The sequence below is a fragment of the Squalius cephalus genome (assembly GCF_949319135.1).
Source record: "Squalius cephalus genome assembly, chromosome: 25".
NCBI classification, from domain to species: domain Eukaryota; kingdom Metazoa; phylum Chordata; class Actinopteri; order Cypriniformes; family Leuciscidae; genus Squalius; species Squalius cephalus.
Window position 1 is genome coordinate 5,920,452 of NC_137146.1, and position 72,089 is coordinate 5,992,540.

The 72,089-nt window shown below is 36.5% G+C and overlaps 1 protein-coding gene and 1 long non-coding RNA gene across 2 annotated transcripts in view; both read left to right on the forward strand.

Annotated features, from left to right (window-relative positions):
- The window catches only part of nrbp2b (nuclear receptor binding protein 2b), a 15,158-nt gene extending 11,330 nt beyond the window's left edge, over positions 1 to 3,828 (forward strand). Inside the window, exons 11-18 of the mRNA XM_079863351.1 lie at positions 32 to 164; positions 670 to 775; positions 1,314 to 1,364; positions 1,447 to 1,582; positions 1,665 to 1,718; positions 2,506 to 2,569; positions 3,404 to 3,459; positions 3,641 to 3,828. Coding sequence (XP_079719477.1) covers positions 32 to 164; positions 670 to 775; positions 1,314 to 1,364; positions 1,447 to 1,582; positions 1,665 to 1,718; positions 2,506 to 2,569; positions 3,404 to 3,459; positions 3,641 to 3,724 — 684 coding nt within the window. The 3' untranslated portion in view covers positions 3,725 to 3,828. The remainder of the gene's footprint in view (positions 1 to 31; positions 165 to 669; positions 776 to 1,313; positions 1,365 to 1,446; positions 1,583 to 1,664; positions 1,719 to 2,505; positions 2,570 to 3,403; positions 3,460 to 3,640) is intronic.
- A 2,236-nt stretch (positions 3,829 to 6,064) lies between these two features.
- On the forward strand, positions 6,065 to 38,583 carry LOC307153741. The gene is made up of 7 exons (XR_013820195.1): positions 6,065 to 6,282; positions 8,072 to 8,223; positions 10,582 to 10,704; positions 10,944 to 11,070; positions 13,785 to 13,866; positions 21,442 to 22,741; positions 38,100 to 38,583. It is a non-coding gene; the product is annotated as an uncharacterized lncRNA (long non-coding RNA).
- Positions 38,584 to 72,089: the final 33,506 nt, after the last annotated feature.

Below are 72,089 nucleotides of genomic sequence, written 5' to 3' on the forward strand. Positions count from 1 at the left end.
ATGCAGTCATTCTCTTTTTCTTGCTTCACAGGAGTTCACCCAGTCGTGTGTGCGTCACAACCCCAGACTCCGTCCAACGGCACATGACCTGCTGTTTCATCGCGTGCTGTTTGAAGTGCACTCACTGAAGCTGCTCGCAGCACACTGTCTCATCAATAACCAGTGTAAGTGTGCTGGAAAATAGATCCAAAATGGGAATGTATTGATTGCAACTGCACAGAAAAAAATTATATAGTTTTAATAAAATGCCACCTTTTTCTATTATTTATTCTCTCTCACTTGTAGAGACAATTTTAATAATTTCACAAATAGACAATGTATTTATAGATGATAAACTGACTATATATTACTGAACTGAACGATTTATTTGAGTTTAAATTATTTTATTGGCTTGCAGGAAATCAGTTGCCTACAGTTTAGTGGTCATTAAAAACAATAATATTTGTATATTGTAATTGACCAATCATCATCACAGTATTAGAGCCATAGAGCCACTATTATTTTAGTGCCATGTAATAATATATAATAATATTTTGTTGTGAAGGATTACCTAAATTACTTAAATTTAAGATTCATTGGATTGCAGGTCAAATACAAAATTGATTATTATTATTATTATTGATATAAAACTTTCAAAATATTGCTTTCACATTTGATCTGGGTTCAAAGACATGCTTCCAGAGAACTGTGTGGAGGATAAGACCAAATCATTCGACCCAAATGGAGTCATGGCAGAGATTATTCATAAAGACGATCGTCCCCGCGTTCAGCTCAAGTAAGTCTCACCTTATATTACCCCTCAAAAGCTTGGACTTTTTAAAGAAATTAATACTTTTATTCAGCAAGAACATATTAAATTGATCAAAAGTGACAGTAAAGACATTTATAATGTTACAAAAGATTTCAATTTCAAATAAATGCTTTTGAACTTTCTATTTATCAAAGAATTCAGAAAAAATGTATGAAGGTTTCTACAAAAATAGGAAGCAGCACAACTGTTTTCAACATTGATAATAAATGTTTCTTGAACAGCAAATCAGCATATTAGGATCATGTGACACTGGAGGAATGATGCCTAAAATTCAGCTTTGATCACAGAAATAAATTATGTTTGAAACTATATTCAAACTGAAAAACTGTTTTTTAAATTGTAATAATATTTTAAAATATTACTGTTGACTTCAAAACGTTTGAAAATCATACCGGCCTCAAACTTTTAAACGATACTGCAAAAGCACTATGATACTTTGATATATAGTATGACACTATATTTGCTTGATCAATTATTTTGATTGGTCTCTCCTGTCCTGCAGGTATTCTCATGTTTCTCCTCTCGAGCTCGACAAGTTTCTAGAGGATGTGAAGTAAGTGTTGCCAGATAAAAGTTAAAAAGTAGCCTGTGGCTTTTGTGGTTCGTAATAAATAAATATGTATTTTACTGCCCAGGAATGGCATTTACCCGCTGATGAACTTTGCGTCCGCTCGACCCCATCCTGTACCTCGCGCCCTCTCCATGTCCCAAGAACAGGTGGAGACGGTGAAGACCCCCACGCCTGAGCCTCAAGAGGCAGAAACCAGGAAGGTGTGTGTTCTTATCAAAAGACACTTATGATAGTTCAGTTCACTGTGTTTCTTTATTTAATCTTAAGTTGTCATTGTTCTAGGTGGTACAGATGCATTGTAACCTGGAGTCCAATGAAGACACTTCTAAAACTCATGTGAGTTTGTCACAGTTTTGTGTACATGTGTTTAGGACACAATATTTATCTAAAGCAGAAATATTCTCCCAAGAGCAATTTCAAGTTAACCTCGTAATGCAAATACAATACACCTGGTATGTTTGGATCCTGTGGAACATAAGCTTATAAAACATCAGTATTACTCTGAACTGGTTTCAGACTATATTCATTTTACCTGTATACACTTTTACTTGAAAAAAAAAAGAGTTGATAAACAGCCTGAATCTCCTTTCATGCTGCAATGTATTATCAATAGGTGCAAAGTGGAGTTCTTGTTCAAACCCTCTTTCCTTCAAATTTAGACTATATGGCCTATGAACTTTTGATCTACAAACAGACATTAATTTAATCTGTCATTTTATTTTAATTTCAGAATTATTTTGAACAAAACAAGTTACATAGTGTACCGTTAAATGGTTATATCTCACATTTTTTATTCAAAAATCAGAAAGAAATCAGTGATGTGTATTTTAACAGTCTTAATACATAACCAAATATTCATTTTCGTATGAAAAACTATGGATTTTGACTTTTGGTTTGTCAAAACGGACCTGAATGCATTAGGAGGGTTTAAATGTCTTGATCAGTGACGCTGCTATTTGAATGGGATTTTCTGTTTAGTATCTTTCTTGTGTCTCTGGTGATTCATCTGCCTTTGTTTTGATAGTTATTAATGATAATGCAAACTATTATACTCATGTTTAAGAATACTTATGGCAACATCTGTTGTGTCTGTGGCAAATGGAACTGATTTCTGTTTTCACAGCTCACTCTTTTCTTGAAGCTGGATGATAAACTCCATCGGCAGCTCAGCTGTGATATTATGCCAAGTGAGTGAAACCTTAAAGACCCTAATAAACCTTTGATTTCTCAAAATCAACTCACATTATCATTTCTTCACCATATAAGTGCAATAGATGGTAAAAGTGAATGACCCACAACAATGAAGTAGCGACATAATATTTCAATGCACACAGTATACAGTATGTACTATATATATATATATATATATATATATATATATATATATATATATATATATATATATATATATAGCAACACAACAGTATAATACAGACAAGATACTTATTTTTTTTAATTCAAACTAACTAGGCCTTAGTGTCTTTCGACTGATAGAACTGGGTTTGAAACTGTTGTTATTGTTAACTAAAGCTTTTTTTCCAGTAATTTTTCAGCAATTGCTATAAAGCTGAAAAAAAAGATATATATATATATATATATATATAAATATTAGATGAAAAACTTAATTAGAAATGTTGCCTTAGCAACTAACTAAACTAGTTAAATACTAAACTAAAACTATGACAGAAATAATAATTCAAGATAAATGTACAAATATTTTACACAAAATAATAATGCCAAAAGCACATAACAAAAATGGAAATTAAAATAAAAGCTAAGTTAAAAGTTAAAATACGAATAAATACTACAATAGTATAAATAATATTGGTTTGAAAAAATACAATACTTTTCACTTCTTCAATTTCCTTGTTATTTTGTGTAGTAGGTTTGAAATGAGTATTAAAAATATTTAAACACTAATCAATTATCATTATTATTATTAATCAAACATATTGACTATAGTAAGTATAGTTATGGTGTTCAGAGATTGGTTCAGATTTAAAAATACTATGTCGTTTCAGGTGACAGTTCCAGAGATTTGGTCAATGAACTTATCCATCATTCCTTCATCAGTGAGGTGAGACTAAAAACCTCACGCTGCATTATATCTGCAAGCTTCCTCAATATATTCATCATCTAAAAGCATATCAGTATCCTTTCTTAAATGTAACATGAAATGAGAACTCACAGAAGCAGCACTTTTGTTCACTTCTTGTTCATCTTGTCCTAATCCCACATTTTGCCATCGATTTCCACAGGAGGATGGTGACAAGATAGTGGCGTTCTTGGAGGACGCTTTGAACCGACATCGTGGATCTGCTAGTGCCACAACAACGATATGAATGACAATGCTCTGTTGCCATGGTGACGGGCATTTACATGCCAGTGGAACCTGAGAGAGGGAGGCCCGCCAATAGATTGGAGAAGGACAATGGAAACGAATGATCCAGTTTGTCAGTTAGTATGGATAGTTGAAATTGAGAGCGTGGTCGATGGCAGAGCATGGCATACTGGTTTCTACGACAGGTTAGGGGGCCATGATGATTGTGCTTACCTCCCTGAGTCTCCGTCCAGCACTTCCAGCCAGGTGTCACTGTAGGAACCGTCCTTCCCACAATCCCATGCGTGGAGGGGCTTAAGGGCAATTCTGCCTCTCTTGAAGAAGAGAATTGCGAGTGGTGTAGGAGGTGTCTGCTGTGGAGAGCTCAATAGATGATATGAAAAAACAATCCGTTTAGAAAAACGTTCAAAATTGCCAATCTACTTCATTTTGCAGCTTAAACACAATTCTACGGAAAAAAACAGAGGTCAAAAACATACTCTACGTGAGTACGCCAACAGAAGTGAACAGTCCGGGTCAACATGATGTCATGAGAAAGCGCTGGCGATTTCATACGATGTGATTAGTACTGAAACGTAAAGTTTTTAGATAAAGAAAGCCAGAATTTCCACTCTAACCTAACCGTTATTGGGGCATAAACAGATGGATGTAACGTGGTTTCGTTTTCTGGTGTTCTGTTCCTGTTTTTCCTGCCCGATTTCCTAGTTAGCATTAGCTAATTATCCCACACCTGTTCTTCTAACTAGCTCCCTGTTATTTAAAGTCTCCTGAGTTCTCCTTAGTTCTTTGTCCAGTGATGTTTGTATCTTAGTGGTTGTTTAAAAGTTTATCTCCTGTGTGTTCTGTTTGGATAAATTAAAAAGGTCTTACTCCGTCGTTGTGCGCGCTTCTCTACAACCTACCGTTAAAATGGATGGTATAAGCTCATATATATTCATACGAATTAGCCACCAATTCATCAAAATATAAAAGTTACGAATTGCCATGAGAGTGTCGGTCCCGTTGCACATACTTAGCGTGTGTTCTTGAGTTACTGTGGCATTAACAAACCTTACATTAGTACTTGAGGGGTTGAAAGTTAAGCTATCTATGCCATTAAACCAGATCTGTTGTTATTCAGGTAGCTAGCTAAGCTATAAACATCAAAAGTTGAACTAACTTGCTTGACAATATTCTTTTCAAACTGTCGATCTGCCATAAGCGCCTGAAGGCTACAGGAAGGCTTCTTTAGCTTGTATTTCTTTAGCTCGTCAGTTTTCCCAAAATGCTATCTATCCAAATGTATTGCTTTAACTGATGTGGTTAATGCCAATCAAATGAATATATGATTGTTTATTCTCCTACACATTGCCCTGTCAGCTATCACGAGAATGTCTTAATATGCAGTTGGTCTGTTTTGCAAGGAGCATATACAGGAATGCATTGCCTTATATATAAACATTGCTGTTTGCTGGTGTCTAATAACATGAATTTAATTTAATAAAAAAAAAAACACACATTTTATACAGAATCACACATGTAAGGAACCTGATGGATTCTGGTTAGTCAACCAGCTAACCAGCTGTCAGACTACATGGTTTTGATGAGAACTTTTGTGGAATGCATTATGATGTACATTTCTGTGTGAAAAACTATAAGAAGTTCTTTGTCATGAGCATTTACTTAAATGAATAAAGACTATGAAATGAACGACTGATTGATTGATTTTCTGATTAGCTTTTAGTATTCACTAGATACTTTTAAATGGTCCTGACATTTAGGCTATAACTAAATCCCATGTAGCCTCGCTTTATGTTCTTGTAAAAAGATGCTTAATATTTAATACTCCCTTTAAAATAGTTGGATAGCATGTAAAGATGGGTACAACCTACCTAGCGATGCATTGTGATTATTTCTTTAATGAATCGATCTACACATTTTTAACCGTAGACTGTGCGCAACATTTAATGTGCGCAGACAATTACAGTGCCATACTGTTTGTTGCCAATTCTAATTCTTCTTCTTCAAAAACACCACAAAAAAAAAACAAAAAAAAACTGAACTTCCACAAAGTTATTTGCATCAAATTAAGATGCATTCACGCCATGTCGTAATTACAGTACTCTCGCGGTACTTTGATGTCATACATCGCTGAGTCTGCACAGCACCGCTTTAAGTCGAACACGTCTTAAAGATAGGGTAGGGAATTTTGGTAGAGGCTAGCAATAAGATAGCTTTGAAAGCATAAGATCTAATCCATTGAAATGTGACGATATCTCTTAACCTTCTGGTTCCCCACAGTGTTATTGAGCGGTTTCACTTCCTCTGTCGCGGCATCTGCAGTTGATCCCCTCAGGTTCTTGAAGAAGGTTTTTGTACGGCTCTTTATCACTGTGTGAATCTATGACCACCTAAATCGCCGAAACAATAATAATCTCCTGTATCTTCAGCCTGGACTCCACTGATGATCATCTGGAAATCTTTAACGGATCCACTTCCACTAAATCGAGAAGGGATAGAGGAAGCCCGGACATTTCCTCCAAAGATGAGGAGTTTAGGAACTTCTCCCGATTTCTTGAGGTACCAGCTCATACAATATTTACCATCACACCATTTACCAACATCAAGACTGGATTTACATGTTATTGTAACTGATTCTCCTAGTTGAAGAGTCTTCTGCGAAGGGCTCTGAGTCACTTGCACTTGACTGGAAACTGTTAACGATATACAATACAATGTTAAAAAAATTACAAAACATAAAAATATAACAAGGAAAAATGTTGTAATTGTAAATCTATTAAGAATGAAAGTTACCTAGAGTGAGTGACCAAAGCAAGGTGGTGAGAAAAATAAGAAATACCATTTTTGTTGTGGATTTGTTATGAGAAAAGAGGTCACAGAGGTAACGTTACAGTAAAAGTCACAGGATTATATAGCTGACTTATTAGCTTCACAGAATGACTATGCAAATTATGCTGCTAATTATGCTGTTCCTATGAAAATAATCTTTATTGGAACATCAGAAATCTGCGATTAAAGTTAAAAACTATATTTCAAAGTAGTGTCCAACATAAGCTAATAATAAGGATTGGTCAAAGAAAGTTTAGGTATGGAAGCTTATTGATTCCGTCACGAAATAATAATAAAAAAAGGTAATTGCGAATTATTATCTCAGAATTCTGACATTATAACATGCAATTGTGAGGGAAAAAAAGTCAGAATTGCGAGATGTAAACTCGCAATTTTATGCTATAAAGTCAGAATTCTAAGATAAAAATTCGCAATTACCTTTTATTTCTATTTTTAACAAGCTTCCATAGCAGCAGTATTGGCCTAAAAATATAAAAAAGAGCTATAAAAAAATGTATCAAGTTAAAGTTGTATCATACAAGCTTAATAAATTAATGGTCTAATTTAAAGTGTACCGGTTTTCTTTTAGCATACAACAGAAATTTAAATCTCATGAATGATCATGCATTCAAACATGGTTCACATTTAAAAAAAAAAAGAAAAAAAAAAAAAAGATTTATAGGAATATATTACAAAATGACAAATAAGAAAATATAATAGGTTATTAAAGCAAGTAAGGTAAATAAGTTTTTATTAATTGTTGTTGCTGTTAAGTAATCTATTTTTTTACATGATACTAATAATTATTGTAGTATGTAAAATTTCAATGTAAGAATACTTTATGTAATATTATATCATATTTTATAAGGCAAACAGGTCAGAATTCAGCATGACAGTTTAATAGATTTGGATTGATTTGTTTTAAATAAGTAAATAAATGGTATTGTGTGTAATTGTGTTTATTTCTTCTGAAAGTAAAATGTCTATATTTAGTATTTTTTATTTGATATTTTTGCTTGCCCTACATAAAAAAAAAAAAATAAAAAAAAAAAGGGTGTTAGAGTGAATGAAGTGTGATTTAAAAATATATATTTTCATTCATACAGACATTTTGGGAACAGCTCGGTAAAATCACATCGTAAATAGTTAAATAGCACTCAAAACATATCCTACCATCTCTCAATGATCTGTAATTTTAATGAAATTCACTAACGCAGATAAATTAGATCTGATCTCAATAGCACATTAAATAAATAAATGTCTAAAATTATATCTAAAATAAACTATAATGTTTAAATCCTACTGTAGATTGTACTATATGTATTGCAGTGAGTGTGTTATTGTGCCGATTCACTTCCTCCCCATCAGCACCTGCGGTGTGTATCAGCGTGAAACAGACTGAGGGAGGTTTTTGTACGACTCCTTATCACTGTGTGTACACATACTTGTTGTCAATCTTGTGTCGGGTCATACAGTAATATTGTGCTTCATCTTCTTTCTGGACTCCACTGATGGTCAGATTGAAGTCAGTGTGAGCGCCATTGCCACTGAATCTAGATGGGACGTTTGAGTGACGTTGATGTATGTAATAAATGAGGAGTTTGGGAGCATGTCCAGGTTTGTGCTGGTACCAGAACACACAGTTCCTCCAGAGACTACAGTCAGCAACAGGTAAGTTGGTTTTGCAGTTTATTTTGACCGTTTCATCACGTTGAGTTGGTTGAACTTGAGGAGTTTGAGTTACTGTCACTTGTCCATTTGAGCCTGTAAAAGACAGATGGTTAGAAATCTCTTCAGCATAACTGTCTAAATATATAAAACATTCTTTATTTGACCTACCTTGAATTCCAGTGGTCAATATGCAGATGGAAATGATGAAAAACATAGTTGTTGTCTGCTGTACTGTCATTAAGAGTACATTAAACACTAAACTGACAAGGTTATAAAGACAAGTAAAGTACTGAGACTAGTTCTGTCAATGCAAATGATCTTGTTAGTGTAAATACTTTGCTTACATTGGGTGGTATATAGGATGCATTTCCATGTGGATGAAGAAAAAAGTAAATTTCACATGAAGAGGGACTGAAAGAAACATGCGTGAAGTCCCCCCCCCCCCCCACTCTTTTGTTGGTGTTAGTACACTGAAAAAAATGAGTCGTTGGATCAAAGTAAAAAAATTACTTCAACTTTACTTTAGCTCAACTTAAAAAAATTAATTTACACAAATCACATTTCTGTAGTCAATTGAAAGTAAAAATACTCTTTCAATTAGCATTAAATTATAAATTATTATTTGAATTAACTTAATTTTTAAAACTTTTATATATTAAATATCAAAATAAATACAAAACAAAATTACACACAACATGAAATATCACCAAATTTTTGTCTGAAGAAATAAGCCTTTTACACTCTGGAATCAAACATTTAACTGTTTATTTAGTGCAATCTTCCGACAAACTCACAGAAACCAGAATTTCCACTTTATTTACCTAGGCTATAACTGAATTTACTTTGTTCAGTTTAGATTTAGTCGGTGCACATTAATAAACATTGGTGTGTTAGTTTATAGTAATTCTGTTAAATAAAGTCTGTTATGTAATCATGTTGATTTAGTCCTATTAAATATTTTTGATTTGAGTAAAACAAGTTAATTTAGATGTTACCACATGAAGCACATTTTTATGTTACCTGAAAACAACTTAAAAAAAAGAAAAACTAAAATTACAGTGTAGGTTCCTGAAAAAATAAATGATGTTTAATTCTAATGAAAGGCTATCAAAGTATTTTAATACTGAAGATATTTTGAATAAATGCCATTGTTTTAATGTAATATAAAAATATATGAGAACAAATATCAGGAAAAATGTATTAAACTTATTTAATTAATTGATCACAATTATTTATGTTATTAAGTTACAGATGTGCATCTGTTGAACTATTTACCATATATTGAACTTAATGTTAAAACTAAACTATATATACTAAATATTAGAGTCATTCTGAAATTTAGGGTACATTTCTTGTCCATTGATGATTCATATTTTTATTTTTTTAATGTTCTTCAGAAATATCATATTTTAATCCTTTAAGGGTAAGCATATTAAAATCTCACGGAAATATTTTGTGCACCCTGTTTCAGTTAGCTTGAAATCGATGTTCCTTAAAATAGTTTTTGCAGAGTCTGTTTTAGAGGTGAATGAGTCTTCGAGTAAGAAAAAAAATTATAATACAAAAATGTTAAAATCAAAATCTATAGTATAGTCCATGTATTTATAACATCTAAATACTTTAGAAATTTTTTTTTTTCATTGAAATTTAATTTAAGATTAACTTAACTATATTGCTGAACAAACAACCCCTGCAAATAAAAAGAGATTGATCAACATTCAACAAGCATCATATACTGAATTATATTTACACATCTTTTCTTTCTTTCAATATTTGTCGTTATTGTGGTGTCATATTAAGTGACCATCAACTATATCGGGTGCATTGTTATGGTTTGCAATATTTTATGATTTCAATTATCATGACCCTACTGTGTTCACTGATGATAATTTTTTTTTTTTTTTGCCATAGATCGTTTTTATCATAATTTTACTTTCTGTGTCAAAGGAGAGTAAATGTGTGTGTGCAAGAGTTAACAATGTGTACAGTCAATTGTACTATTTTTGTGAACTAATTTTTACATTTCAAATAATCTGTAAATAATAATAATAATAATAATAATAATAATAATAATAATTAATAGGCCTACTATATTTATACTTATTATTATAATATTTTTTTTTTACATTTTAATTATGCTTCTTCTCATATCCTTCAGGTTATATTTATTATATTTTATATCCACACAGGTTGGAGGTTTGCATAACAAATTGACAATATATATATAAAAAACCAATAGTCATTATAATGATAAAGCATATTGCTTTTGTACTATTTCTGTTGATGTGAAATGTACCCCAAATTATAGAATGGCCCTATATACTAAAATGTATTTTTGTTTTCTGCATTTCTCCTCAGCATGTGTGTACATAACCTGTCAAAGGTGTCTGAGGGCTGAAGATGCATGGGTCAATACCGTCCTAAAACTCCTCAAATAATGCTGGGAGACGGTCGGGAGAGTTGTGTGTCTGCTGAGTAAAGGCCAGTTCAAGCCAATGGCGATAAAAATAAAGATAACTATATTAGCGTCTACACCAGCGTACAATACTGTTCTGTTTATTCTAAACACACACTGCAGTTTTGTCGTCTGTCGCTTTACATGCGTTCTGAAAGTGACTCCAACAATATTGTTTCTCTGTGCCGTTATTGTTCTAGTTGTGGTGTGGAGCTCTGCTATTCTTTTATATTTTAGAACTTTATTGTTATTGTTATCGTTATAGTTATCGTCCTCAGTGTGAACAGGCCTTTACACACGATGAGATCCCATGAAACCAGGCAATCCTGATGTTTCCCAGTAGGTCCCGCTCTCTCCTGGGACTGAAGCCATATCTGAGTCCCCAATGACAGGTAGGATTTGCATGTCTCATTTATTTATGAATCTAAAAGCGAGCTCCCTTTGGGGCAGCGAACATCTGGCACCGGTGCTGCTCTATTCTGAGAAAAACATCATCCCTCACTCCACCCTGTTATGCAAATATGACTTTCACTTCTGAATTTTATGCTAACAGGTTTATTTTTTTAAATGCAATGGACTGAAACTGGCAGTTGTGATAGTTGTATGGTTTTATTTATTTATTTATTTACTTTTAATACAGACTTGAGTTGTTTTTATCACAATTTTATTGGAGCAAGTTGTCACAATATATTTATTAATTTCCATAATATACTGTATACTGGCAGTCAAATGTTAAATAATTAAGATTTTTTAAAGGAATCATATATATATATATATATACACTCACCTAAAGGATTATTAGGAACACCATACTAATACTGTGTTTGACCCCCTTTCGCCTTCAGAACTGCCTTAATTCTACGTGGCATTGATTCAACAAGGTGCTGAAAGCATTCGTTAGAAATGTTGGCCCATATTGATAGGATAGCATCTTGCAGTTGATGGAGATTTGTGGGATGCACATCCAGGGCACGAAGCTCCCGTTCCACCACATCCCAAAGATGCTCTATTGGGTTGAGATCTGGTGACTGTGGGGGCCATTTTAGTACAGTGAACTCATTGTCATGTTCAAGAAACCAATTTGAAATGATTCGAGCTTTGTGACATGGTGCATTATCCTGCTGGAAGTAGCCATCAGAGGATGGGTACATGGTGGTCATAAAGGGATGGACATGGTCAGAAACAATGCTCAGGTAGGCCGTGGCATTTAAACATTGCCCAATTGGCACTAAGGGGCCTAAAGTGTGCCAAGAAAACATCCCCCACACCATTACACCACCACCACCAGCCTGCACAGTGGTAACAAGGCATGATGGATCCATGTTCTCATTCTGTTTACGCCAAATTCTGACTCTACCATCTGAATGTCTCAACAGAAATCGAGACTCATCAGACCAGGCAACATTTTTCCATGTCTTCGTCTTGTTGTATTGTGTTAGTTTAGCTAAATCAGTCAACTTGCTCTCAAATGTTTGACTGTTCCAATGTGGTGGACGGCTTACATATAGCGGCCCATAGAAACAGCCACTAATGAGGCACTTTTGTGTATATATATATATATTAATGCCCACTCGCTATTGCAAGTGAGTAAGTGTTTTGAAAACATTATCAAGTAAAACTTTCACTTACAGACAAAGCATTAAGAAATCATTTTCTTACAGTTTGTGATGCAGCTGCTGCATCACAAGGTGTGACAAATGGTGCCACAAATGAATACTAGGCATATACTGATCATTAACAAAAACACCTGTTTTGCAGAACGTTTCTTGCATTTACATGGCTTTGACCAGCAGATGTCACTAGCCTGCCCTTCCCTGCTGGTCTGCATCATAGAAGTAATACAAGAGTTTCTTAGTATTATGAGAAAAGGTCATAATAACGAGAAACTTTCTCATCATTATGATTTACAGAATCATATTTTTTACTCAAGTGTGGCAGTCACCCGAACTGCACACAAGAATGTCTCCTCTTCCACCTTAAAACTCCGCCCACACCACTTGATTGACACGTCTCATTTATCATTTAAACAGCTGTTTTGGTCTATTATTTGGTCAATTTAAGCATTTGATTTTTCATTTTAATTTTGTTAGGAAAAATCTTCCATAGGATACAGTGTAGTATATTATAATAGTAGTATAAGAACTGGAACTATCCATCACTTTACTTTTTCAAGGGAAAATTAATTAAATTATCCAGCTCATGTTCTGCCACTAGATGGCTGTACAATACAGACTTTCACAGCTTCCGTCTCCATGGCAACCACAGTTTTACATCATTCTGTGATGGAAATCTTTTTCTTCACTTATTTTGTCATCTTATTTGTGGTATTTGCTTTTGGGATTTTAGTCTTTTGTCTCTTTTGTTAGCTTCTTTTTGTGTCACTTAATTAGTATGTAATCAGACAGACACAAAACTGCACCCACTTTTCATCTTAACTCTACTTAAGAATCCTGCCGCCTTTCAAGCAATATTGAAACTAAAATTGCAAAGCAAAAAATGTCAATACAAAAGATTTCCACCCGACTGCACTCCCAGTTGTCCCAGTTCTAGTTTTTATTGTTTTCTAACTTCTCTTATTACCTGTATTACCAAAGGTGGCCTCAGTAAACTTCCAAGAGTGTTGTAGATATCTTAAAATTATAAGGTTTAGTATTATGTAATTTGATATCTATCTATCTATCTATCTATCTATCTATCTATCTCCACACACACACACACACACACACACACACACACACACACACACACACACATAATTTCTTGTACATCTATCTTTATGAGGACATTCATTGACACAATGCAATCTCTAGCCACTTTCCCTAACCTTACCCATCACAACTAAGTGCCTAACCCGAACCCTGACCCTAAACCTACTCTTAACCCCTAAAACCAAGTCTTGACCCTCAAACAGGCCTTTAAAGGCTCTCAGAAAGTGAGGACCGGCCAAAATGTCCTTACTTTACTCTCTTTGTCCTCACTCCAATGGTCTAAAACTCAAACTGGTCCTCACAAAGATAGTTGTACAAGTACACACACATGCGCACACACACACATTTCCCCTGTATTTTTACTCTTTGTTTTGTTTCCTGTATTTTAAACATTATAGGCTAACTGAGCATAGAGTTCTGAAGAATATCCAGCGTAAGAAGTTCTGCATCTGGAGATCTGCTGCTTCACAGCTTCATTAGGTACCAATTTTATTTTATTTCCTTGAAATATGAACAGTTAATTATTTGATTTTATTGACAGCCCTAAAAGCGCTTTGAAATAAGTACCTCTAGTTATAATTTCAACAGAAGTACAAGAGGAAAATCAGAGTGTATAAGGGAAATCGACTTTGACAAAGGGAGACCTTGGAGTTCTAAAGGTTGAGAGCCACTGATCTAGCGCAATCTGAACTGCCACAGCTTCAGGCTACACTGGCCAGCATGTAATAATGTAATTTTCCTAGAGAAATTGCCTTTGGGCTGAACTTCATTTCAATATTCATTTTTACAGGTACAACAAGATTAGTTAAAGTTTGTCACTGGATGTTCTCTTCTAGTTACACGCTAATTTTCAATCTCCTTTCAGGCAACAGTGATGAACTGTGATAGCAACAATTGCTTTTCCTTCCTTTCCTATTTAACATTTTTTCCCATATATGTCATTTCAAAAATTACATTGTCATGCATAATTTTGTATGTTTAAATCAGAGCTGCTTCTCTGGAGCTTTGAATAGGCCACTTCAGCTGGAATGCTGTCTTTAGTTTATTTCTTCTATTTCTTCTTAGTGGCACTAAAATAGCCATACTGAAATAGCTGGTAGACAAACAGTATTATTCTTGCAAATGAAAAAAAAGGAGAATAAAATGAAATTTCACCTGCTTATTACGTTCTCAAACTCATTTTAAGAAGCTTCCTGGAGACAAAATAGCAGAACTGTGTAGTTTTGAAAGCCTTAAATGTTCCCAGAGTGCAAAATCAATAAACACATCTGAAAGCATTTACCTTAGACCTTAGCCGTAATGTCTGAAACAAACAACCAAATAATGTGCACCATTCTGCATTAATGTCAGCTTTAGCTGTGGCCGAATCTGCCATCGCAATGTCCCGACTCGTGTGAAGGCAAATTCACCGGCTCCCTGAAATGGTTTTAAAATGCCAGTGCAGGCATTAAGGCACTTCAGTCCGTGCAGAAGAGCTGCTTTACTGTCATCAGAATCCCGAGAGAGCAGTTTGAGAGGTGGAGATAAGACGGGATACTGTACACAGGCCACAGAAATCCTTTATGGCAAGCACTGACTGCAGCACACTTCCATTATTCATTTTCAAAGTGTTATATTAGTCATATGAAGATTTCATACTAGATGTTTGTCTGACATTACCCTAATAATATCATTTTAATATAAAGATATCTAAGATTTCTAATATGTTTGTTACACGGTTCTCTGGAATCCGGGATTTTGATTGATCAATCGTGCCACGTCATCCAGTGGTGTGATATTTTTAATTAAAGGTGCAGTAAGCGATTTCTTAGAAACGCTGTTGATATTTGAAATCACCAAAACAAACCCGCCCCTACCCAAAAGGATCACACCCCTATCTTGATAGCTCCGCCCCCAAATTCACCAACACGCTATGCAGCAACACAGGCACCTCCTGTCCTAATGAGTGGACACGCCCCTTACTGCTGATTGGCTACAAGTGTTTTAGTGCTCAGTCCGATCCACTTTCAACAGCGTTTCTCAGAAAGCACTTACTGTATCTTTAAACTGCCGTGATACTGTCATGTCACTATTAATCACACCACGGACTCAATCTTTCTCATTTCATGCAAATGCCACTGGTGCCATCTTGCGTCTTAGTTATGAATTATAGTGAAAATGACCTCAGAGAAACTCAGTATTAATATTACTGTATATCGTTGCAGTGTTCGTTTTGTTGTCGATTGTTTTGTATATTTATAATGGACTGTTTTTTCTTAGCTGAATCTTTAAGATAATATAGCCTACAGGTAAAAAGATATAAGAATTTATTTTATTAGTCGTGTAATAGGAAAAATAATGTACAGACAGCAGCATTTAATTTAATTTTTGCATTTAAAAATTCAAGACGCAGGGTAGAGGACTGAAAAAAAAAAACCTATGAGGTATGGAGACATGTTTTGGAGTCTCGAGTCCCCCTGTAGTCTAGTTTTTTCCTGTAAAAAAAAAAAAATCATGTCTTAAAATAGCTTGAATGGAACTCTACACCCTTGCTTCTTTTAGTACACGCAGACCATGAATATGCAAATTAGCCCCGCCTCCACTCACTCACATGAGCTCAGAGTACCTGATCCACTCGGTCAACTTTACTGTTGCAAACGCTGCACGATGGCAAGTGGAAATAATAGCCGCTTTCCGACCAAGTAGTTACAGGAACTTAGTTCTAGGAACTGTCCACTTCTAAACAGTTCTAAGAACTACTCTCCCCCAAACTCGGTTTTGCTGTTTGCGTTCGCACTGGCCAAGTGGCCATAGGAACTGGTAGGAGGGGTAAGGGAGTGACGCAAGCACAGTGACTTTTATTTTGACGGCGCTACGGACCTTTATTTTGGCGGCGCTGAGAACGCCAGAGCAAACAATGCTCACATTCTCTGTGTTTATTAGTTAGCGATCTGTCTAACAGTACTGTTTAATATGTTATTAGATAGAACTGTTATAGAAAGTAGACAGTATATGAAAAAAAAAGGTCATTAGCCTATGCCGTGTGGTTGATGTCCAGTGTTGCTAGCTGAGCAGAAATACATAATCATGTTTGGCTTGGTCCCCTCAAAGTTGCGTTGGATTTTCTCTTCAGCATTTAAGGTTTAGAGACCCATCTATCACTGTTTTCCATGTTTGTATAGTTAGTTTCTGGAGTAAATATATAGGCTATAATCTGTGTGTTTACATATAGCTGTTTTAAAAATGGCGGGTGCTGGTGTTCCGCGTGCGTTCGGTCAATCAGCGTGCACTAACGTCACGGGTAGTTCCTATAGTGCTGGTTTAGACCCTACTCTGAAGTAGGACCTAAATTAGTTCCTCCAAATGGAGTTCCTAGAACTAAAATCGTTCCTAGTTCCTGCGGTGCGAAGACTCCGACATCCGGGTAATTTAGCCAATAGTTCTAGGAACTGGAAAAGGTTCCTCCGGTCAGAAAGCGGCTACTGTTTTCAGCCATATATGTTTGAACCAGAAACTGATTCAGAAGAAGTCGATGTATCAGAATGGTAATGCGTTATGTATCGCTCTCTCTACAACATCGGACACATAATGGTAATTAGTATGATTAGCCTTTTGCTTGACTATGTTATCAAAGAGCTAATAATGTGTTGCTAATGTTACACAAACCCCATTCGCCATCTCAGGCATATAAGGGCATATAGTTCATTATAATATCGTAATATACATCATATACATAATTCACGCGGTATATTGCTAAATGTACCTGATTTTTCATATCAACAGAAAAATATACCAGGAAAACCTGGCTTCTCTTGAGACTCCCCTTCTTCAGAGCATAGTTAATGATATGCTAAAGCCCGCCCACACATTGATGTGATTGGTTACAAGGTAGTTTGTGACGTCAGAACCTACAGAAACACAGTTTCGTGCCAGTCTCGGTCAAACACATTCGTCTAGCGCAGGCTTGCATGCAAAACAATGTAATACCAAATAAGTGAAATGTAAAAATGCGTTCCATATGCAATGTGAACGAGCCCTCAGACTGTCTATCTAATAATAACCTATTTGTTTCCCTCATTGATGTATATCCTGTTGTTTCACTCAGAAGTCTGATCGCGTTATGGAAGTAAAATGGCTTTCGAATGACTTGGGAGGAGAGGGTTGAACCACTATTAGTGAGACTTGTACCTACAGCTCTTGGAAAATTGCCATTTTAAACTTTTTATTCCGGAGCTCTAAAACTCAAGCCACCAATTTATTGACTATAGAGAGCTTTTTGATTTTCAGAGGAGACAGGTCAACTGTGAAATAGACTCGCTGATAAAACCTTCTCCTTTACAAATATCATACCAGGTCTTTGTAGAATTTGTTTAACCTAAACCTGAATAAATAGTCTGTTTATGGCAAAATGTCAGATCAGATAATTAAAATTGTCTTGGATATTACAGTCTCAATCTCAGACTCTTTTTTTTATTACTAACCAGGAGATGGCAAAGGTGAGCTGCCAGGCGTGTGTATGAGCATATGTGCATGCCTCCTTTTCTCCCATCTCTGTTTAATTAGTGATCACTTGAATTTCTTAAGAGTCATAACATCATAACTAAAAGCACCTGTTCTGTCTGGAGAAGTTTGAATCAAAACCCTAAGCTTATTAAACTTTATAGTGTAATTCGTCCCGCACTAACTGTGCTACAGACATGAATGATACCTCAAATTGTGTGGTTTGTTGAGAAGAGGTGTGTCGTTACTGACCCAGAACATCTTAGTGACATCATAGCAACCACCCAGAACACCCTAGCAACCATATGGAAAAATCCCTGGTAGATCTGCATATTTCTGGATAAATTGAGAATCACAGAGATCGTGATTCTCCCACGATTTTGAACAGACATTTTAAACATGTAGGCCTAATTCACTAGAGGTTTTGACTAAATGTTAATTGCTGCTGTCTATTTAAAAATGTTTAATTAATTTTCAATTAAATTTTTTTTAAATCAGTTGAGTGAACGATTCAATGACTCACTCATGAAGACTTAACTTGTTTCGTTACTTGAATGAATGATTCAAGGACAAATAAATTAAAGTCACTTGTCGCCACCTACTGGTGTAACGATGTAATTGATGATCATTATTTGAAGCGTCAAGTTACTTTCAAAAGTTGATTTGCTCTATTTTGATTGGTTCCGTAGACATCAGTGTTTATATCTGAACTATAAATTTTAACCCATTTCTTCTGTGATAATTTGAATATTTGTAACACAGAAATAACGACGGTGCGTGGTTGAAAAGACTGTTTGTGAAGCTGTTTCAAACATACATAACAACTGCTTTCTCTGGCTCAGCGCCAGCGCCAACGCAGATCTGAATGTTCCGGTGTGATTTTGTCAAAGGTTTAATAAACACAGGCGAATCGTTGTCATTTAGGAATGAAATCGTGTGGGTGTTTGAATCGAGACTGCAATCTTTTAACGATTAATCATGCAGATCTTCTCCCTGGCAATCACACACAACACCTTAGCATCATGGTGGTGACTTTTGCATAGACAAGACACTTTTTCCTAAGAACAGGTGTGTAATTTTTAATTGACATTTATTCTGATTTAGCTAATGGGATAGTTAATTCAGTATGAGACATAGTAAGAAATATAAGTGTAATCAAGACTCACACTAATGATAATAATTATTATTCTATATGAAGATAACAGAGCATTATGTGATTATGCAAATTGTTTGTTTTATTGATATGTGCCCTGTCATAATTATATGTCTTTATGGAACATCTATGGAGATAGTTCTCCAAAACTCTGTAAAAATGGCCAGAAGTGGTTGAGATTAGTTGATACGACAGAAGTAAATCCAAAATATATATATAAGCCAACATCACTGTTTAACAGTATTCAGAGAAAAACAATAGAATACAAATTTGCTACGCAGAGCAATTCTTATGTGTGTCTGTGATTAGTTGGAGCGGGTACATTTTCTGAGACACAAACAGCCAATTACCACTTCATTGAGATGTATAAATGTTCATCATGCAATGCCTTCATTTAAATAGAAGTTAAACGAAGATTTAGGCGTTCTCATAACAGACAAGCACACATTTGAATGGCAGTGCCGTGAATGATGTACTTAATTAAGATGTTCATTAATGAGTCAATAATGAGCACTCTTTCAGAGTATGTCAGAAGACACCCAGCAGGCAAATAAGAATCTGTTCATTAAGTACCATGGTTTTATTTGAGGAAGAGTTCCTCTTGATGTTAAAATAATCAATTTGTAAGCGTGCCGATTTGAAATTAGGTGGCGAAATTGTTCGTTGAGAACTTTGAACTTTTAAATGGCCATTTTGTGACTGAAGGAAATCGTCATCATCATTTGAATTCTCATTGCTTATGTTGTACAAGTCTTGGTTCTTAATAATCCAATATAACTGTGTTAATATTTCAGAATGTGGTTTGTACCAGTGATTATTGTAATGCTCAATGAAAAAGTCGTATGAAATGCTAATTCTTATTATACGTCTGCATAATACTGCTAAAGCTTTGGGGTTAATGCTTTGGAATAACACAGAACCTCCAGAGTCTCACTGCAACGCTTTACATAACCTAAAAGACCTAAATGAACACCTAACTCCATGAATAATGGTGGAGAGGGAGAGTAGGTGAGACTGAGCCAATGAAACTAGGGTTGTAGGACGCCTGGAGTGTGCTGTAATTTAATGATAATTTTATGACTTTGATGATATTAAATTGTTGATCAAAGCCACAGGAATTTTCAAAAATATGCGAGTTGAAATATTTATGAAGACAAACTCTTATATAAAACTACTGGATTTTAACATTTTCTGAAAAGAAAACGGGGGTCATTGCCTTGAGAAACTTGTGTGTTTTGAATGGTTAATGTGTTGCTAGGCGGTTGCTGGAGTATTCTGAGTGGTTCTTAATAGAGTGCAACAGTTCCCGCCCACTTTTTCATCGTTTCCATTCATTTCTCTCATAGAAATTTAAAAATCAAGTCTTTGTTAAAGAGTTATAAGCCACGAATCAAGCCAACCAGCTACAAGGGGAATCACAACACCACAAACTTTGATTTGAAGAAAAAAGTACGTATTTGAAAATTTGAAGGTACAAGACTGTACTTAACGGTTTTAGTGAGGGAAACAGCATAATTGAAATAAAAAAAAAAACTCATTTACAAATGTTGATTATATGTATAAAAACAATACATATTAAGTTTATTGCAAAATATGCATACACATACGTACATTTTAGTGATTTGAGAGCGTAGGGAGATCGGCTCGATTACGTCATTCCCAGTGCTTCCCTTCATGGGAGTGGGAGGAGCTAAAGAGCTATTTTGGAGCGTGTTGCGTTTTAAGACTCTGAGACTCACGTTTTAAGTGTTATTTTCTGTACAGCATCAAGGGTAATGTAGTTTTTCTATAGGAATTCTGTTGTTAAATACGATTATTACAAAAATAAGATGAAATAATGCGAGCTGGCGGCTTAAGCAGAAGCAAATACCATGGATTAACAACCTCATAGGTCACAGCAGGTCTGTTTTTAAAGGTTTAAAAAAAGTTATCATTAAAAATCCATTTCCCTCCCTTTTACGAACCCGACTGTTGCACTCTGTAGGGTGTTCTGTTCTGAGTGGATGTGATTGTGTTGCTATGGCAGTTGCTAGGGTTTTTTGAGTAGTTTCTTAGTCTCTGTGATATTCTGAATGTTATTATCTGCATTGATTGCTGTGCATGTAGAAAGCCTAAAGCACTGTTTGAAGTAGTACAAACTAGTACGCTCTGAGGTGACTTGGGTTAGGGGTTTTTAGGGGGCGTTTGTAACCACTTGACAAGCCCATGTGATAAATTCTGCATTAGACTAGCTATAAACAACATTAGAGGGCTTCTAGATAAATACTCCCATTTTTTCCCACATCACTAATAATACATCACACAACATCCCAACATCCTCCACAAACAGCTTGAGTAATGCATTGGGATGAATTGTGCTTTCCAAAGTACGCTTTTAGTTCACTAAAAAGGCGCTCAGATCTCTTTTACTGTTCCCTCTCTAGGTTTACCGCAGTCAGTCAACAGTCTACACCTTCTTACAGAGCTTCAACACACAGACGTCTGGATTCAAGGGATCAGGGCCGATTCTGCCCATTTTGGAGCCCTAGATTGCCTATCCTCCACATCGGCACCCCTTCAACTGATGGCGCCTAGTTTGCCTAGAAACGGCCCTGTCTGGGATGAATGTATGGCTGTGTCTGAAATCGCATACTTCCCTACTATATAGTCGGCGAAAAACAGTATGTGACAAAAGAAGTATTATCTGAATTCACAGTACTCATAAAAGAGTTGGTAAAAAGTCCCCGGATGACCTTAATACTTTGGGCGAGACACTGTAGTATGCACTTTACTATCCCATGAGGCCATGGGAGAGGATTTATGAATGCCAGTGAATGGCTGGTAGGTCACATGATAATGACAACATGGTGACACTCATACTGTAACATAGAACATACTTTTTTAGCAGTCGTTAAGTCGTAAAAATAAGTACCTCCTCAAGAGAGTATACGAATTGGGACGCAGCCTATCTGCACTCATATGCACAATCTGCCTCTGTATTGCATTGGCATTTCACTCGACACATCCAAAACTTACAGAACTGCAACTCTGAGCAGTTACAAAAGACCAAACACTGAATACCAAACTGACTCTTGGTGTCCGTAGCTGTGGTTTAGACATTAAAATAAGTGAGGAATATCGATTATACTGTCACTGGTGTGGAGGGGGACAGATCCTTTCCTGACTAATTTGTAGGAAAATGCACCTTGCGGCTCCTCTTCTGACACTGTGTTTATTCAGGGGGAAATAATTGGTAATAGCTGAAAGCTAACGTGAGCAGAATGATTCTCATATTTCTGCCCGTGCCGGTAACGTCTCATGCATTTTTATGCTGTACAGGAGCAGTATTAGAACTGATAATGTTCAGTAATTAAAGCTGCATGAATGGGTGAAATGGAGCCTGTGCTAAAACCCATTGCTTAGTTTCACATAGTTCAGCAATTCCCAACGATGTTCAGTTGGTGGACCATTAAAAAAGAAAAAAAGTCCATTCTGCTTTGTTCATATTTTATTGCAATTCAAATTTAAAGCAGAATTTAAATATATTGAAATTCAAAGAAATGTATACAGCAATCTCACAGGAAGTAATAGATCATCCGGGTACTTTTTGCCTATTTTTTTATGAGTAGTCTTGTGAATTCAGACATACTTTTGTCACATACTGTTTTTCATCTAATCCTATACTATAATAGGGAAGTGTGTGATTTCGGATGCAGCCATTGAGGTGAATGGGAACGCTACCAGGTAATTTCCATCTCTTTGGTAAATGAATCTAATGTTTGCTATAGCCACCTAATAAATAAAATACAGAATTACTGTTTTCTTATTAGAAATTACTTTACATTATGACCACAAAAAACTGACATATTCAATCATTCACGCACGTCTGCTCGTTCACTTAATAAGAAGTAGGGCTATTGTCTTTCTGCGTTTTGAATATTCAAATCACATGTTGCACAATTTCATCTCTGATGTGGTTCAAGGGTTAGGATTGTTTACCACAGAATTTTCTGAAATGTTCATGTAGAAAATGAATGAGAAATTAAGCCTACTTCTGAAACCCATGCTGTTGAAAAAGTGCGTGATTTTTGATGAGCTCTATCATGACAGGTCGTCTGCAGAAATGATTTGTGTGATTGATGATAGGGAATTTGATTTTCCTTAATTCAAATTTGATGCTCATAGTTTGAGACATTTTACCACAACAAGTAGCAAACGCAGAGCAGAAAGGAGGGCGGATGTAATCCGACCCATCCCGCAGGAATCGTACTGCAGGGATGAGCCATTCTAAAATAATGTGGCTGATCCAGGCCAATTTGTTTAGAATCACTGGGATTTGACTACGTCTCGGTTAGTGATCCTAAAATAATGGGAGTTGTTATGGACAAAAGGCGGAGACGATCCACAGAATCCATGCGAATCAGGGCTGCCGCTCCAGAGCGCATCGGGGTGTTTTTCCTCCATCTGACATTAGTACAGTAAATCCAGGCCACGGCGGATGTTTACCGCTGCTGTCCGCATGTCCTGTCGGATCCATTTGTGTACACAGCTGTCCCACGAATAGCCTATGTTGTTTTCTGCCAACGCTTACTCAAAAATACATTTATGCTACCTGCAAGCTACTTAAAATGAACTAATGGAACACAGTTCTTTGTTGGGTTTGGGTTTTTCCCCACAGTCTTCTAAAATTGTATTTTGTCTGGAGATTTGTGTGGAGACAACAGGAATCATGTTTGTTCATTCAAGCAAGGGATTGTTTGACGAAAGAATGTTTTGTGAGGGCCTTAATGAGGAGAATAAATGTTGAAATTAAGTGTGTTTTGAATAAAAGTAGAAAAGAGTGAGACTTTTTAGTGTTTACCATGTTTTAGAGTTTTTATCCTGTGAGTTCTGGGAGTTAACATTGTGGTGAAGAGTGAAGCTTGTGTTATGTTGAGGATTGGATATTATATTATTATTATTATATAATTTTATGCAATTATTTGAAGAATCATTTGTGTCGATGTCATGATGGAATGTTTATTGCATGTCAAAAAGAAAAAAAGATTTTAAATGTGTTTATGAAAGCTAACAAAAATATATTCTAAAGAATGTTTTGATAACATTCCCATTAACATTCCCAATCTGAATGCTCCCTGAACTTTCCAACCGTCCAGTTTTTAAATGTTTTAAAACCTTTTTTTCTTGGTTATACGAACATTCTGTTTTATAATTTTGCAAATATTATGGGAATGTTACTTTTGAATGTTCTGAAACAAGTTGAAAAACGTTAGACAAACGTCCAACAAATTTTTTTTCAGAAAACATTGTGAACATTCTACTGAAAGAATGTTTGTTCGTAACTTAGAACTTTCAAGTTCATCCATTACTCCTCCATCCTTCAGTGTCACATGATCTGAAATCCTTCTAATATGCTGATTTGCTGATCAAGAAAAAATTCTTATTATCAATGTTGAAAACAGTTTAATGTTGTTGTAAAAAACATTTTAATTTTTTTTCAGGATTCTTTGGTGAGTAGAAAGAATTTTTATTTATTTGAAATATAAATAATTTCTAACGATGTAAAAGTCTTTACAGTCACTGTATTCATTTCTTTCAAAACAACAAACAAACAAAACAATCTTACTGACCCCAAACTTTTGAACGTTAGTGTGTATACTGGTTATTATTGAAGATAAAGTAAGAAATAAGAAAGTTCTCATATTTCATTACTGTTATCCACTGGTTTTCATCCTCTTGTTGTTTATCAGTACAGCTGTGAAAAGTCAATCACTGTATGAGCTTGTGATCCCAGACATTTGCAGTGTGAGCAACCAGCATTTCCTTTTCCATGTAATCCCATTCTGCCATAATCAGACCGGGATTTCATTTAATCAATGCCCTAAGCCTTGGAAAGTCAATTCTCGTCCACATTCGTTCATTTCGTTTCCTCTTTGTGAAAGTGTTCCTGTAGGTTTCTGGTTCACATACAGTTATCATTTAATCTATATTTCATTTATTCACTGTCCATTAATCCTCAGTGTGGTTGTGTTTTGATCAATTGATCAAATAGATTTGAAAGAAATGACACCTCACTTAAAGCCCTCAGTGTGAAGTCCAGACGCTTGTGGATCATATTCAGATCAAATCCAATATAAATGTGACGAGAGAGATTGTAGATGATCCTATACCTTTATGGAAACAAAGAAATTCCCAGCATAAACAACCAATATCAGAATAAGTTCAAGGAAACAAGAAAAAGTTGCTTGGTTTCAGTCAACACTTGAAGATTTTATGAATTTAAGTGCCTCTCAAACTCTGAAGGGTCACTAGGGATAAAAGTAGCACATGGCAGATGCAGCCTCAATAATACATTTGAGCAATGCATTGTGGGAAATATTATTGGACAAAGTAACACTGTGGCTTCTGTCGAGCCAATACCATAAAAGCATACGGATAATAACTTCACAAGTAGACAGATGTGATTTGTCTTTCCAGGTAAAGAATAAAAAAGGAAGAAAGGAAAGGATTTAGTCCCAAGACGTCTCGTTATTTAGGCTGTGTAAGGGTGGATTTCCTGCAGGGGTTCAGGCTGCAAGACTGCCGAATGACTAAAGAAACGTTGTCAGCATGATGGTAGAAAACTGCACATTTCTTGTCTATTACCACCCACTGCTACTTATACCAACGACGTAAATAAGAGCAGTTACAATAGCAAAATATGTGGGAGAGCGTTGCTATAGAGTGATGATATTGTATTGCAATAGAGAGCACTTCAAAATCAATAGCAAATCAAAACTAGTAAACACATCATTTGTAATTGAAAGGGTTTAATGACAATATATGGTTATGGTTACACTTAAAATAGTTACAAAATAGATGTATGAGATGATAATAACTTACACCATTAATTGTAGGCTACCCAGCATAAAATAAAAAAAGAGAGAGAGAGAGAGAGGGGTCATATAATGGTACATGCACTTTTACAAGTTGATTGTACTGAAATGTGTGTTGGCAGTGCCTGTACACAACCATCATAAAATGATAAAAAAGTTTTTTTTTTTTTTTTTTTAATCTCTTTATATGTTTTCCCCTCTCACAAATCAAGCCGTTCGACCTAGTGACGTCACACGGTCGGACGCCCCCCCCACGATTGTTGATTGACAGCAGCGTTTCAACACAGACCTGCCGTCGCTCGTGAGCGAGCTGTCAATCATAGTCCGCATTGTTGATACGCTGGAGCAGAATGGCGTCTAAGCGATTGTGGTGTCCTGTTCTTGGGTGTAATAACGAACACAGCATCTTTTTGATGTTCCTAATCCGAACCGCTGAAGACGCAGTGGCTGAGTTTGTTTTCGAAGGGAATATTCCCCACGATCAACGTCAATGCTTTCATGTTTGTGCGAATCATTTCACCAGACTGCTTTATAAAAGAGAACATTGAAAAAGGAATTAGCTCCTGTCTGAGTGACTTGTGTGTTGTTTATGTGCCTAATAACTGTCATACTCTCACAGACTGGTTATTTTTTAAACAGATCAGTCAAATTTTAGTGCTTCATCCCTGACCTAACAGTGTTGTACCTAACACTGCATAGATAACGTTGCGCATCACGGACAAGCCTACATTTACTGAAAAAAAGTTTTTCATGACCATTAGCTGTAACAATAATCTGTCAATGGACTAACATATACATCAGTAAACACATAGCGTTCGTATCTCACTACTCTACCCTGCCAGTACACACAAAGATAGATCAAAGTGACATTAAGTTAACCAACCATTCAGAAAAGTCCTGTTTTCCAACTCCGGTTCAAATTGATACGGTTGCACAGTGTCCTCAGAGACTCCCGCTGCCATTCTTCAAAATATACCCTCAACTGTTGTCAAGGCAACACTCCACTTGTGTTGTTGTCAAAACGCCCCACAGAACAGAGGGGCGGGGTGAGCAAAGCTCATTATCATTTAAAGACACATGCACTTAAACGGCGTGCTGAAAACAGCTGTTTTTGATCAGGTAAAATTAGTGTTTTCTTAAAATACTAATGAGAATTTTTAATTAAAGTATATTACAAACTTTTAATTTAGACCCTAAAGAATCATATTAGCTTGTACAAAAATGGCATTATACCCCGCTTATACCCCTTTAAGCCCGGGACACACCAAGCGGTTCCGCACCGTCGGCTGAAATTGGTCCTCGTCTGCTATTTTTCGGCCGATTCGACATGTTGAATCGGCGTCGGGCCGTCGGTGAAAGAGAGAACTCTGATTGGCTGTTCAGCTTAGTGAACGAGAATAATAGCAAAACAGCGAGCAAAGAAGTCAAAACGGGACAGATAGAAGGCTGTTCTAATGTTACGTCATCTTACCTGAGTGTTAGGGTTAGGGTTAACCTTAGCATGAGCGGAGTGGAATAAAGAAAGTGTTTAGCAGGATTGATATTCAAAATGGTAAGCACGCACTGCTTTGTTTATGGTTTGTGTATCTGGAGCCGTCAGCGTCGGTTTCCCTTTTTGAATGACGGATATAGATGAATATATCTGCAGAAATAGACAGTTGTCTCATTTACACGCCGGCGCAGAACACGCATTCTGGCTGACAGTCGGCTGTAGTTCTCTCAGTGTGTTCAAGTGCACTTTTTCCCCCGACGCGAGGCGACAACACAGTCGGCTTTCATCAGCGCTAGTTCTTGGCGTCGGTTTGGTGTGTCCTGGGCTAAAGAGACTGAGCAACAGTTTCAATCTTCTTTTATCCTTTCCCTGATCATGTGAGACATTCAAGCTGACCAATCAGATAATTACAACTTCCCCCATTGTATTAAAGGTGTGACAATTCACTGACCCCCAGAGTACACACATCTTGATCACTATCAGCCCCTCTGTGCGTTTGGGAACTCCAAATGGTCATTGGGGAAAAAGGGGGTGGAAAACAGTAAAGCAAATGTCTTTGTTCATTTCAAATATCTTGGATTATTTTCAGTCCTACAGCTGGAAGGTTTGTTTTTCACCTTTTACAATTTATATTATGACATTTACATTTCTGTCCACACTTTCAATAATAAATAAATAATAAATAAATAAAGAAACAAACACATCGCACCCTTCAGACTGCAATTTTCTGACTCAGAGCTGAGATTTTTGAAAATATAAATTGCATCTCTAGCCGTGTGTGAACGATTCAAAGTATTCATTAAGCAATTGCTGCGATGACTGAACATCATAATTATTCTGTGGCTGAATACAGATCGGTGAGTGTAATTATCACTACCTTTGACCCTTAATAGCCCCTAAAGTAATGACCTTTGACCCCTGAGGAAAATGTAGTGCCTTATTTTCTATGAGTACTGAATTGAAGCTACTGCATATGGAGCATTTAACATTAATTAGAGTCCAATGTAATGCACAGAATAGTTTTATTCACAGTGACTTGTACAGACTGAACTCAAGGCCAGACTGTTTGGACTCAGTCTGAATGCTATAGTGTCACGTTTTCCAATCTTTCACTCATTACTGTTCATTGGTTATCGGATGCTCTGTGTCGTGTACAGACAGTGTTGAAACAGCTTAAATGTTATTTCAACCATAATAATTTGTTTATTAAACTGAAAGGCATCAGTTAGGTTTAAGTAAGGGTTAATGCCGGACGAGGTGTCCATTGTCAGGTATTAATGGACGACGGCGCGTCGGACGGCCCATTAATACCTGACAATGGACACCTCGAAGGGCATTAACCCGCTTATACCATGGTCACTTGCCAAATAACATATTTTTAAAACATTAGTTTATATTTTAATTAGTTTTACAATCGAGATATTTATAGTCCGCTCAGCTCGTAGAACCATTCAGTTTATTGCCTGTTGCTATGGTTACTCACAGCTGATGTAGCCAGCGCATTTATTTATTAATTTCGAACGGTAAACAGTCAGTTTCACCAGAACCCCTTTACGGTGTCCTCTATCACTTTTTAATGGACACCCTGCAGCCAATCAGAATCGAGTATTCACCCAGACCATGGTATAGAGCTGGTAAGTCCCGCCCATCCGTAAAACCCCACTGGACCTCTAGATTGAAAAATCGTCAATGCAAGTGAATGGGAGAAAATAATTATTTTCTGGTCCCGTTTGAATTGTGCCATGAATGTGAACATATGTTGTCTGTGAATTTTTTATATAATTTTTCATGTTACGAGTTTGACAGTATATGGTATGATTCTTCGGCTAGCAGTTGTGGAAAAGACATAACGAGAAAGACTACATGTGACGTCACTCCATAAAGTTGACTTACCCGTGGTTTTCGTCCAACCTCAACGATTTTGTCCTCTCCCTGAAAGAAGGCGGTGAAGTGCACCAAAGACACAGCCATGTTTAGCGGGATCCGTGAGCTAGTGTCCGTGTGCGAGTGGTGGTGACGTTTCAAACGCGTCGAAAGCAGCGAAGAGTTGTAGTCCACAAAGTGCTCTCACACAAAGTCTAACCGTATCAAACTTCTACCCGCTAAATTGTAGCATTCTTTACACGAAAAATTATATTAAAAATTCACAGACAAAGATCAAAGGCAGCAGACAGGAAACAATAGAAAATATTACATTTCATGATTTTAAGCGATTGCTCAAAAAAAAAAAAAAAGAATCTGCGACTGGCAACACATCATAATGAAATGAATATTATATGAATACAATAATAAAACATGTAGCAAAATTGTATGTATATATATAATATTGTATATTATAATTTAATTAAATATTTTAAATATGTAGAAATGTGTTAAAGCAATATCACACTTAAAATTGTGTGCCAATGCACCTGACATTGAAAGAAGATTGTGAACATATGGATTATTATGACCGCCGCTAGCGTAGCTAGCGAAAGCGGTCATATAGGGATTGTCAAAGTTTTTTTTTTTTTTTCCCGTCACCTTACTGAATTTTTCGTCAACGATACCAGGGACACCGAAGCACCGGGGAACATGAAATTTGGTGGGCATGTAGCCCCACTAGACTTCTAAGGAAAAATTTCGTTTGGTCCCCGGGGGCCACTCCCCCCCCGCGCTGGGCCCCCCCAAACCCAAAAAAATGCAGTTTTTCCTAAATAACTACCTGAACCGTGGCACCGAGGATGAAGAAATTTTTATGGTATGTTGGTCTACTAGACTTTTACGGAAAAATTTCGTTTGGTCCCCGGGGGCCACTTCCCCCCCCCGCACTGGGGCCCCCGTAAATTTTTCGTCAACGATACCAGGGACACCGAAGCACCGGGGAACATGAAATTTGGTGGGCATGTAGCCCCACTACACTTCTACGGAAAAATTTCGTTTGGTCCCCGGGGGCCACCCCCCCCCCCGCGCTGGGCCCCCCCAAACCCCCAAAAAATGCAGTTTTTCCTAAATAACTACCTGAACCGTGGCACCGAGGATGAAGAAATTTTTATGGTATGTAGGGCCCACTCTTAAGGGCCCACATCAACCTAGCCCATAATCACTCATTTGTGATTTGCGCCCCTCCCATAAAAAATGAAAATGCAATATTATTCTGCTTTAATCGCCCCTATCTTCAGTGGAGATGTTCAGAACTGCACCATATTTCATGTGTATGATTAACTTGACATCCTCTGGGGGTATCCTCTGCTAAGTTTTGTAGAATTTCATCCATTGGGGGGGGGGGGGGGGGTATAAAATAAATTCATTTATGTGCACATTTAGTGACTGTACACTCATCGGCCTGTAGATGGTGCTGTTGAGCGAAGGGTTGCTGGTTTAGGATGATACTGTCACACACACACATGCAGGAATACAAACAAATGCAAGCATGCACACACACTGACATCCACACGCACAGACACACACCCATACACACACATACAAATCCACATGCACAGACACACAAACACACACGCGCACACATACATACACGCACAGACACACACACACACACACAGACACACACATACACAAACAAACACACACACACACACACACACACACACACACACACACACACACACACACACACACAGACAGACATGCACATACTATTACTTTTTTTAGGTATATACATAAACACGCAATACAGCCAAATTACTCCACGTCATTTATTTTTGTGGAAAGCCAGTGCAGGCCTGAGCGGCGGTCATATTTTGTACCGCGATGCGGTACATCTAGTTAATAACATTACTTGCTGCTTTTTTGTTGCGCCATTTGAATGGGAGTTAAAGGGACAGTTCACCCAAATTCTGTCATCATCATTGACTCGCCCTCAAGTAGTTCCAAACCTGTATGAATTTCTTTCTTTTGTTGAACACAAACCAAACAGTTGATGGATCACATTAACTGCCACAGGAAAAAACACTCTGGGAGTCAATTGGGCCTGTCAACTGTTTGGTTTCAACATTCTTCAAAATATATTTTGTGTTCAGCCGAAGAAAGAAACTCATACAGGTTTGGAACAACTTGAGGGTGAGAAAATGATGACAGAATTTTCATTTTTGGGTGAACTAGCCTATCCTTTTAAACACTTGGATCTAGCTTTGAGTTTAGTTCTTAATTGTATAATAGAGTCGATGTCATTGATCCAGTCTGCGTAAATAATATGGTAGGCCAATGTCCTTTCATTCAAGAGTGATTATACACAATACCCCGTTAGATAACATAACAACTACTGTTATTTAATGCAATGTGCTTTGACAATCAAAGTACAGCCTTGTTTATTGCCTGTGTTTGTTTTGTGGTAATGGGAATTGCATCTAGTAATTCCCTTCACAGCCAGCAAAGTGAAGAAAACACTCCGGGAGTGTTTGGAACACAGTAAGGAAAATTCCACATGAAATATTCAGCGTGTCACGCTCATATGGCGCTCCGTTACGCTCGCTGACATAAAGCGTTTCACTCTCCCTGATTAAGTGTGATATATGAAACAGTCTGGAACTTTCTCATATCACCGTCCTGCATAAATGAAGTGCTGAAACCTGGAAGACGATAGACACCTTCATCTCGGAGCGTCAGTATCCTATCTGGACCTCTTTTGGAGTGATCAGCGCTGCGTTTTCTGCTGGCCGTCGCCATCTGCTGATTTACATATTGATAGATTCACCACGAATGGGAACTCATTTCAGCTTTGAAGATTCGGCTTAGAGCGAATGTGAATTAATTTAGATTCCCATTTCCTGCGCTCATAAGCTCAGGACGACCCTCGACCGACCCGAAGGAAGAGCGAGGCAGCATGTCACAATGATTATGTTCACTCAATAAAGATAAGAAAGTGAAATGTAAAATACAATGAAAGCCCTCGTAGCTTTGCTGTTTTATAGCAATGTGATCGTGTTAGTAATTGTAGGTATTCGAATGTTAAGCTTGGCTCTGGCACACATTGCCATTCGCAGAATCGCAGACACTGAAAAGTATTAAAGTTGGCATGAAACAGAAGTTGTGATAGTCTTTTCTTCCCTGAGTGAAACAGCTTCTCAAACAAGAACAAATGTAAGGCGGGGCTTGATTTTGTTCATGAGGAATTGATTGGATGGTTGTGGTTTGCAATTGGTGGATCTCATGTGAGTGACAGGTTGCCCCGCCCTCGCACCAGTAAACACTTCATCAAAGAAGAGAAGATGCAAGAGGGAGGGGGAGTAATATTGATTAAAGATTACAAAGGCTCATACATTTAAAAAACAATAATGATGTGCACGGATAAATCATTTTATTTCATTTTTGATTTCATGGAGACTTAAAGGAGAACTCCTGTCAATTTTAACATTGAGCTAATTTTTTTGTACATTTGGAGTGCTGTCAATACAGAGAACAACGACAAAAATCGGTGTTGCCTACACCGTGTTATCCTCTTTTTAAAATTTGCACCCTGTTGACTTAAATGGGGCAAGTTTAAAACCTGCTTTTAGCCTCTTAACATCCTTGATGTGTCATTACAAGTGCACAGGTCATGTGAGTGATTCCTTCAGAGTGAACGCGGGTCAATCTGACTGCAGTAGATGTGCAAGATATGAATAAAATTATGTTTATTCAGCCAGCGCACATACCTGTATTTACATCCTGTTTTCGGTCGAAGTCCAGAGTAATCGATTATCGAGTTCACGCGCGTGATCATAGGTACTAAACCAATGCGCGTGAACTCGACAATCGATTACTCTGGACTTCGACCGAAAACAGGATGTAAATACAGGTATGAGCGCTGGCTGAATAAACATAATTTTTATTCATATCTTTCACATCTACTCCAGTCAGATTGACCCGCGTTCACTCTGAAGGAATCACTCACATGACCTGTGCACTTGTAATGACACATCAAGGATGTTAAGAGGCTAAAAGCAGGTTTTAAACTTGCCCCATTTAAGTCAACAGGGTGCAAATTTTAAAAAGAGGATAACACGGTGTAGGCAACACCAATTTTTGTCGTTGTTCTCTGTATTGACAGCACTCCAAATGTACAAAAAAAATGAGCTCAATGTTAAAATTGACCGGAGTTCTCCTTTAAGGTAGCCAGCATTCTTGTGTGTTTGCAGACACTGAAACGTATTAACAAAATGTTAATATATCTTTACACACACACATATACAGTATGTACTTCATTGACCTAACCATCAGACTGATATCATTTTCTAGCAGCCGTTCTGTATTTAAGCTATATAGAGTTTAGGCCTCGACACCTAAATGGGTTTTGCTGATAAATAACTTCTGATGGCTTAGTGAACATATACTTGTGTTCTCTCCAACCCCTGCATGAGCTCTTAATGGTTTTATCTTTCTCTTTTAAAACTTTGGAGTGATGCCATGCTCTCAGCATGGCTGAATTGATTAATTATTTATTAGCTCTTGCCATTCACAGACTGTCAAAGTGAATCTGAAACACCAGCAAATGTAACGCATCATCAAATCATATTGAAATGCAAACAATGGGGAACATGCATATGCAAATTGATCTCAAAATTGACCCAGTGTTGTGAAGGCGCATTGAATGTGGCAGATGGAATTTAAAAGCCTTCAGTTTTACTCTGCTAAGCAGCTTACTGTTAATTATGGAAAATGATTTTCTTCACGTTTGTTTGGTGCCGTAACGCAGCCTTTAAACGAAGCGGATGGCCTGACAGGAATTAATTGATTAATGGGTTTGCATAGACATGAACACTGAGCCTGTGGTCAGGGGACGATCTGATAATTAATTAGTCAAAATGGATGATCAGTGGTTTTTGGTTCCTTTGAGCACTAGAATGTTGATCTTAACATACAAAGTCTAGTATTGAACCTGGATTTTTAAATTGGATAACCAATTATTGATATACAGTTTTTAAAGGGATAGTTCACTAAAAAAAAGAAACTTCTGTCATCATTTACTCACCCGCAAGTTGTTTTTTCTGTTGAACACAAATGAAGATATTTTAAAGGTGAACTATGCAGGTTTTTTTTACTTTAACTGAACAGCTTCGGAGTCATTGGAATGGTTATATGACTTTTTTCGGGTTGAATGGTGGTCTTCTCGCACCCCGTAGCGCCTTTGAGCGGAAAAAACACCCTTGCAACTTTGGGCCGGCGGGCCGCCCAAACGCTCAGCGTCAGGAAGTATCGTGTGATATCAGGTCTCGCGATGTAACGAATTGCTTTACGGCACTGCACACATACACTATATAACATTTATTTGCTAGCCTTTGACGACAGTGTTGTCAAATATCTATTCCAAAGCTGTAGGGGGAGCTCTATAGAGAAACTCGTGAGCAAAAGGCGATGAAATTGCCAAAACTGCATAGCACCGCTTTAAAGGTGCAGTGTGTGAATTTTAGCGGCATCTAGTGGTTCGGTTGCGAATTGCAACCAACACCTCAGCCCCCGCTCACATAGATATCATATAATAAAGGCTAGATGTCTCGTGCGCGCTGCTGGCCAATGGAGGTCGACGTCCGCACCTGGCGGCCATCTTGTCAAAGTCAGCTCGCTCACTCGTAACATTGTGTTTTAATGGTGCATGTACATTTTAAATAACCATAACTTGCTAAATTTTCTACCGATTTTCAAACGGGTTGGTTTGTTATAAACGTCAGAGATGTAGTTATGACACTGCATACTTATGAATAATTATATATTTATATATTATATATTTTAACATGTTCAAGCATCCAGAATTATAGCCACGTTAATAACGTTTGTAAGAAACCAAACCGTTTGTAAATCTCTCAAGATTTCATCGAGATAAGAGTATTTGTGTTCGTGCTGATCACTCACCTTACATCAGGTACCACAGAGCCCGCCAGAAAGCCTGCCTGTGACAAGATGGCCGCCGGTGATGCCGTTCGAGACTCCGCCGTAAGACATCTAGCCTTATATGGATATCTATGCCCGCTCACCCCTCCTTTTCGAAGAAGCTACGGTGGCCAAAACAGGATAAACATGTCGTCGTCTGAGACAGCAGAGAGTAGCGAATGTTGGCTCATTTGGACTAAAATACCCAAGTAAATGAAGAACATCTCAAAAACTATCACATCTAGTGCAAGTATGATTTTGGCCACCAACAAATAACATGGGAAATGTAAGCCAAGAGTATGTAACATTGTCACTGTTTCTGTACCACAGAAAGTGCTAAAGTTGGACTAACTTACCGATCCAGCAGAAAACAGGCAACTTCGCTGTCGTTTTTAAAACATTTTTCCTGCTTCAACATCTTCCATCTGGAAAAAGCCCCACCGATGTTAATACGGGATTTATCCCGTCGAATGTCCCGACTTCGCCTGGCTGCATCGTTTTTTGTCTTCTTTGCCGACGAAGATTGAAGCTCTGTCGGCTCTTGTGCAAAATGATACGTGTGATCCTCCATTTGTTAAAATTTCACTAGTTACAATATGTACTTCATTACTACTACTTCTTCTTTGTGCGTATTCAACGTAGTGACGGTGCAAGTTGCCTCTAAAAACACCAACAAAGAAGAAGCAAAAACAACAGTGTGACGAAAATGCACTCTGTAGAGAAGTTTGTCCGTTTAGGGCTACTGTAGAAACATGGTGGCACAAAATGGCGACTTAACATGTAAGGTGACTCGCAGTGTATGTAGATAGAAATGGCTCATTTCTAAGATAATAAAAACATAACGGTTCATTTTGTAAGGTCTTTATATACCACTCAAAACATAGTTATGTATATTATAATGGATTTCTGAAAATAAAATATATTTTTTTATATATATATATATATATATATAATTTTACACAGTACAGCTTTAAATAATGACGGTAGCCATTGACTTCCAGAGTATTTTTTTCCCTACTATGGAAAATGGGGGGCCATTAACCGTCTGTTTTTTAAATTATGCAGGATATATCAAATATGCGCATATATGTCTTGGATTATTATGATACTGGATATGGGCTACTGAAAGATGATTCACAGGTTTTTTACCAATACATTCCTGTGGGTATTTTCCCAGGCTACTTTATAGATAGTACATTTTTAACAGCATGGGAATATGCAGGCTATTCCTGGAAAAATGACTGACATTTTTGCCCTTTTAAAACTAATAGCATACCAATAGGGCTTTAGTTTCATTAAATTGCATGTTAAGTATTATTAATTAATCTAAACTCACTCATTACTCTGACAGCCCTAAAATTTGGTGACAAAAAAAAAAGTTTCTATCTCAAATGGGACCCCATCTTGCGCCATCTTGTGGCGCTCGCTTTGAAAGCTCATTACATAGTACATCAAACTCTTTTATTCCAGAAAATCCGCTTTTCCATTATATTCCCCCTTCAAACCCATCCTCACAGTTACGCCTAATCTGAAATGGCATTACTAAAGTGTGCATCATATCTTCATATTATGCCATAATGTTCTCCGGATGGCACCCCTGCGGTTTGTAATATGACTCTCGGGGAACAACACATCCATGACACTTCAGCTTTCTAAATCCTCTCTGTTTTGAGGGGACTTTAAATACGACGAGCTCTTCAAGCCTCAGCGAGTTCTGCCGACCATAGAGAGGAGTTCTGAAGAACTCAATTCCTCATATCCAGTATCTACCGAGACCTCATTAAAAAACAGGCCAGATCTTGAAGGCATGATGTTGAATGTTAAGACAATGCGAGCGTGCGAGGTTGTTCATAAGACTATGCTCTGTGTTGTAACCTTGAAACAACACTGTGTGCTTGCATCCTCGCTTTTGCAAATTTAATAAACCTCTAACATGAAGTCAAATTGTAGAAAAACAAACAGTTGACACCTTTCCAGAGGATTTTGAATGATAATCCAATCCTCATTTTATTTTCTGCAATAATATTTTGAAATTAAATGTAATTAAACAAAAGTTATCCTATTATGCTTTTTTTTCTTTTTTTTTTTTAATTTTCAACTTTCTTTAGTGTGTAATGTTGCTGTTTGAGCATGAAAAAGGTCTGCAAAGTTACAAAGCCACTCCAAAGGGTGTTATTCTTTATATAAGTGTTACTGTTTCTGAACTGCCTTGAGTTTAATTCCAGGAACAAACTCACAATATTCCTCATTTAAATAATTCCCGCCCAAGGCATACACAAAACAGGGACGAGGCCTGGTTGAGTTAGTAGTGTGTTGAAACTCACTGATATGGTAAGAGGCGGAACATTTCCCAAACACACTCAAATTGGTTGACCAATCACAACACACTGGTCCAGCCGACCAATCAGAGCACACTGAAGGAGGAGCTTCAGAGACAGGAACTAAACAGTTCCTGTTACTGACAGACTGGGAAAAGAGGTGCTGCAACAGCAGTGTAAAATATGTGATTTGAACATTCAAGCATGAAAACATATTCTAGTAAACCTAAAAACTAAATCAAGAAGACTTTGTAAAAGGGCCTTATATGGCCTCTTTAAATATGTAATGTAATTGTGTTGCATTTTGCAGCAATCTCATTGGTCCAAATATGTTAAAATCATTAAGGACAGACAAATTTCACGAATTGCACTAGTTTAGGAAACTGTGTTAGCATCAGGTTTAGTGCACTTACAACATAAGAAACAAATTAGAATTTCATTGCTTTTTAGGGCAACACCACAACTCGCAAATAGATGTGTTGCTTCAGATAAACAAAACCCTCATTTAATTGATGGTACATTGTTGCCTGCGTAGCTTTTGCTCTGTCTGCACTCTCTCTTTTTATTTTCAGCTTATACACAATGGAGGATTTCAAGGTCACAAAGCACTTGGTCTGAACCAAGAACTGCTGGAATCAAACAAACCAGAGTTTTCCAGGAGAACAGACACAGATGAGATGAAAGTGACAATCATTTCTTACAAAATCCTCTCTGGTGGAATCCTCTCACACAATACACACACTTCCTGACGCTTGTACAGGCTGCATGTACATCATGTACTTGATTTCAGGTAATTGACAATAAGGATAGTTGCAAAACAGGATGGTGTGTCATTCAGAAGGCTTTGCATTTCAATTGAGGCTGCAAACAGAATGCTGAATTATAATTAAAATTTAGAATGCGGATGCAAAGCAATTAAAAGTAAATTCATATTACTGTAAATATACTGTAGTACTTTGTAATACACTGAAAAAATTGGTGTAGGATTTACATTGAAACAATTTTAACTTAGAAATTGCTTGTAAATTTCACAAATAAAGAACGTCTATGAACTCTATGTCTATTTTATGTGAAGGACTCGGGACGTTTTTTCCGGGAAAATCAAAAGGATGTGATGTTTACGCGCGCTCCCGAGAGCCTCTCTTCGTCTTTGAATGACACATGAAACGAATGCTTACAGTATTCAGGATAATGCCGAAGGAGCCATTCTGTGCTGCAATGTCAGTGTGTCGTGCAAAGAAAGGGGATTTATTCTCAGATAGGCAGATTTCTAGTCTAATAATCAAACGATAATAACTTAGTAATTTTAACCCCAATTTTAGCCCATACCTCATCTGTTCACATGATGCAGGTAAATTGCAGAGCTGGTGCAAACATCCATATCATTATGATTAGATGTTTTTTTTAAACTGCTGATTTCTCACCGCTGTCAGTTTTTGTGTTTATTTTGTAATGAGATGAAAGCGCGCAGGCGCAGCACGTCTCTTATACGTTAATGTGTGCACGAGTAATAAGTTGCAGGCTGCAGTTCACTTAACGGCCACTGGTGTCGCTATTAACAAGGGTTTCTGATTTCTACACACAGCCTTTAAACGTACAGTATGGAATTTTTCGCCCCTAGGGGTCGCTAACCTCTTTACAATAACAAAGGCGTAGTTTGATGACGCAACATTTGCTAAGAATTATGGATCTTGTCGTCAACGTCAAGCCAACCGATCTAATAATGTTTAAGGATGACTATATACATCGACGCTTTTATCATGACTGTGATATGAAGCAGTTCGGGATTGCTAAGAGACAGCTATCAGCTCCACACGCGACGCGAGTCCCACAGATATAAAAGGAATATGGACATTTCATTTTACCGAACTACACGCAAGTGCAGAATTACAACTCACAGGTCAGTTTATTAGACAAATTAAACTTGTGAGGTAATGCAGTGCTGTTTCACTTGGTCTAACATTACACTATCACACTAAACTGCATTTGAATGTGTTGAAATTTATGTGTTAGTTTGTCTGTATGAGACTAGCAGTAAGCTAGATCAACATTAGAATAACATACAGATCATATTCTAACATTTTATCATTGTTGAACTATATAACATTGATTAGTTTTATGTAAATGTGCTCACCTGTTTAATAAAGTACATGTAGGAGCGGTCGAAGTCTCGGACGTGGAGCTCTCGTTTATATACTGTCTATGGGAGCTCTAGGCATCTCGAAAACACCGCGCTGATATTGATTCTCGTTTTAGTTCTCCATTTTTATCCAAAGTCTGCTTGCCATGGTCCATAATGTTTGAACGAAACAACAACAGTGTGCAAACAGACATTGCGAACTACACAGTTGTCCACGTCAGTCGCTTTGGTTAATCAGAGAGCTCTGGTTGCTATGGCAGTACGAGCGGAAACCAGGGAGAACGCGGATATGACGCCATTGACGGCGACAAAACGGAAATAAAGAAACGTGACGTGTCTTCGAATTAAATTACAAATTTCTCCTGGTTTGAAAGTTGTTGGAAACAGTCGGGATAATGTAAGTACACAGCTAAAAAATATATATAACATATATAACATAGATATAGTGATTTTTGCTATTTTTAAAGCAAAAAAGTTACATATTGTGCCTTTAACTGGAAAATAAGACAAAAATACTCATTAGGAATAGTATTTTTTTTCCCCTAGTGTACAATGTGGTGAACATTTTATGTATTCTGTATTCTGCATAAATAGGCATAATTAGTCACAACTAATGATGCAATGTTTATAATTTGGCAACTTTTGTTTTAGACTGATGAAATTTAAATAGAAGAATTACAATTCAGTAAATTCCTCTTCCTGATACTGCAATTCAACATCCCGTGGGTGTAGCCAATTCAATTCAAATCCACACTAGCCAATTATTCATTTCTGAATTTTGTCCACCAAATGTCCGTTTCAGAACTTCTTTATTCTCTTAGTTTCTAGAATGCAGAGAAGTTTTGTTTCTGTGAAAATTCAAAGGATCAATTCTCTGAGTGATGTATAACGCAATTTTCTTTTTGTGAATTTTAACACATTTGATGATGAATCACTGCCAGGAATCAATAACACAACACGTTTTCAAGTGCCTCTGAGTCCAGGGCTGAGAACGGACGAGTACATCAAAGACCGGGGCTGGAGACGGATGCCTGCTCGACCCGCCTGCACATCAATTCTGCATGGGCCTCAGAAGGAGCATGCGCTGGGCCGAACCTCAGAGGAATCGCATCATGAAAAGTTGATGTAGAAAAAGACAGAAGGCGAACTAATAAGAGACCGAAAAAGACAGCGAGGAGGGAGCCGAGAACTGCAGGCAGTACAGAGAATAAAAAGAGACAAGTGAAGAGAGAAAACCAGCGGCGTGAAAACTTTCCGCAAGCCTGAATTCTGTGTGATCACAAGCAGAGAGTTTGTGAGACAATTTAGATGAAGCGAAGGGAAGTGGAGCTGATGTGCGGCCACGTCTTCAACAGCAATATTTCTGCTGGTAAACATGTGGACGGAGTGAAGCTTAGTAAATGAGCTTTAGATAGCGAGAGGGCAACAGGGCAACAGTTTGCTGTCAGTATTGCTATAAAGAGCACCAGAGGCCAGAAGAAACCATTATCTTTCATTTACAGTACTGATATCTCACACAAACAAAAGCAACCTCAACTGAGTTGATAAAAGAAACAAAACAAGATTCAGCTCTGAGTAAAAAGCCTCCTAAACAAATCTTTTTGATACTTTTATGTCTAAACTTGAACATAAACGCCTGCATCTGTGGTAACCTACAATTACTTACTACAAATACTTCAGCCATTAACTAGTGACAGTCATTTTCTTAGTATATTTATCTAAACATTCTTAAACCAAAATGAATTCTTAAAGCTACACTGTGTAATTTTTTAAGTTGATTCTTAGAAAAAAACACTTTGTTCTTTCAAAATTATATGTGCTCATTAAAGTGTAATTACTTCTACCAACTAATCAAGTATTCTCGTGAGCGTAGAATCTGCCATTTAGAATACATACGAGCGAGTCGCTCGAATGGCGGAAGCCATGTTGCGCCTCCATCTTGAAAATACATTAGCCAAAGAGGGACATACCTGGAAATTAAAGCTTTGCCTTTAACGTTTTTACACTCAGTGGCACCTTGTCGAATGCGAGGGGGAGATTACTCACGACTGCCGGCAGATTTGAAATAATACGTCCACCGTAGGAGTTAAAAAGCCCTCGGAATAAGAGGGGCTAGAAAGTAATATTCAGTTGGTAGTCATATACAATTTCACCACTAGATGGGAGAAAATCTTACACAGTGTAGCTTTAAGAAACAACACCATGTAAAAAAAGATTGAATTGTTGTTTTTCTTACCCTTGTGGCAAATAGTTTTCTCTTATTTTATGCACAAACCTCACACTTGCACACTTGCAAAATATACATTTTGTGTTTAATCTATATCAAATATATTTCATTTATTTTTTAAAACATTTTATGGAATGGTTCATAGTAGAAGAACCCACTAAGTGTATGTTTACACTGCAATCATGTACTAAAAATGTAAAAAAAGTTCCTTTGCGTTTTTTTCGTGTACAGGCGACACCATTGTCAAAATGATCAAGTTCACACGTATCCACGGAAACGACTAAAAACGCTGTATTCTGCTGCCAGGCCAGTAGTTGGCGATATCACTTTATAAAGAAACACTAAGCGCCGCCTATAGACTGAACACGTAATACACATGCGCATGATGTCACCGTTTTCACAAATTCACGTATTTGTGGTTTACACGGAGATGATAACGGTATCGTTTTCAAAAACTTGCACTTCGAAACCCATTTTCAAAAGTTTGCGTTTTTAGACCCCCAAAACGCCTTTGTCCTGTAAATGAATGGCCAAAACGCATAAAAAGTTTTCTGTTTTTAGTTGAAAACGGTGTCGTGCAAACGACTCCTCAAACAGGTCCACCATATATGGTGGACATTTGTATTTAACGTAAAAAGGAATAATTAGTCAAAATTACTGATGCAATATTTATGTTTTGTCATAAAACTTTTAAAGACTGACCAAATGCTTACCTTGAGACTGAATTTGGTTACACTTTAAAAAATAGCAAAGTTGATTGACACTGGGAAAACAAATATATAAAATGAAAAGAAAATTGTGCACACTTCTTCAGAATGAGGGTGAGAACAATACCCATGATGCTTTGCAACATGAATAGCCAATTAGGTCATTTTACAGTTATTTTGAGACATTACGCTGCATTCTCTGAAAACAAGTCAAGATTAAATACTTTTACTGATAAACAAGACAAAAATACTAAAATTTCCTGTGTAAAACCAATTAGTAAAACTTTAGCCTCGATCTTGGCGACACCAGGCATACCATTTCAGTTAAAAAAAAAAAAACACCTGTTTGGAAGCTAATGATTTCCTCCCTGGATCTGTGTGTGTGTCTGTACGTGTGGGCATTGGCCTGAACTCTGAAAAGAAACCGTTGGAGATTGTGTGAGTGACAGAGCGATGTGTGTATGGAGTCAGATGCTCCATTTGCAGCAGGAGTGTAATTGGACTGAAAGACATGTGTTTGTTGAAGATAACGTGCCACGATCCAGCGGCCTCACGCTGCCTGACCTCATTCGTCTGGCATCATTCTAAATCTTTCAGCTCATTTGGACGCACATACACCTGAAGAGAGAAGGGGGAACAGAGAAAGTGTGTGTGTATCATTGCCAAATGATTGGCCTAATTACTGCAATGCATCAGCCTTTCTTTTTAAGGAGGGTTGCAGCAACACTTAGAGTCCGTTTAATGCGGTCCATCTTTTTTTTTTTTTAAATCTGATTTCCAGGTTTTGCTCAGGTTACTCTCAAGGAAAACAAGTGTTTTGAGTTTGTACAGCATGAGAAGTAATCAGCATTAAACTGACTATTAGATGACTTTGAAAATGAATTACTTGCACTAATGGGCACTAATGCATAATACAAGCATCACTATTTATTATTGTTCTGACTTAGATTTTTACTCTAGTGTTAAAAAATTGGGGTCAGCAATATTTTTTACTGTTTTTGAAAGAAGTCTCTTGATCAAAAATACAGTAAAAACAGTAATAGTGTTAATTATTATTACAATTTAAATGAACTGTCTATTTGAATATATTTTAAAACGTAATTTATTCCTGTGATGCAAAGCTGAGTTTTCAGCATCATTACTCCAGTCTTCAGTGTCACATGATCCTTCAGAAATCATCGTAATATGATAATTTGCTGCCCAAGAAACATTTCTTATTATTATCAATGTTGAAAACAGTTGTCTGCTTCATATTTTGTGGAAACCGTGATAATATTTTCTGGATTCTTTGATGAATAGAAAGTTTCAAAGAACAGCATTTATTTGAAATGCAAATCTTTCGTAACATTATAATTTATAAATGTCTTTACTGTCACTTTTGATTAATTTAAAGCATCCTTGCTGAGTAAAAGTATTAATTTCTTTAAAAAAATTGTACTGACCCCAAACTTTTAAACAATGTAGATAGATAGATAGATTGACAGACAGACAGACATACATATTTCATCATGCATAACCTTCAAGAAACAGCTCAAAAGAGGCAGACCGACAGGTTCTGTTGTTGTGATGTGTCACCATTATGCTAAATTTAGGATATATATTATTTAAAGATTAGCAGTGCAAACATGGTGGTAACAAAAGGCAAGCAGGTGTTCGACTGTTTCTCAAAGGTGCAGTTCTGCTCTTTCATTTCCTCTAACCAGATGAACCTTTAATGAGCTTTGGTGCCCAGTTATGTTGACTGTCTGTCAGTTACACAGAACAAAGGTTCATAAACTACATGGTAAAAATTCCCTGTGCAAAGTCATACTTGACTGAATGCTTCCCCACTGTAGATATTGACCAAAAATGTCCCCTTTAGATGATCCATGGACCTCCTTATTGATGGATTTTTTACTCTCTCTGGTTTTCCTCTGCCAAATTCAGCCTTGAGCACAGACCTGAGCATGAACGCAAACTTAAAGATTTCCTGCCATCTCAAACAATATCAATCTGAGCCCTAATGGGGCTGAAGTCCCTCAGGAGGACATTCAAACGTCTAGTCGCCTCTGCAGACAGAAGGACGCTTCCTCTCCGTGTGCCTAATTTAAGAGAGGAGCTCTCTTGTTTCCAATAGATCAGGACGGTTTGACAGTTTCAGTCGTCAGATCTCTGTCAAAACAATATTTTCCCTTAGACTGATGAAAAAAGAACAAAAATGTTTTACACCTTTACTCAAGATACTCTATATCTACTAAAACTACAAAAAATAAATTCAGTAACTGAAACAAAGCTGAAATGAAATAAAATAAAATATTAATATTTGATTAAAAATGTAGAAGAAAATTAGAAATGCTGCCTTTAAAAACATTTTAAAAATTAAAAAGTAATAAAAATGACTAAAACCTAAACTAAAATGAAAATATAAAAATAAAATCTAATTCAAAATATTAATAAATACTATTATAGGGGTTAAATAATGCAAAAATAACACTGCTTATACCTGTAATGAGCTTCTGAAATGACTAAAGCTACATTTACTCTTATTTATATTTACTTCTATATTCTTAAACTATATTTTTTTATATGCAAATATAGAGTCCATTTTTGAACTTGGTTTTTATTTGTTTTTACAATAATTTTACCATGCTTAAAGGGATTGTTCATCCAGAAATGCATTTTCTGTCAATATTTACTCATGTCATTCCAAAGCTATGCCTTTATTTAATTTGAGAAAAACAAATCAACAGTAGACCCCACTGAATTTCATTGGATGGACGTCAATCAATCAATCAGTCAATCAGTCAATCAGTCAATCAATCAATCAATCAATCAATCAATCAATAAGTCAATCAATAAGTCAATCAATAAGTCAATCAATCAATCAATCAATCAATTAATCAATCAATCAATCAATCAATCAATCAATCAGTCAATCAATCAATCGATCAATCAATCAATCAATCAGTCAGTCAGTCAGTCAATCAATCAATCAGTCAATCAATCAATCAGTCAATCAATCAATCAATCAATCAATCAATCAATCAATCAATCAGTCAATCAATCAATCAATCAATCAATCAATCAATCAGTCAATCAATTTTGTTTGTGTTCCACAGAAAAAAGATCATACCGGTTTGAAATGACATGAGGGTGAGTAAATGATGACACAATTTTATTTTTTTGAAGTGAATTCCATCAAGTAATTCTAGTAGTTCATTAATTTAATATTAATTTTAATAAAAAATGTTCTTTATTTTGCTATAGGCATACCATTGTATACATTATTTTCTTAGCTTTAAGCTGAGCTATCTATCTAGATAGATAGATAGACGGACGGACAGACAGACATATAGATAGGCAGACAGAAAGATAGATAGATAGATAGATAGATAGATAGATAGATAGATAGATAGATAGATAGATAGATAGACGGACGGGCGGGCGGACGGACGGACGGACGGACGGACAGGCAGACAGACAGACAGACAGACAGACAGACAGACAGATAGACAGATAGATAGATAGATAGATAGATAGATAGATAGATAGATAGATAGATAGATAGATAGATAGATAGATAGACATGCTCAGTCGCACGTTTATATTACAACATGGCTCACTCAATCAGATTTTAGAGGTGGAACCATGTGTTCGACTTTTAATATTTCCATAGATTTGTATAGCGTATGCTCTCTCTCTTTCTTGCAGTCTGAGGTGTACCTGGCTTATTTGGTGATTGATTCTCCTGCAGTGCTGCAGTCGTAATGAGGCGGCAGGTGTTTGGGAAATGCTAAGGGTATAGCAGATCTCCCATCACTCAGCTCACTTCCAATTAAACTCGTACGGCATGTCCTTCTCTTGACGACGGCTGTAATGGAATTAAAACTAACAAGAAAGGTGGCGTCTTACTGCATATGTGCCACTAAACTATTTATTCTGCTGGGGGAAAGACTTTTCTTTCATTATTTAGGCCTATGTGAAAAAAATAAATGAGCAATTCTCATTCCAGGGTTACAGCACAGACTGCTGACTCAGAGCTTTGGACCGGAGCACTTAATTCCCTAATCTGTATTCCTTTGGCCTGTGGAGTACAATACTTTCGCTTCTCAGTATTCCTGCTTATAAAGCTCATTTGAGCTCATATATTTGAGAATGAATGGAATAAATACTAATAGCTTTCACTCCATTCTAGAATTAAAAGGGGATTTCAGACAAGGCAATCTACAATAAAAAAAACATGCAAACCTGTGAACTATTACTTTTATTATAGCAAATAAGCAAAAGAAAAGAAAATGGCATGATGCAGCAGTGCACTGTTAAAAGTGACACTGGTTGACATTGAATAAATGTTATTGTCTTCAATCTATCTTCTCATCTTTTTCTTCTTCAATTGAATTTGTAATTGTTATTGACAAAGTCTGTTTAAGTTAATCACTGTAGTGATAAGAATATATACATTTAGATTTATTTTCTGAGGTTATAGCCAGGACTTAATTAAAATGATTATTCACACATGATTAGGTTAATTTGACTAAGTTCATAAAACCTAATTAAAATGAGTACAGGTTACTTTAGCAATCCATAAATATGTTACCTGTACCAAGAAAAGTAGGTTTGTCTAACGGAATAATAGTACTATTAGTTAACTCAACTTGATTTTGTTGCGTTTGTATTAAGTAATGTTAGAGTGTTTATTATACTTAAAGGGATAGTTCACTTTGAAATTAAATTTTGGTATGTTTTAGCTTACCTCAAGGGCATCCAAGATGTAGGTGTCTTTTTTTCCGCAGTAGTTTCAGTTTTGATATTTTTAGGTCAAACCGTTCTTGTCTGTCAGTCATTTAATGCAGGTCTATGGTCACCACCTCAAAGAGCATGCACAGAGAAGTCCAAATTAAACAATTCCCCATCGTCCAAATTAAACAATTCCCCATCGTCCGTACACATTGATGGCCTAAGAAACGAAACGAGCGGTTTGTGTGAGAAAACGAACAGTATTTATATAGTTTTTGGCTCTTATACACAGACACGTCCAAGTGATCTGAGGGCGCGCGCGCATCCTGGTGTGTGACGTGTACGCAGACTGGTGCATAGATATATATACACTAGATGTCGCCTTGACTACGGCAGTTCATTGGAACGAATGTCTATGCACCAGTCTGCGCACACGTCACACAGCAGGATGCGCGCGCGCCCTCAGATCACTTGGACGTGTCTGTGTATAAGAGCTAAAAACGATATAAATACTGTTCGTTTTCTCACACAAACCGCTCGTTTCGTGTCTTAGGCCATCAATGTGTACGGACGATGGGGAATTGTTTAATTTGGACGATGGGGAATTGTTTTAATTTGGACTTCTCTGTGCATGCTCTTTGAGACAGTGACCATAGACCTGCATGATATGACTGTCAGACAAGAACGGTTTGACCTAAAAATATCAAAATTGAAACTACTGTGGAAACAAAGACACCTACATCTTGGATGCCCTTGAGGTAAGCTAAAACATACCAAAATTTAATTTCAAAGTGAACTATCCCTTTAAAAAAGGCTGCAAGTTGACTCAACATAAAACATCCAATGCAGCCACTTGCCTCACTTTTTATAAGTTAGATCTAGGTATTACTTTTTACAGTGTGTATTGAGCTATTACTTACAAACTGTAGTCCACTACCGATTCCAAACAAAAATTGTAGTTAGTAACGTAATCCATTACACATTTTAGTAAATATAATCTGACTACTTTTTGATTCATTTTAGATTACTTTTGACATTGAATTGAGTAGGATAAAATTAATTGTACTATATAAAAATACAAAGAGAAAGAAAATATATTTAATTCTTTGTTATCAACAACATGAAGTGCATTGAATATTACATTACATCAGGGTTTCCTAAACCAATGTTCGTGAAGGAACTGTGAAGAAATTGTGTGAATACAATAGCCTATTTTAAAACATAATATGATCACCTAATTACAAGTATTTAATTTTTTTTACGTAATCCGGATTACATGTAATAGTACCCAGCACTGAAAATGGGTTTTATCACTTATTTGACTTGGTTTAGAATGCTAAATAATTAATATCTAATTCAAATATTGCATAATTTAAAAATGTAAATAAAACAAAGATTATTGGAGTACAATTTAACAAGAAAATATATGTATGAAAAATATGAAACAAAAAATATTGCAACTTTTATTTCAAATCTGATTTTGTTTTTCAAAGTTGTAAATAAAGCAAAGATTATTGGAGTACGATTTACAAGAAAATATTATTTTTAGTATTTCTACTTCAAAATGTCATATTTAATTACATTTTTTACTTGCCCTTTCTTTGTAATCATTTGTGAAATTTACAAGCAGTTTTTAAAGTTTAAAGTTATTGGTTTAGTATTTTTGTTTATCATGTAAATTTTATATAGGCAATCAGATAAATCCGCTGAAACCCAGTGTCAAACAAGCAATTTTACCACCCTAATGGCACCCCCAACATAAAATACGGTCTCTCTGCATGTCTGAATGAGGGCGAAGTGAGCCTGTAAATGAGATTTATGCCTTCAGTGCTGATTTTAGTCCCAGTGTAATGTATGCTTGAAGCTGCCTCTGAACATTATAGCGCTGACGTCGGCCCATGCTAATCACCTCATGACTTTGATGTATCCATCAGGAACACTAAGAATGTTTGGCTTTAGTCTTAAGCTCTCAAGTGTGCTGATCACTATAGATCCTCTTTTTGAGCTTGATAAGAAGAGGGTAGAAAAAGTTTATCATATGACAACAATCCTTGCTGGATAGCTTTGAACTGCACACCAAAGCCACAATTTCCCACTTGTATAATTAGATCACACCAGTGCCATGAACATTTACCAGCATGTGATGGTTCAGGCATCCATCTCAACATTTTTGCTTGGCATTTCATTATTGAGGCCTTCTGCATGAAAGAGCAACCAATATCCTTCAATATAGCTTCATAGGCCCCAGGTGCTTGGCTGTGCATTGCATTTTGGGATGAAGATACATTGCACTATCTTTGCTATTCCTATGATTTCTGGTTAGCGATTACTGATGCGTTTTTTTTTTTTTTTTTGGGAACTGCCCTTCTCAAAAAATTTTCTCAAAAAGCTGAAACTATCATCACACCAATTTAGTTGGCCAGTACCTTAGGTGTAGAGCACATCAGTAGGTTTGCAAAAGTATATATATATATATATATGCTGCACTTAACTGGATAATTTAAAGATCTCTGATGTTTTTAGTCAGATGTAGGCCTACTTTAGTGTTTTGAATCAGAACGATTCCCTCTACGCGAATGAATCACTTTTGAATCACTTCTTTTTAATGAATCAGTCAAACGTACCGAATCGCTTCATGATTTAGTGTGAATCATTCGGACACTGAATCGTTTGGAGCGGTTTCTCACTGTTTTAAAACAATAACGCGATGTACAGTAGGACTAAGAGAACAAAATCCACTGCATTAAGTGGAATATAAACTTAAAATCAACTGAAAAAAAGCCTGGAAATGGATTATATCGTTTGACCGCGGCGAAGGTCTTTAAGGCCAACAACACCTGCACGTGCGCCGCTTGTCAACAACTCTGTACTGTCAGGTACAATTTATTTTACAACCACAAAATATTATGGTTCACATAATGGATATATAAACATAAGGTGTATGATTACGGCTATCATTAGAAACCATGGTACTGCAATACTTGAAAATAACCTATTTTGAGAAACTTCAAAGTGCTGCGTCATGTAGCCTAGCAGCCTAAGGTTAGGCAAAATACTTTGCAGCATAATGTAATTTAATGTGTTATATGTATGTAGCTACAGTAGTCATCATCACACTGGATATAGGTTGTTAATACGCATTAAAATAATTAGGCTAAGTAGAATAATTCAGGCAATGCAAACATGAGATCTTGTCTTCATCTCATTTTATTCAGTGCAAATAATGTTGCTGCAGCAAAGTTTCCCTTCTGATACTGTGCCTTACAGCCAAAAACATGCAGATCTTAAAAAAAGAGAAAAGTTTACAATTTCTTCTTTGACACATCATACCACATAACGCTTTGGTCGAGCAATTTCATTTCTTGGAAACTTGGAAAATAAAAAATGACCCTTTGCAGATATACTGGAGCCCCTTTTATCGAATCTTTTGCCTTGAGGTTGAGCCAGTGAATATTTCTTCTGCTGCTGTAAATGTGCTGCTGAAGTTCATCTCTTGGCCTTTAGTTCAAAGACGCTTCAGTGTTCAAGTTTATAAGACAACAGGGAGCTTCTCTCATGTCTAAGTCCCAGAAGGCTCAGCGTGAGTCTTTGACAGATTCCTGGTGGATGTGCGCAGCATGTGAGCTTTTTCATAGTTCTTCAAATCAAGTGTGGCTTGAAGTCTTTCCACTTACAGTTTTAGGTTACAGTTGTCAGCATATTGTTGCATAAAAACAGTATAGTGTTTAAACCATGCCCTGAGCACATAAATACAACTTTTTTTTTCTGAAACTCAACAGTGCATATCATTAAAATGTAAATTTCTCCCTTAGAGGATGTTGTCTTACCAAAGCAACTTGCAAGAAAGATCTTTTATTCGGTTGTATTGATTCCTTCAGGAACCAAGGTGAATGCATGAGTAGGGAAATAAAAACACAGTATCAATACAAATGTAATGGCATTAATAGAATGGACAAAAAGTATTGTGTTTGTGTGAGAGAGTGACAGCTTACGGTTTATGGATTGATCATGGCTTGAAGGCCATTGATTGCATGGAACATCTTAAAAAGTTAATTGGGAGATCTGAGCAAATGTGTATTCCTTTCATGACTTTGTACGAGTGACCTGCTAACTATGCGATTTCAGTGAAAAGGTCAGGTATCCACCTGGGCATTTTAAGTTGTCCGCAGCATTGCGGTAATCCCAGATCCGATGTTCTGGAAGTGACAGGGTCAAGGTCACGTGGTGTTAACACCGCTCGGAAAATCAAAAACCCTTTCTTTGTAACATTTCATTAGCTGACTGTTTGTATTACTATTTTAAATGGAATAGTTTCCCAGAAATGAAAATTGTAATTATTTAATCGCCCAAAGTTGCGTGATTTTTCTTTGTGCTGTGACAATTTTACATTACTAATGAATTGATGAAATTAATACACAAATACTGTGGAAATACAAAATTATACATGAGTTTTCCCTTTTAGAAGGTTAAATTTGGTAGAATATTTCTGAATTTTAGAATTAGGAAAATTGTTCAAATATTTTGTCAGAAGATTTTGTATGCATATTTCGTATGTGCTTGGAGTCATTTGTATTAGGCCTACTTGTCATTATTTTTATTTGTGTGGACATTTTTGACTAGGTTGTCATACAAAGAAATTATAAACGCATGCAAAAACAAGAGAAAACCAACAACATATTAATAACTAATGTTGTAGTCATGTATGTTTTTTTTTCCTGGGAGTTTCTTTTTTCTTTCTATGCTGTAGTTTTTGCCAAATAATTTTTTTGGATAAATACCTTAACCAAGTTTAGTGTTTTGTTCTTCCCCTTTATTTAACATATTTAAAAACATATAAAATGTTTTCCTCCTATTTTGATGGTTCATTTGAACTTGTAGGCTATATATTTAATGTATGCAAATAAACGTATATATTCATTTTAATATTAATTATGCTTTTTGCATGGTATTTTTATGACCACAGACATGTAAAAAATATATATCAAGACATCAGATTTAAATAGATATTTTTTATAGAATACACTCTAAAAAGTAATTCAGGGAACCTGTTACCAAAACTTAAATAAATTCATAGTTGCAAGTTAAAAATATTAATTTATTTTTTAAACCTTTTAAGTTGAAAACTTTAGTTCATTGAGTTATGTTGACATAATAATGTTGATTATTACATTAACTTAATATTGTGTGTAATTTAAACTAAAATTTCTGCGTTAATTGAATTATTTCAAAAACTTAAGTTGTAGTAACTTAATGACTAATGACATTGTCTTGATGACTTTGGAATTTCAGTAGTAAATTTCTTATTACCTTCATGCTTTGCATAGGACCTGGATAAGTAGAGTAAATGTTGAAATTAAGTGTTATTTAGCCTAATTTGTTTTGAGTGAAGGGAAATACCTGTTAGTGTTTATTGCTGCTATATGTTTGACATTTAAAAGAGTTTAAAAGTTTTTAGTTTTTACCGTTGTGCTGAAGAGTAAACAACATAAGGGTATAACACTACATTGACTCTATAAGCAATGTGTGTTAATGCATGATTTCATTTGAATTTCATTTTCATCAGATAGACACAAATGCTACTAGTTTCATGGGAAGACTTTTATATAAATGCAAAGGTTTTTTTTTCATAATGAACTAAATCTTTCCTCTGTCTTAGAATGCGTTCCTGTCTTAGAAGGCTTCAGCACTCTGAACCTATCCTGATTGACCGAGTCCATGATCAAAAATTCACTCTGGGCTTAGGAGACGGATGGGGACGGCTCCTACTCCTCTGTAGGCTCACATTTAAAATTCAGTCTTTTCTTCTTCTCATCTTCGTCTTTTCTCTCTGAACCATATCAACGTAAGAAAACATAATAGGACAAGGATAAAGACGCCCACAGCCAGGCACATCTCGTCGCTTCCCGGTTAATGTAAAACTAGACTAATGAAAGTTCATTTATCATCACAGCTGGTTCTGTCTTCCCCTGCTTCTAATTTAATCAGTTGCTCTTTTATCTGTGTCTTGTCTCTTTTATGAGTACAGAGCCATGCAGTGAGTGACCTTTGAAGATACACAGATCAGGGGGAACCCTTCACCAGTAGAACCACAGGGTTCTTCCCATGGGGAGCTGACACTTCAGCTTTCATCCCCAGCATCTCTTCTGAAAGACTTAGCCATTGCGTATAGTGCGCTCTTCCTGTCTCCGTCTAACCTTGTTACTGTGTTAGAGTCTAACGTGTTCATTTTAATTGGTTCTGATTGAATATATCAAACATATCACTGTATCAAACGTCTTTATTAGTGCCTCTAATGACTTAATTATTTTACATTCAAACTGCTTGCATAACCAGACTTTGTCATATTAGTTAATTACTCATATAAGGTCTTGTCCACTTTTTCTAGACAAAAATGTATATTAAGACAGAAAGTCAGGCTAGTTTTTACTCACTGTAGTCGGGCTCACGTCAAAAAACTAGCGGCGACGAAAGCCAATGTTGTCGCGTCATGTCGGCTGCGTTTCGGGTAAAAACATGTGCTTGAACACACCAAAAGAACTACAGGCGACGGACAACTAGCACATTCCCCTGTTTGTAAGGAAGTAACTGTCTAGATCAGCAGGTATCAATAGTCTAATTTTGTGTATATTCGTCATTCATAAAGGGAAACTGAAACTAGGATTGCAGATATACAAACCATAACCAAAGCAGCGCTTGCTTAATATTGTGAATTCAATTCAATTCAATTCAATTCAATTCAAAGAACTTTATTTATCCGTTAGGAACTTCATTTGTGTTGAGCATCAATTCATTAATTTGTGTTGAATATCATTCTGATCACTTTCTTTATTCCTGGCGGCTCATGTTGTTTTGAAAATATATGCGTATTGGAAAGCTTAAGATTATGTAAAATTAGAACAGCCTTCTGTCTGTGCCGTCCTGACTTCTTTGTTTGCTTTCATCAGTTCTCGCTTTTATTCTCATGCACTGACTTGGTCACTAAACAGCCAATCAGAGTTCTCTCTCTTTCACTGACGGTGCCAATGCCAACGTACGCTGATTCAACATGCTCAATCGGCCAAAATACCCTGGACAATGGCCAACTAGAGCCGACGGTGCGGAACTCACTGCAAAAACTGGGCTGGCCGACACTCGACAACGGCCCAACATTAGAACAGCCAAAGCCTGACTTCTTTGCTCGCTTTAATCACTTTCGCTTTTCTTCTCGTGCACTGACTCGTCCACTAAACTGAACAGCCAATCACAGTGATCTCTCTCACTGATGGCCCCGACATCAATTTAACATGCTGAATTAGGGCCCTGACACATCAAGCCGATGGTTGACCGTCGTTGAGTGTTGGCCGGCCCATTTTTCGCCTGTAGTTGGCCATCGTCTGGGGTATTTTGGATGATTGAGCATGTTGAATCGGCATCCATTGGCATTGGCTCTGTCAGTGAGAGAGAGAACTCTGATTGGCTGTTCAGTTTAGTGCACGGGAATAAGAGCAAAAGTGATGAAAGCGAGCAAAGAAGTCAGGACGTCACCGACAGAAGGCTGTTCCTATTTTACGGCATCTTACCGGAGCATTTCATAAATATTTTCATAACAACATGAGCCTCCAGGAATGAAGATAGTGATCAGCATGATTAATGTTCAAAATGGTAATCAAGCACTGCTTTGTTTATGGTCTCTTTAAGGTCTTGTCCACTTAGCAGCTATTGTTACAATTTAAAGTAACTGTTTTCTGTTTTAATATATTTTAAAGTGTAATTTATTCCTGTGATGCAAAGCTGAATTTTCAGCGTCTTTACTCCAGTCTTCAGTGTCACATGATCCTTTAGAAATCATTCATGCTGCTCAAGAAACATTTCCTGTTGAAAACAGTTGTTCTTTGAAGCATAGAAAATTCAGCATTTATTTGAAATCAATCAAGGTCTTTATCCTTGAAAAATTTAGTTCCACCTTGGAAACTGTCAAATCCAATGATTCCGTCTTTTCTTTGAAAGCACTTACCGTACCGAGAACTTGTAAAAATGACGTCTTCTGGTAGACTTTGAACAACCTATGCACCTTGGCTCTCAAAAATTTGCATTTAAGCCAGCAAATCAAATTGACACTAGCAATTTCTGCCATTTTTTTTGTACAATGTGCTCCGAAAGTAGCAATATACTTTGAGGTGTGTCATCATAGGATAACAATCTTTGCTCACACAGGTCTATGATAGTGCATTACATATTCATATTCAGTATGTTCTTTGATGTTCAGCATTATGAGTCTGACTGATTCAGGTTCAGATGTGAGCATGAAGAAAATTCTGAGCCCGACTTTATGGATTTTGAAGGATTTCTGTGGTGTATAGTAAATTTTTATTGATGTAAACGTGTCTAGATGTATTCAGTCATGAAGGTTTTCATGCTCTTCAATGAAAAACATGTTATATAACTTCCACAAGGTCTTCAATTTGTCTAAATAACATTTTTTATAACAGATGTAAGGAGCAGATTTGACTTTAAATACAATATGCAGCTAAACAACAAAATAACAGCTGTCTGTTGAATTTTTTGTCTATTTTTAATTTCTATTTTATAGCTTTAATAAATTTATAACTTTCTCATCTTGATATTTTTGTTCTCCTTTGCCATATTGGAAATAGTTACCTTGACACAGCAAAGACCGTTGAGTTCAATTTGTGTTTGGTTTCAAAGCTTGTAAGGATGATTTTCCCCCTCTTTTCTATAGGAGTCTTTTCTAAAACATCTGTCGACTCTTTGATCCACATTCAGATTAAAATGTGCCTGTGTGTGCGGGCCTGATGAATTTGTTGGTAACTTCTTAAGATAGATTGTGCCTTTGATCAGTCCGAGCTTGTCCAGGCATCAAAAGGAGGAAGGAAAAAAAAACCTGATGTGTGTGACTCTAAAAGACAGAAGTGAAGTGTTTTTGCCTTGATTATTATTGGAAAAAATAATAATAAAATCTCCTGAATGTCTTGCCGTCTAAAGGCCGTCATGAATGCCAAGAAAGAAAATGACTACTTTTCCTTTCCATCTCAAGTTCTGGCTAAATTGGAGAAATGACAAAAAAGACAGAAGGAAAAAAAGATACCCGGAGACACTCAGTGATTTTAAGAATGTAGACAGCGGCGGGTTTATGAATGTTGTACGTCTGACGCATTAGCAAGTAGTTCACAATATTTTCAATATCTCATGCTGATCTGACACTGAGGAGATTGATGGCTGTTTGAAATGTAGACGCTTGTAGTTTACCATTCAAACTGTGACAGTATATTAAAACAAATGTTGATAGATTTTTGTCCAATATATTATTCGAGGAAAGCTGAAGTAGCAGAGTTCATAGAAAAAGCATTTTTTCATTTGAATCACTTTTTCTTTTAGATCGTTATTGGTTTGGAATATTAAACCATTTACCTGTATATTCACTATTATACTTATTTTCCTGAGTCTGTTTGACTCAAAGGAATAACGTAAACTGAAGTAGAAGGCTGGTTAGTTAAACTTGTATGTGCTTTACATGCTTACTGACTTCACTTCGCTTACGGCCCATGTAGAGATGCATTCGGTTAGTGAAAGTGCCTTCCGTTATAAATTCTTTATTTAGAGGCCGTTGTGAGTCGAGCCATGAAACTGTAAACGGCAGCTTGAGACAAATGCACTCAAAGGGCACAGACAGAGGTACAAAACCCTGACACGTGGAGAAAAACCATTAATCAACACCACACATCCCATTATACCAATGCGATTATTTAAACCTCGTCCTGCAGGCTAAAACCGCTCTGGCCGCAACTCTTCGGTGATATCTCTCTGAAAATGATGTCTCTCGGCCATTAGTTCTCCAGTTCTCTAAAAGTGGAACAGCAGGGTGCAAAAACCTCAAAATGAACTTCAAAAGATGTAATCTACAGTTAGCAACTCTGTTCAGGTAAACCGATGCCCAAAGCTGTGCTGAGCTGTATCTTTATTGAAGCACTCTCTGCCTTTTGGTTCCCTGTCGGTTTCTCTTATTAGATTTTCGCTTGCGTTTGATAGTGGAATAATAGCAAAGGTCAATTATTGTGCTTGGATACTTTCAGAGGCGATATGTAATAATAAAATGATACAAGCTGTGATTAGATTGTCAGAGAGATGGACAAGGGAAAATCTATATATTGGGCTTTAAAACACGGCATGTACACCAGGGTTGTGCACCATTCATAAGAACAATAAATGGATTCAAAATGGAATTAAATTCAATTAACTGCTGTAAGTGTAGTTTTTCCATAATGTATTTCATTTTTCAGTGTGAAGTCTAAATAAAAACTACACTTACATTACATAGCCAAATTGCTTAATTATTTTTAATAAATTAACTTTTTTAGGCTCTAAGAACACCCCCCCCCCCCATAATGTTTTATATATTATCACGCATTATGTAATTCATCGATTCAGGTTGTAAGTAGCCTATCTATTTTTATAATAGTGTCTGAAAACAATGTATTGGATATGTTGTGGTGCCTTTGGCAAAGCATGTTTGGATGGTGGTGTTAATTTGATAGAATTGTAACTTTAAGTAGTTTAGGTAAAGTTTAGGTAACTGAGAAAATGTTTTCTAACTATTAGGGAATATAGGCTAAAGTATATAAGCATATACAGTACCTTTCAAAAGTTTGGGGTTGGTTAGATTTTTATGCTTACCAGGGCTGCATTTATTACTGTTTTCTACTTTAATATATATTTAAAATGTACTTTACCTGTGATTGCAAAGTTGAATTTTCAGCATCATTACTCCAGTCTTCGGTGTCACAAGACCAAAAGACGTGAATGGAAAGTTCTAAAGAACAGCATTTATTTGAAATAGATTTTTTTTTATTTAGAAAAAAAACCCATAAATGACTTTATTGTCACTTTGGAGAAATAATTCTGACTGTCATCAAACTTTTGAACGGTAGTGTATAGGCATAATTTATAAAAATGATAATAGGTTAAATGCAAAATTTGTGTTAAACTAATTAATGCAGGTCCTCTGTTGTGTGACTCTTGAATTTCTTTGAATTGCAGATTTGCTTCCCATTATTCCAAGTCCACATCTTGAACTGAACAGGGGCCAATTGTTAAATGCTGAATTTTGCCTAACATCGACGAACCCACTGTAAGGTTAGACAGTTGACGCTGCAAAACGAGTCCAATGACTCTGGAGGACAGTGAGAGTGCAGTAACCCTAAAATAACAGTTGCAAAGCAAAGCTTCGCTGCCAAATTGACAACTCATTGGTTGGCAGCTCATTAAAAGTCACATCTTTCTTGGAAACCGACATCGGCTGAGGTAAATGTTCCAGTAAGTCAGCAAGACTTCTGCTGACTTGACGACTTTGGAGTATCTTAGTAGAAGAACACTGTTACTGGATTTTGTTTAGCCTTAAAACATAATGTAGATGGACTTTTTGCATCTTTTAAGGTGGTAATTAATATGTTGATGATTTGCATAGATTTAGGTAACATCTTACTTGAGAGAATCTCACTTTAGTTTGGTTGATCTGGTTTCACTTGCAGATGCATCAATGTTGATGCATTAATAATGGGATCATACGGGCATCTTCACCATGATGAGAAGCTATGCAACTCTCAAATCATTCTCTTGAAATGCATGACTCTTTTCAGATCTATTGATCCTCACGGATTCTCTCGTCCTACATGTGGATTTTGGCACACTACCCGTCTTCAGCCAGCCCGAAGCCTTTGATGGGTTTGTGTTGGGTGTGGTGTTGAATATGGATTGTTTATGTTCACAGTACACTTGAGGATAATAGTGTCTGGCCTATAACACCAATAATCAGAGCAATGCAGACAGATACAAGTGTCCTCCACAGTTCAGGGCAATTCACGATTTGTCATTTAGCGGACACTTTTTCTCCAAAGCAATTTGCAATACAGAAATTGCTGGGAATTCCCTCGGTGCTAGCGTTTCCTAACCAGACATGATGCGATACGATTAAAGCAGAAAGTTATTTCTCTGTCCTTACCGGATGCGTGATCAGACACAACCACAGCCAATCAGAGCATATTTGATGTTAAATATACAGCTATGTGCAGAAGGATTTTGGGCTATTGATATTTCATTGTGGGTGAAGCTACCAAGTGTGATGCCACAATGATTAGAAACCCAATGAGCAAACTTACACGTGCATTAAGTTTTTTTAATGCTTTTGAGCTTACAAAACAAAATGTATAATTTAAGATAGCAGACAGGAGTTGCACTGGAATGATGACACTTTATTTTGACTTATTTTAATGTTTTATTTAAAATCAACACCTTAGTTGATTTATGATTCACCCAAAAGCATATACAAATTTTGAAAGAAGTCTCTTCTGAGCATCAAGGCCATTTATTTGATGATAAAAAAAAAAATACAGTAGAAATAGTAATATTTTGAAATATTATTACAATTTAAAATAATGGTTTTGTAATTTATTCCCGTGAAGCAAAGCTGAATTTCCAGCATCATTACTTCAGTCTTCAGTGTCACATGATCCTTCAGGAATCATTGTAATTAGGGGTGGGCGATATGACCAAATTCTTATTTCACAATATGAGAAATTGTTTTTAACGGTAACGATATATATATCGATATAGTTATCAAGTGTTATTTGATCTTATTTCTGTTATTAAAAATAAGAAAAAAGAAGACAATTACAAACAATAGGACAAATACAATATAACAAAAATATGAATTAAATTAAGTTTTATGTTTTTAGAATTAGTAGAGAAATGTAATAATCAAATGCAAAAATAAAATATTGCATCTTCACTGTATGAATTAAATCAAAATGATTTCTTATTAAAGTTTAAAAAAGGTCAAGAGCAGTAAGTTGATTTATTTTTAGTTTGATTCACTTTAATGACAGAGCAGCAGGTATTTTATGCTACTGTCACTTTAAGACCAATAGCACAATCCATGATACACATCTGGTTTACACCCAACTGTTTACTTTCATAACTGGCTGTATTTGTATGAATACACCATGGGAACTTTGATATAATTGCGTGTGTATTCGACCATTCAAGAGCAATAAGACTTGAAAGAGAACTGAATTCGCTATCGCATGCTGAGAGACACGGCCACAAACTTTTGAACAGTAGTGCGTATGTGTGTGTATATAAATATAAATATAATTTGATCTGCCTTTTGTCGCGTTAGGCTTTAGAGCAATTTCATGTCATGAATTAAAAGAGAATTACGTGATGAAGCTCTGCATTATAGATCAACCTGCTAGATTTAAAATTCTAGATCAACCTTACATTAAAAATGCAAAGTTCTGATCTCATGAAAAGCATGAGGCCAGTGAGAGTTTCAGATGAGTGTGATCTTACCTTGAGCATTGAGTCTAATGCAGCGGTTAGGGCATGAGGCTGAGAGACATGCATTATTAAACAGAAGAACCGGATCAAAAGAACCGTTATCCACACCTGATCCCAGGCCTGTGAGGCAACACCGTTCATTTCAAACCAGAACAGACAGACCACGTTATTAATTAACTCGCTGTTTATTAGCCCGACTGACGCCCGTGGTCGCCGTCTCCCTAGCGAACACGGGTGTCGTGCTGATTCTTCACGTGTTACCGGCAGCTGAGGGGAGGAAAACCACATGAACCTCAGCAGGATGATGAAAGGACATTTGAAAGCGTATTTGATTCGTGTCTGACTTTTCTGACCTGTAGTGTTTCTCAGGTAGGAGAGAGTGACTCAAATAACATTTATATCTGAGAGTGTCAAATCCCATTTAAAGTGTGAAATCCCATTTCTCAGGCGGGAAGGGAGTTTTCTGTGTTATTTTTAAATGTTTCATGAAAGATTCGTATCTGGGCACGGACGCCACTCAGACATGTCTGACTGTAGGGGAAAAGCTTTTAGACTTTCATATCACAGTGGAAAAGCCTCATATAAGACCTGCGTTGATACTTACAACACTACTTCATCCTTATGAGAATTTAACAGCATTACAGGGCTTAATGGCATTTTTGGATTGTTTTCTTTGTTATTATTTTTCCTTATAGGCAGTATTGATTATAGTAAGAGGGGCGAGTTGTTTTGCAGGTGCTCTGAAATTACCAAGCAGACCGGACCAGATTTATTTTTTTCATTACACATGGGCACAATTTAAGGACTCTCAACCATATCTGTTTTTTTTTTTCTTTTTATCTGGGGAAGTTTTGTTAAGCTACAAGCTACTCATAACTTAAAGTTAGCATGAAATTGAAGTTCCAATAGACTTTTCTTCCCTATTGTGACGTATATACAAGTGAAATTGCAAGAAAAAATATTGGGCGGGACTTGTTTTTGTCCATGGGGAATTGATTGGATGGTTGTGGTTTGCTTTTGTTCGATCTCATGTGAGTGACAGGTTGTCCCGCCCTCATGCCAGTAAAAATGTCATCATGGCGCTGCTACAGGGAGGGGAATTTATTTTGATTTAAGATTATGAGGACACATGAATAAAAAAATAAAAAAAAAATAAAAAAATTGTGTATGGAGAAATCATTTAAAGTGCCCCTATTATGGATTTTTGAAAATGACCTTTCATGTAGTGTGTAACACAGCTCTAAGTGAATAAAAGCATCCTGCAATGTTTTAAATCTGAAAGTGCACCGTATATAAAGTTATTTTCTTTTAAAAGTAAGAGTCGACTCTGAGTCAATGAAATTATTCGTTTTTCAACCGAGTCATAATCCGTTTTGTTGTGACGTCAAGACGAAACATTAGCATATTGCCCGCCCAGTGAAAACTTAAACCTCAAACCTGCAGCTGATTCCTGTGGATACTGGATAGCGTCATGTCGAGAAGACGGCGCTGTGCTCTATAATGTGAAGGTAAAGCCAGTTGTTTTTCACTGCCCAAGGACGAGCATGTGAGAAACAGTGGTTAAAGTTAATCTTTACCACAATACCACAGCAGTATACTGTAATCCTAAACTTTTGCTGTGTTTCCTTTATTTCACTGACGACTGCTTCTCAAATCTCGGAGTTCAATGTAGGATTCGCAAACCGCTTGCTGAAAGATGGTGTTCAAAATACTTAGTTTTGAGTTTTATATTGTGTAGGTCTCCTGCTAACTGGCTAACTCACGTTATCACTGTCTTACTGAAATACTTCTGCTAATCAGCTGTGGGCCACTATTACCTAAAACTGTGTCTATTAATGCAGATTGTCTGTCGTTCTCACTACTTTGTGGAAACAATAAGCATGGAGCAAGATTTGTTTTACCAACGTTTTTGTTACATCAGTCATTCACGCTAGAGCTCGGCCAATGTATGCACTGTTATTGATACAGTTTCCACATGTTCACCGCAATAAATTAGAAAAACACTCACTTATTTATGTAAATAAGTAAAAGTAAAATAATCGGTTTGTTGATGGACTTGCACTTGATGCTTGATTTGTTGATGCTGATGGTGAGGAATTACAGTTACAACATCTCATAATGTACCTCAAAGTACTGAGTAGTAGTGTATCACTGAGAAACGTCCTGCTAGAGTTGTCCTTGCAATGGAGGTTCAGGTTCATTACTAGTTCTTCCAGTGTTTCATCATCGGACTCGCGCTCGCATTGATATGGTAAAATCGACGTCATTGTTCATTACTGTGTTTAGTTTACGGTGTAGGAAGCCTCAGGACAAGCAGAGCTGATTATGGCAATGGGCGTTTTGGTTTTCCGACACGCGCGCTGCACAGTCACAACAGACTGAGCTGTCTGGCCAATCAGTGCAGAGTAGCTCACGGAAAGGCAGGATTTAGAGAGATTGATTCATCTGACGAGTCGTTTGTGAATCGTTGAAAATGTGGTGATGTGCAAATGTATATTATGAGAAAATGAAACGTTTTTTGATCATTGATGCATGTAAACCTGTTGTAGGAGACTCCAAAACAACATTAGGAAACTTTAAAATAGCATAATAGGGGCACTTGCAGTAAATAAATACTGCAATATTCCATAAAAAAAAACAAGAATTGTCAATTTAGTTTTCATGGTGACTTTAACTACAGTCAAGCTACCCTACTGATGAAAATAACTATTAAAGCGGTTTTAAATTGCAATATCTACAATACCGATAAATAGTTTTTTGCATTTAGACCAAAGTTTTAGTTCTTATAGTACACTTGAACATTTAAAAATGTTCTATAAATCTTTTTGAACATTAATAGAACATTTGAAGTAAAAAATCAGTTTACACTCCGATAACCAACAGGACCGACTCTTTTACATGAACTTTTCAAATTAATAATTTCACCGAATGAATCAGACTTCCTAAATGCTTCATATGAAAAAGAGTGCATGTACATTTTTGGTGAACATGTTTTTTTTGTTGTTTTTTTTACCTCAGTTTTCTTGATTGTAAAGCTGTGTGCACAATAAAGTATTACTAAAAATATAGCAATGTTGAAGTTTTGACAAGTCACATGGCAGCTTGTTAGTTATTAAGCATATTCACCTTACAACATGCAAAGAGTCAATTTACATTTCAATTTGCACTCCAATAACAGGATATGAAACCTACTTTTTGAACTGATTCTTTTACATGAACCTTCTGAAGAAATCAATTCACCAAATGAATCAGACTTTATAAATGCTTGAAAGACAGCGTGGGCGTTTTTGGTGAACACGTTTAATTATCACATCAGTTTAATTGATTGTAAAACTGAGTATACAGTACTGTATTACTAAAACTATAGAAATATCAAAGTTTTGACACTGCAACTTGTTACTGGAGAATTATTGAGCTACTGTCATACTGTTAAATTTTTAAATCAATGTCAATTGCTGTTTGCCATTTTATTTCTGTAATATGACTTATTTCCAGGTGAAAATAGTGATTTTATCCATTAGGAATTGCTTGTATTGTAAAAAGATTGTTACAATGGAGCCTAATACAATACCTAAATAGCTATTTAGCTGTTAGTTGACATTCAAAATCCCACGCAGCCTATAGTGACATAATTTCATTCAGACTAGAGCATGTTATTACATTTTTATGAGATATTACAAAGAAAAACATTTTGCACTGATGAATTGTTCATAAATATGAGAGTTAATAATTGTGTAGGCTCAATGCAGAATTTCAATTATTCTCCAGAACATTCTTCTTTCGTTCACCCTCCATCGTACCAGACTTGTATCTGGCATCACTGTGTCTGTGCATCACTGGTTTTTGGTGTTGTTATGGGCCTGGAATTATTCATTTAAGAGGACAAAAACATTGACTTGCAAGTGTAACTGTTGAGATTGTTCATCCAGTCGCTCAGTCACAGGCGCTGAGCAATATCAAGAACCGGTGCACTGAATTCATCATGTTTCAATTGGTAGTCAGGAGGCTCCCTGTCATAGAGATTTGTTAAAAGCGGTTTCTGCAAGAATGAACGGATGCTTCAGAAAATCAGAGCGTGAGCCCAGAATACACGTCCCATAAGCCAGCTGCTATCAGTATACAATCTCTGTTATCATTCAACACCTCAGTTTTTTATTATTTTAAAGAGGGTACTGTTTGTTCTGAGCGGGAAAAATCAGGCAGTGCCATTCCTTCACATTATTAGGACGTGATGGATATTTTCCCTTGTTCTTTGAGGAAACTTTTGCTCATAGCTTGATTTAAAGAATTCCACACAAGCCAGTTTATCAGTCCTGGTGTCCTGATTGATGTAAAAGATGTAAAGCAGTGATTCTGGTTGGTTGCAAGTCTCTTTAGGGTTGCAAACAGCTGATTTGTTAGAGTTTGAGTCATTGCACAAAAGTGTTGCTTGCATTTTTAACACCCTTTTTTATTACAGAAATGAATATTTAGATAAAAACAGATATTTATAACAGTTTGTTTCCATTATGTGTCCCAAATCACATTTTCCTCCCAAACAAAATGATTTTAAAACGTTTTGCAAACCAGTTTGAACGAATCATTCAAAAGAACCAGTTTTAAAACAGTGATTCTCTATTGTTTGGTTAGCCTAGAAGGCTATTAAAGTTATAAAGGGGTTCATGTTAAAAATTGTATGTGTCATTCCACCTGATGAAACACAATAAGAGCCTTTAGATATGTCAAATACAACCATCAATTAAAAAGCAGAAAGCAGAAAGCTTTGTTTGAATTTTATAAACTAAAATCAGTCAGTTGAAAAGCCAATTTAATGACTCAAAAGTGTCTTTTCTTATGCCTTGTAAGCATATGTTTGCCAGAAATTATGGAGTTTTGGTGTTTGGTTATTGGTATCTCTGCTCACTGTCTGTATTGAAACTTTAATTATATTAGAATTGCAACTATACTATTTTGGGGGGGTTTCTGTTTATGTTGTTAGAGGTGCTGCTTTCATGCGTTCCACCCATGTGTCGTATTTTTATTAAAGAAATGGTCACAAGCCAAATGAGAAAGTTATACTTAATGAAAATGCAACAGTTATGATTATAGTGTGAAATGGTGTTTTAATAAAGTGAATTGTCTGTTAAGCTGATAACCTGTCAGTCATTGGGAACATGAGAATAGAATTAATTCTGCTTAGAAAAGGCCTCTGAATAGGAAGCAGTTTAATGCAGGAGCTTTATGAGGCCATAGAATAAAATGTCTGATTTAAGCTTTTGTCTCCTTTCATTTCAGTAATTCATCCATAAAATGTAATGGAAACCTTAGAAGTTTTATGCCCGCTTTATTGGCAGCCACTTAAAGATGTCAGTTTTTTTTAAAACCGGCAGGTCTAAGAAAATAGAAGCTCTAGCCAATTAGGGTTCAGATAAGGGTTGAAACTCTGTCACAATTTTATGTGCTAAAAATAGCAGCATTTCCACTTTAAAATTATTCTGTGAACATAATGTTCTTAACATAAATGTACCATTTCATTTGATTTTCTCGTTATTTATTTTATGACATTACACAATCCAGATATATATGGATAGGTTTACATGCATTCATGGACAAAAACAATTAAATTTCTCATAATATACATTGCAGCATTACCTCTTTTCTCACAGTCTCTGAAACTGTTCAATAAAGGATTCGGTCTCTCTAAACCCCTCCTTTCCGAGATCCTACTCTGCTCTGATTGGTCAGATGGCTCAGTCTGTTGTGATTGGTTGACTCTGCTCTGATTGGTCAGATGGCCCAGTCTGTTGTGATTGGTTGACTCTGCTCTGATTGGTCAGATGGCCCAGTCTGTTGTGATTGGTTGACTCTGCTCTGATTGGTCAGATGGCCCAGTCTGTTGTGATTGGTTGACTCTGCTCTGATTGGTCAGATGGCCCAGTCTGTTGTGATTGGTTTACTGTGCTCTGATTGGTCAGATGGCCCAGTCTGTTGTGATTGGTTTACTGTGCTCTGATTGGTTAGATGGCCCAGTCTGTTGTGATTTGTTTACTGTGCTCTGATTGGTCAGATGGCCCAGTCTGTTGTGATTGGTTTACTGTGCTCTGATTGGTCAGATGGTCCAGTCTGTTGTGATTGGTTTACTGTGCTCTGATTGGTCAGATGGTCCAGTCTGTTGTGATTGGTTTACTGTGCTCTGATTGGTCAGATGGCCCAGTCTGTTGTGATTGGTTTACTGTGCTCTGATTGGTCAGATGGTCCAGTCTGTTGTGATTGGTTTACTGTGCTCTGATTGGTCAGATGGTCCAGTCTGTTGTGATTGGTTTACTGTGCTCTGATTGGTCAGATGGCCCAGTCTGTTGTGATTGGTCAACCGCTTATCGGAAACGAAACTCCCATTAGCATTTCTGATTTTCAGCTCCGGATCTCCCTCAGTACTTGATACACAGTGATACGAACAGTAATGATGGCGTCGTTTTACAGTTTCAATTCAAGTCCACATCCTTTGGAAGTGCAACAAAGTGGATTTGCTTTCGCAACACAGAAAACAGCGTGTTTTTGACATGACCCAAACTCTTCCAGGCCACAGCTACAACTACAGTGATTGAAGGTGATTCAAAGAGGGCGGGTTTTTGTTCGCAGACAGCCAATGAAGACCATATAGGCTGAAATAATGTAAATTTGTTACAAACCTGCATTGATTCATACAGGAAGTAAGACTGAAATTACTGACGACTCATTACAGGCAGTTCAGAATCAGTTCTTTTAGGAGACAATAACTCCATTTATCGTGCACAATGATCTTTTGTACTTTGCAGCTATATTATACACTACATGAAAGGTAATATCCGAAAAAGAATAATCACTCTTAACACACACACACGCATTCACGCGCACATTCTCCTGCAGGGAAGAATGCCACTCTTTGAATCAGCTTTGGGAATGAACTAAAGACACTGGACGCTGGTCTTCATCCTAGCGCGCAGACAAACACACACCTGTGCCCAAATCTTTCCAGATGGAGGGATTTCTGGTAGGATGAAAATAATTAGAGAGTGGGGGGAAATAAGCTGATCTTGTTGGCTCTGGGATTTGGCTTTTGACAACAGGGTGTAATTGTTCAAGGTGCGGAGCTTTGGCTCCTGATGTGTGGTGGACAGGTGTGGGAGAGATAAGGCACGCGTCTCGTGGCGTGATGAGGGCGCCGGCAAGAAATAAATCCAGCTCATTGCTCACCGGAGGATGAATTTAGGGGCGGAGGACAGGTCTTAAAGTCAGTGGCAGCAGGGTGAAGCCAGCGCCATATCAGAGCTGCAAAGACACAGAAATTGGGGACCAAAAGAGGGTCAGGCTGATATTTGATGGTTTCTTGAATTCATCCACTGTAAATGTGTCACACAGTGAATATAAGAAAAATCTAGTGTCATCAGCAGAACAGTTGGAGTGAAAGTAAAGAAATAAGATTTTCAGGCACACAAGAAGAAGGCAGATTGACTTTACATTTCTAAATTTATAGTTTCATTCTGCTGACTGGATAATTTTTGTCCAAACCAGAACATAATTGACAATGAGTTATGAAATCAATACTTGTTGCTGTTTGTTTGCATTTTGAATTACATAGCCTATGCTTTTTACTGTTAAATCAAACATATTTCTCAAAAATTTACCCCGAGTGCTGTCTAAACTAACAGTTTTATATCAGGCAATGCTGCTGATCTGAAGAGTTTGAGCTCCCAGCATGCATTGCTGCATGAATAAATGATATGGTTTCTGTAATAGGATTTTTTTTCTTCTTTTTTTTTCTCCAGTTTTCAGACTTATTTATGATGCTGTTGTTGTTTTTGTCGTCAGACTCGTCACTGATGGTTATTTGTTGTGTTGATATTTTAACTTGATGTTTGTTGAATTGAGGTTCGGCTGTTGAGGTCCATGCACATCTATAAAACTAATGCATATAATATTTTTGCTTTGTAAAATGTTCTCTTTTTTTGCACACATGCAGCTTGCAGAGTTCACGTCAAATTAAACAAAGTAATTTTACTGAGGACCACAATAAAGACAAAAAACTTGCATCGTGTTTCATGTTTAATAACAACAGTTCTCAGTTATTTTCGTGGTTTATGTCTCTAAGGTTGTCTGAATACCCTGAACTTTTGGTTATATGAATTTGAACGTGTTATTGGGAGAATTTTATGTTTATTTGCTGTTGTAGTTTTAGTGTTCTATTCCGGAAAGTCGTACTGTATCTGTAATCATTATGGTGTGGAACATGATTTTGATGATGCTCCCAGTCTCAATGCGGAGACATGAGGAAAAGTCTGTCCATCTGTTTTGTAGTCAACAGGCACAAACAGTTGAAATGAGGCAATTTTGTACAAATGGAAGTGCTATTAAAGTTGTATTCTCATCTTTAATAGAAAAGTAAAAAAGATGAGGAACACACAGCGGGTTGCACTCAAGTGTGAAATAATTCCCATTTTCAATGAAAAAAGATTGCCTTTAAAATAAAGTATATATATAAAATATATTTTTGTAACTTCATAAGCTATAAGAGGGTTCTTAAACATATTTGTTTAATGAAGTGGGATCATATAACAATAGCAAATGAAGAATTAATTAACTTTAGTGTGGTACTGCAGTAGATTTCTCATTCCCTCTGTGCTGAGGAACAGGAGAGATGTATGATCTAAAAGTTGCCTTTTTCCCCACATATATGGTTTATTTTCTATTTTCATATCTCTTTTGTGAAACGGGTGAAAGTTTTAGCAGTCTCAATTGTAAAACAATGCATACAACCTGTGCTTATGTGTACGTATGCATATCTAGCATAAAAGCACTTTTTTATTATAATTTCTTCCCCCTAACATTCATTTATTCATTTATCTAAACTTTCTATTGTTAGTTAAATATCAACTGCTTGATAGTGTGTTCTTCTGCTAGTGTTTAGGATTACATTTCAGATGGTCAGAGGCGGGGCTGACAGTCTCCTTTCTGTTTTTCTTCACGACACATTCATAATCATTACTTTTGCCATTACTTGTGCTTATTATTATGGTTTAGTATTTCTCTGTAATGTAGAACAATGTTAGCAATGTTACATACTTTACTCAGCAATGAAACTCAAACCATTTTCCCAAGCCAACATCCTCCCCCCAATATATATTTAAGTCATTAAATTAATATCATAAGCGTGTGACTAGTCGACTAATGGCTTAAATGAACTACTACTAGTCGACTAGATTAATCTTTGTACCAGTCATGCTGAGTTTTAGACTCTTTTCAGACTTATGAATAACAATATGGAATCATTTTTGTTGCAGCCGTCTTGGAAATGACATGTAATGGTGCTTCTCATTGAAGACGAAGTTTATTGATCTATACAGGTCGGATTTCTGACCTCAAGCCCGTTTCTTTGGTCAATTTGAAGTATTAGGTGGGAGAAGTTCTCCATCCTACTTCCTCATTTACTTCCTAGTGGGCTAAGCTGGCCATTAAGTGTCATTGATGTGTAAACATTGATGTGATGTTTTTGCAGTTTAGTTTCAATAATGGTCTTCTTGGAGTGTGGAGGAAGTTTTCAACACAGTTTTAGAATTCAAAGGTTTCTGCCAATGGCAAGATCTTTATGAGAAATAAAATTCATCCTCAAAAGGATATCGCCTTTCATTTAGTACATTTAATTTAGGGCATTTTATGACATTCAAATCACTTGAGTCTTGACTTTACCCCTAGAAGTCATATTCTTTGCTCTCCCAAGACTATTGTTTTAAATAAAGGCTTTGGGAGTGTGTCATGTGCTTTTATATCCTGTTATAGGCTGAATAGGAGCTTTTTCTTGTATTCAACCTGTGATGCATTCTCATTATAAAATACAATTTGACTTTGGTGTGCAAAACAGCTTTCAAAACCCTCACAGAAATGTCATTTAGTCACACCACACTGACAATATAGAACATTTCTGTCATAAAATCTTCTAATTATCTGCTTTTGTCAGCAGGGGTGCAGAAACTATTAGAAAATGTGTGTGGGGGGCAAAATCATGTTTTTCCGACCGCCTTCAAAGTAATGATCGTCCTGAAAAAATATCATTTTACTTGAAAAATAAATGCAGTCTTGCGTTTGTTCAGACGGAATGCGAGTTGATCATAAATGTAGCCGTGATCCAAAGTCCCTCAAGCCATGTGATCTTTATTCTAAGCCTGTTTTGATGTTCTGTCCATAATCAGTGGATGGCCTGCAGGAAATCTGAGTGTCGGTGTGGGTAGTTCATCAGCCTGCTTGATGTCTGTTGTTTGTCTCCGGTTGTTTGTCTGGGAGTGAAGCTATTAGACAATGACTGCACATTTTATGAGCTCATTTCTGCCCATACTAAACACACATTCAGTTCCCAGGATGCTCTGCTGAGGAAGGTGGGGGAGTCTGCTGCCAGCGAGCTCTGAACCAGGATTGTAGATTGCAGTGAATGATAATTCGATTTTTTTTTTTTTTTTTACAGTGGACTTAAGCAGTGACAAATCAAAAAAATAAATAAAAAATATATATGGTTGTGTGTGCGTTAAAATGTGTTAAAGACATTATATTTGCTAGGCTTATAAACTGGATGATTTGTGAAGATTATCGCCATTGGCTGATAAAACTGTGCACACTTTGCCAATAGATTTCCATTGCGTCCATTCTACAGTCATTTTAGATGGATAATTCACATTTTCTGCTTTAAATTATTTTTGTAAATTTAAGGAAATATTCTGTAAAAAGGAGCTCATTTAATCATACTTAAAAGCCTTCATATAATTAATAATAATATATATATATAGCCTAACCTACTGATGTGCTCTACACCTAAGGTACTGGCCAACTAAATTGGTGTGATCATAGTTTCAGCTTTTTGAGAAGGGCAGTTCCCCCCCAAAAAAACATCAGTAATCGCTAACCAGAAATCATAAGAATAGCAAAGATCGTGCAATGTATCTTCATCCCAAAATGCAATGCACAGCCAAGCACCTCAAGCGTTCAAGTGGATGCTTTTTACAGAACATTTCCTATATTTTACTAAAGTAAATGTACTACATTTACTAAAATATTTGCTTTAAATACAATGCTAATTAATTTAATTGCAAATTACAATTTATTTATGAAAGCTGATATGTGGGTGTGTATATGGTATATACACTTCCGTTCTAAGTTTGGGGTCGGTAAGATTTTTTTGTTTGTTTTTTAAAAGAAGTCTCATGCTCACCAAAGCTGCATTTAAAATACAGTAAAACTGTCATATTTTTTATTGAGGGCGTAGGTTTGAATTTGATATTGGTGGAGACATATAACATTACAGCATAGCATATACCATAACATATAACATACAGTAACATATAGCATAATATTACAACATATAGCATAACATATAGCATTAAATATAACATAGCATAACCTAACATAACATAGTTAGTTAAAAAGGGCACACTTTATC